Genomic DNA, 72,089 nt, shown 5'->3' on the forward strand with positions numbered 1-72,089 from the left:
TGAAAATGAAGGAAAAAACAGGGGGCAAAGAGTTACCAGAAAAAAAAAATAGTGCATTAGTTAACATTTCAAAGTTGCACCTTGCCACAAATTAAAAGAGTCTGCTCAAAATAGCAAGCCAACAGCCTGCATCCTGAGTGTTACAGGGTTCACCAAGTCCAGATTATTCAGCAAATAATCTGATTTGGGTTGTCAGTTGAGACTCAAGATTCCCGTAGAAGAAAAGGGAGAGGGCAACAAGATAACAAAGATAGGGGTGCTGGAAATCACCCCTATTCAGGAAAAAGTGAAGAGAACAGTTTGGTTGATGTTCATACAACAGACAAAGGGGAGACAACACAGGCAAAGTTAAAGGGGCAGTGAGGAATCCGTGGAGACGCCCGGACAGGGGAAGCACCTGCAGTGGCCATTGTTAGTGATGTTGACGTTCATTCAGGCAGTAGCAACACAGACAGGTCATGAGGATGTTATGCCATTGAAAGCATGTCAAAAATTAAATAAAATCCACAGGCAGATAAACTCAAAACAGCAGGCTGGCAGGTCTTGCCTCTGTGTCAACTTTGCAGTGACTGGGTTAGATTTGGAAAGGTGTTAAATGGACCTTTATTTCACACGGAGTGTGTGCGCACAGGTAATAATCTGCATGGGTCTGCTGCTACTTCATCACAGCAAGGCGCGTGGTGTCAGGTGGTCTCAACCACTTGGTTCCTAATGATTTCTTGAATGAACGGTTTATTTATGAATTCACAGGGATTCCTCCTATCGTAGGGCAAGTTGGCACACCAAAATGCTCTCAGTTTGAGTTGAATTACCAAGATTTTTCCTGGAAATGAACACAATAAATTTGATATTTCTTTTCTAAACAACAGCAATAATAGTAAGGACTTTGTCACATCCTGGCCTTGACACCAATGTTCAGCTAGAGACACTGGGAGTCTCTCCTATTGTGACACCGAAACACACGTTCTTCCCAGAGCACCCGTTGTGAGGAGACTGACGCCCCCTCCACCCGCGGAGATGCCCACAGACTCATGCCCGGAGCCTGTGAGTACGATCTGTTCCAAGAAACCGAGAGTTTGCAGAGCGATGAGGGCCTAGAGACAGGGAGGTTTTCCTGGGTTGCCTGAGGGAGCTCCGTGGAATCACAAGGGGCGGTAAGAGTGAAAGAAGGAGGCATGCAGGTCTGAATCGAAGGGAACACGGTGGTGGAAGCTGAGGCTGGGGAGATGCGGGGCTGTGGGCCACGGAGTGTGGATGACATCCAGAAACTGGGGAAGGCGAGAGAGCAGACACTGCGCCCACGCCCCAACCCCAGTCTTCAGAAGGAGCCGGCCCTGCTGCCACCTTATTTCTAGCTCAGCAAGACCCATTTCAGACTTCGGGCCTCCAGAACAGTGGGGCAGAAAACAAGGTGTTGTTTTAAACCGTGAGTTTGTGTAAATTTGTCACAGGAACATAGGAAACTAACACAGTACCCTAATTAGATGACAGGTATTTTTATAAATTAACTGTGTAGGCACACTACATATTAAATATAGATTAAAATTAGATGTCTCCTAAAATGCAATCCTTTTTAATAATTTTCACCTGTGACTTTTGATTACCCTATGTAATCTAATGCAGATATGAAAATAAGTATATCACCAGGGTAGGCCCAAAGGAAACAGAGAGAGGAGGGTAGCAGAAACTGGGGGGTTATTCAAAATCGTGGGCCTCCCTAAAGGGTGGGAAATTTATCAACTGTGCTTTTCTCTTCTACTCAAGAAGTTCCGAATGTTTGCCCCAAAACCCAAGAATAAGAGAGAACTCTAAGTATATCTTCAATGGACAAATACACGTTTATTTTTTCCTGAATTCATGGTGTAGACAACCGGATTAGAAGCCAGAGATCACTGGATGTGAAAAAGTATTAGGTTTCTTAAAATGGATGAAATCCAAATATCATGGGCCAGCTTCAATTCTGGCGAACCTAATGATTTTTTTAAAAATATCTCTTAGAACTGCTCTCCATGCCAGGCCCCAGGGTAAAACCACCAGTAGGAACTGATTTGTTGGATTTTGTAAAATCCAGATGCTGTTCTCCTGCTTTTAACTTTACAAAAACAAATCTAGAAGAGGATGTCAGAGAGGAAATCCACACAGCACATTTTAATCTTCTCAAGCCGTCAAGCCACAAATCTGCTCCTGTGTCTCCAGAGGGGGTCAGGCAGTGCTCACTCCGCCCTTCCAGGGGGCTGTGGTTCCTAGAGAGAAGCCACGCGTGCAGTGTCCACTCCTAGACCATGTTTGAAAAATGTCCAGGACTGGCCAAAGCTTCAGAATTCAGTGTGCACCCATTTAAACACACAACTGACAAAGAACAAGTAAGAAAACACTGAGGGTATCCAAATGATTGTAGCCTTGTTAATCCTATCTGGAAAGTGTTTAACTGTTCAATAATACTCTTAGTTTCTCATTCTTTTTAAAAAATATATTTTATTGATTATGCTATTACACTATTCCCATTTTTCACTCCCCTCCATCCTGCCCACCCCCTCCCACCCACATTCCCCCCCTTTAGTTCATGTCCATGTGTCATACTTATAAGTTCTTTAGCTTCTACATTTCCCGTACTATTCTTGCCCTCCTCTTGTCTATTACTACCTATTGTCTATGCTATTTGTTCTCCATATCTTTTCCCCCTCTCTCCTTCTCCCACTTTCCTGTTGCTAACCCTCCATGTGATCTCCATTTCTGTGGTCCTGTTCCTGTTCTATTCATTTGCTTAATTTGCTTTTGTTTTAGGCATGGTTGTTACTAACTGTGAGTTTGATGTCTTTTTTTAACATTTTTTAAATTTTATTTAAATTGTTGTTGCAGTACAATTTTCTATCTTTACTCCCATCCAAACCTCCCCACCAAACCCTCCCCTCCTCCCTCCCATTTTAACCCATCTCTAGTTTTTATCCATGTGTTCTTATACTCGTTCCTGTAAACCCTTCCCTTTTTCCCCTGAAATTCCCTCTTCTCTCTCCTCTGAACGCTATCAGTCTGTTCTTTACTTCAGTGTCTTTGGTTTTATTTTGCTTGTTTCTTTGTTTTGTTTTTTTAGGTTCCTGTCAAAGGTGAGATCTTATGGTATTTGTCTTTCACTTCCTGGCTTATTTGGTGTAGCATAATGCTTTCCAGCTCCATCCATGGTGTTGGAAAGGGTAGGAGCTCCTTCTTTCTTTCTGCTGCATACAATTCCATTGTGTAAATGTACCACAGTTTTTTGATCAATTCATTTACTGATGGGCATCTAGGTTGCTTCCAGCACTTGGCTATTGTAAATTGTGCTGCTATGAACTTTGGGGTGCACACATTCTTTTGGATTGGTGTTTTAGGGTTCTTAGGATATAACCCTAGCAGTGGAATTGCTGGGTCAAAAGGCAGATCCATTTTTAACTTTCTAAGAAAATTCCATACTGTTCTCCATAGTGTTTGTACCAGTCTGCAATCCCACCAACAGTGCACTAGGGTCCCCTTTTCACCACAACCTATCCAACACTTGTTTGTTGCTTTGTTCATGATGGCCATTCTGACTGGTGTGAAGTGGTATCTCATTGTGGTTTTAATCTGCATCTCTCTGATAGCTAGTGATATTGAGCATCTTTTCATGTGTTTCTGGATCCTCTGTATGTCCTCCTTGGAGAAGTGTCTGTTCAAGTCCTTTGCCCATTTTTCAATTCGGTTGCTTGTGTTCTTAGAGTGGAGTTGTGTAAGTTCTTTGTATATTTTGGAGATCAAACCCTTGTCTGAGGTATCATTGGCAAATATTTTTTCCCATACTGTTGGTTCTCTTTTCATTTTAATACTGTTTTCTTTAGCTGTGCAGAAGTTTTTATTTTGATGAGATCCCATTTGTTTATTCTTTCCTTTATGTCCCTTGCTCCAGGGGGTATCTCAGTAAAAATGTTGCTGCGTGAAATATCTGAGATTTTCCTGCCTGGTTTTCCTCTAGGACTTTAATGGTGACATGGCTTATATTTAAGTCTTTTATCTACCTTGAATTTATTTTTGTGTATGGTGTAAGTTGGTGCTTGAGGTTCATTTTTTTTTGCATTCAGCTGTCCGGTTTTCCCAAGACCATTTGTTGAAGAGACTGTTTTTACTGCATTTCATGTTGCTGTCCCCTTTGTCAAATATTAATTGACCATAGAGACCTGGGCTTATTTCTGGTCTCTCTGTTGTGTTCCATTGGTCCATGTGCCTGTTTTATGCCAGTACCAGGCTGTTTTGATTACAGTGGCCTTGTAATACACTTTGGTATCAGGTATTGTGATCCCTCCTACTTTGCTTTTCGTTCTCAAAATTGCAGCAGCTATTCGGGGTCCTTTGTGGTTTCATATGAATTTTTGAAGTGTTTGTTCTATGTCTGTGAAATGTGCCTTTGGTACTTTAATAGGTATTACATTGAATGTGTAAATTGCTTTGGATGGTATGGACATTTTGATGATGTTAATTCTTCCAATCCATGAACACGGTATATGTTTCCATTTGTTTGTGTCTTCCTTATCTTCTTTCTTCAGTGTTCTGTAGTTTTCTTTATACAGGTCTTTTACTTCCTTGGATAGATTTATTCCTAGTATTTTATTTTGCTTTTTGCTATGTCAAATGGGATTTTTTTCCTGATTTCTGTTACTGCTGTTTCATTGTTGGTATACAAAAATGACTTTGATTTCTGGACATTGACTTTGTATCCCGCAGTTTTGCCAAATTTGTTTATTAGGTCAAGCAGTTTTTTAGCAGAGTCTATAGGATTTTCTAGGTACACTATCATGTCATCTGAAAACAGTGACAGTTTTATTTCCTCTTTTCCAATTTGGATGCCTCTTATTTCCTTTTCTTGTCTGATTGCTGTGGCTAAAACTTCCAATACTATATTGAATAGAAGTTGTGAAAGTGGACAACCTTGTCTTTTTCCTGATCTTAGAAAAAAGACTTTAGTTTTTGCCCACTGAGTACGATGTTGGCTATAGGTCTCTCATATATGGCCTTTATTATGTTCAGAAATGCTCTCTCTATTCCCACTTTGCTGAGTGTTTTTATAAAAAATGGGTGCTGTACCTTATCAAATGCTTTTTCTGCATCTATTGATATGATCATGTGATTTTTGACTTTGTTTTTGTTTATGTGATGTATTACATTTACTGATTTCTGAATATTGAACCATTCTTGCATCCCTGAAATGAATCCAACTTGGTCATGGTGTATGATCTTTTTAATGTATTGTTGGATGCAGTTTGCCAATATTTTGTTGAGGATTTAAGCATCTATGTCATTCAGTGATATTGGCCTGAAGTTTTCTTTCTTTGTTGTGTCTTTATGTGGTTTTGGGATTAGGATGATGCTGGCTTCATAAAAAGAGTTTGGGAGTCTTCCATCATTCTGGATTTTTTGGAAAAGTCTGTGAAGGATAAGAATTAGCTCTTCCTTAAGTGCTTTGTAGAATTCTTCTGTGAAACCATCTGGACCTGGACTTTTGTGTGTCGGGAGTTTTTTGATTACTGCTTCAATTTCATCTGCTGTTATTGGTCTGTTCAGGCTTTCTGCTTCTTTTTTATTGAGTTTTGTGAGATTATATTTTTCTAGAAGATTGTCCATTTCACCTAGGTTTTCCAATTTCTTGGCATACAGGTCTTCATAGTAATTTCTTACAGTCCTTTGTATTTCTGTGGTGTCAGTTGTAATCTTTCCTCTTTCATTTCTGATTGCGTTTATTTGGATCCTTTCTCTTTTTTTTTTCTTGAATAGCTTGCTTACAGGCTTGTCAATTTTGTTTACCTTTTCAAAGAACAAGTTCCTGGATTCATTGATCCTTAAAATTGTGTTTTTAGTCTCTATATCATTTAATTGTGGTCTGATCTTGATGATTTCTTTCCTTCTGCATGCTCTGGGCTGTCCTTGTTGTTTTTTCTCGAGTTCTTGTAAACGTAGGGTTAGGTTGTTTGTTTGAAATGTTTCTATCTTTTTTAGGTAGGCCTGTAACGCTATGAACTTCCCTCTCAGGACTGCCTTGGCTGTGTCCTATAAATTTTGCTTTTTTGTGAGTTCATTTTCGTTTGTTTCGAGAAACTTTTTGATTTCTTCCCTTATTTCATTCTTGACCCATTCATGGTTTAATAGCATGCTATCCAGTCTCCATGATTTTGAGTGTTTCGGGTTTCTTTCCTTGGGGTTGGTTTCTAGTTTCAGTCCCTTGTGGTCAGAGAAAATGCTTGGTAAAATTTCAATTTTCTTAAATTTGTTCAGGCATGTTTTGTGTCCTGTTATATGGTCTGTCTTTGAAAATGTTCCATGTGTGTTTGAAAAGAATGTGTATTTTGCTTCTTTGGGATGAAGGGTCTATATAAATCAGTTAAGTTCATTTCCTCTAGGGAATTGTTCAATGCCACAATATCTTTGTTGATATTTTGTTTGGAAGACCTGTCCATTTTAGACATTGGGGTGTTAAAATCCCCTACTATAATTGTGTTGCTGTCAATATCCTTGTTAAAGTCCTCTAAGATTTTCTTTATGTATTTGGGTGCTCCTATGTTGGGTGCATATATATTTACAATGTTTATGTCTTCTTGGTAGATTCTTCCCTTAAGTATTATGAAGTGATCTTCTGAGTCTCTTTTTATGGCCCTTTTTTGGAAGTCTATTTGGTCTGATATGAGTATTGCTACCCCGGCTTTTTTTTTTCCTGTCCATTTGCTTGGGAAATTTGTTTCTAGCCCTTCACTTTTAGTCTGTGTAGACTTTTGTCCTGAGGTGGGTCTCTTGTAGGCAACATATGTGTGGGTCATGCTTTCTTATCCATTCAGCTATTCTATGTCTTTTGACTGGAGCATTTAATCCATTTACATTTAAGGTTATTACTGATAGGTACTTATTCATTGCCATTTTTGTTCCTGTGTTTCCCTCTCTCTCTCTCTCTCTCTCTCTCTCTCTCTCTTCCTTCTTTTCCCTAAAATAGGCCCTTTAGCATCTCTTGCAGTGCTGGTTTGGTGGAGGTGTATTCTTTCAGACTTCTTTTGTCTGGGAAGCTTCTTATTTGACCTTCTATCTTGATTGAGGGCCTTGCTGGGTAAAGTAGCATTGGTTGCAGACCTCTGGTTCTCATTACTTGGAATATTTCTTGCCAATCTCTTCTGGCTTGGAGTGTTTCCGTTGAGAAGTCAGCTGTTAGCCTTATTGGGGCTCCCTTGTATGTTACTTCCTGTTTCTTCCTTGCAACCTTAAGATTCTCTCTTTGTCTTGGAATTTTGCCATAATAATTATGATATGTCTTGAAGTGGGCCTCATTGGTTTCCTCTTGATTGGGACTCTCTGTGTTTCCTGGATTTGTGTGACTTTTTCTCTCATCAAATTAGGGAAGTTTTCCATCACTACTTTTTCAAATAGGTGTTCTATCCCTTGTTCTTCTTCTTCTCCTTCTGGTATCCCTATTATACGAATATTATTACGTTTCATATTGTCTTGCATTTCTCTTAATCCCTCTTCATTCTTTCTGAGCCTCTTTTCCTTTTCTTGCTCTTTCTGGGTGTTTCCTTCTCCTTTTCCCTCTAGTTCGCTAATTCGATCTTCTGCTTCATCGATCCTGCTTTTCATTCCTTCTACTGTGTTCTTCAGTTCAGAAATTGTATTCTTCGTTTCCTCTTGGCCCTTGTTGATAGTTTCTCTTTCCTTTTTCATGTCGATGTCATTTTCAGTGAGTTCATTGTAGCTCCCCTGTAGTTTCTGGTAGCTCATTGTGAGCTCATTGAGCTTCCTGACACTCATTGCTTTGAACTCAATATCTAATAGTTGAATTGCCCCTGTTTCATTTAGCATTCTTTCTGAGGCTTCCTCCTTTCCTTTCATTTGGGGATTGTTTCTTTGTCTTCCCATTGTTTGTGAGACTCTTCTTGTCAGCCTCAGCTTCTTAAATTGATCTGTTCTGGCTCCCTGGGTTTGTGCTGTGAACCTCTGTAGTAGAATAGCAGTGACTTTCAGTGGTGCAGTTTCCTTGATCTCCTGAGCTCACTGGTCTTGGGCTTTCATTTCAGTTGGCTTTGTGTTTGCCTTTGGGTCTTGATTGTGGTTGGGTCTTTCTTTGGTGGTTCCTACCCACTAGCTGGTTAAATGAGGGTCACTCTGTCCACCACCTCTTGTATTTCGTTCTACTGGTGAAGGCAGGTTCTGTTGAAGCTGGTTCTTCCATGTGTATAAGGTTTTAAGAATTCTGTCTTCCTCTTGTTCAGTTGTTTGTATTGGGTACTGTCTCTACTGTTTAGTTGTATTTCCAGATAGGTCCTGGATGGAGGTTAGTGTGCTTACCACTCCCTCATTCACCTTCTTCTGTTGTTACCTGTTAGTGGTTCCTTTGTTGTTGAGTTTCCTCTTCCAGTGGGTATCCTGGTGTTGACTGCTTCCACCTACTCTTTTTTGTGACCAGTTGGAGGGGGAAGGCAAAATGGTTTAAGACAGCAAGAGAGTATTCCATGGTATTTACAGCAGTAGCAAATAGAGAAGAGATAGGAGATCCTTTGACCATGTATAGTGTTAACCATGATCTCCCACCCAGCTAGCTGATTTTTAGAAAGGATGGAAAGAAGATAAGATGCTTGTTGGGGAAGGAAGGATTGTGAGTTGGATCTATAAAGCAGTGAGGTTGTGGGAGATCAGATTCTGAGGTAAGGTGAGAGTAAAGGATAGTAAATAGGTGTAGTGTTTGAGAGGATATAGTTAACCACTACAGTAATAGAGTTCAGGAGACTTTGAAATGGGCTAAGATCTGGGAGAGGTGTTCTGAAGTAATTAGAATTGCATGGAACAGAAATTATTTACAATAATATTAGGGCAACAAGCATATGACAGAATGTATGAGCTTTAGGGAACAAGAATAGGGAGTACAGAACCTGGAGTAGTGTGCTAATGGGACACAGGTGAGTTATAGGACAGTAGATTAGCAATACACTATGAAAGAGATATCAGGGGAAAGCTGTCAGGTCATACAATATAAGGAGCTTAGCAAAGCAGACTATACAAAAAGAAGGGAGATACAAGAATACTATTTAAAAAAGATGTAAGAATACTGGAAAATAATAATACAAATATGCAATAACTTGCAGGTTCTCTGTAATAGCAGAGTGAAATTTGTCTCACTGTCCCGGCTGTTGTGATGCCCCTTCTTTGTGTTCAACTTTGGTCTTTTCACAGATCCAGGATTTAGTCTCACTTGTTGGTATTTAGGAAAAATTTTAACAAATAAAGATAAAAAAGGCAGACGAAGGAAGGAAGAAGGTATAAAATTGGAGGAAAGTAAGGAGGAAGGAATAAAACAAGAAAGCAGGAAAGAGAGTAAAAAGAAATCAAAAGAAAATCAAAACAATAAATATTAAAAATTAAGAATTGTTAAAAAAATAGAATAAATTAAAAAGTCTCCTGTTTCAAAGTGGCCAAACCAGTTTTTCTGCTCTTGCTGACTGCAGCAGGCTGAGGGGTGATTGGTATGGCTTTTCTTCCTAGGTCAGTGGCCCGCATTGGCTCCAGCACTGTCTGGGAAGCTAACTTGCCTCCTCAGCCTTGTGCCCTGGGTGTGGGAATCAGGCCTTTCCCCAGGGTTACTGCTGTGGACTGGGGTGGGGGGATGCTCTCCAGTGCATCCTCGGCTCGGTGGCAGGAAGGCTGGAGGGATTGATCACTTTAAGAGAATTCCCCAAACAGTGTCTGTCTTTTCCTCCTTCCTCTTGAGAAATTCCTCCTGTTCAAGTCTGCTGCTCCACACAGTGGCCTGGCTTCTCCCGCAGCCAAACTCTCCAGCCAGACCAGTGACAATGGGGATCAAGGCCCACTGCAACCCAGCCCTTCCGGTGTCCACAGCCTCCAAAGGTGCTCACAGCCCTTGTGTGTTTGCTAGCACTTGGATTCCTCCCAGTGCCGCTCACACCCTGTTTGGCTGGGGAGAGAGCAGTTGTCCCTGCACTTTCCCAAGGACTCTGTGGCAAACCCAGCAGCAGGCGCTGGGCCTGGGGCTGCAGCCCCGGGACCCCGCGCTGGTCCCAGGGACCCTACCTTGTTGCAGCACTCTTCTTAGGGTCCAGTTTTTTGGTTCCACCAAAATCCTTGGTCCCCTATTTTCACATAGGCTGAAGTATGTTGGTTGTTTGCTTCTCTACTCCATAGATCAGCCAGGATTTTCTCCCTTGAGAAAAGGGAAGCTGAATCTGCTCCTTCCTATTGTTGGGAACCGCCTTGACTGGTATCAGAAGCTGAAATCCCTGACTAGGCTAAGGCTAAGGGAACGCCCTTGCCAGCAAGGAGACAAAAGCTTATCTCCCTGGCAGGAATGCTGCTTCTGCTGCTTTATTCATAACTGAACCCCAAAAAGCTTGGTCGGTTAGCCAAAGACGGGTAAGATTCCCCACGGGGGGAATGACCTAAGACAGGCACGATCACTTTGGGAGGCCCCCCAAAAGAAGGACTTGGGGGGCTGCAGCAAAAGGGGGTGATGGACCCTCATTCCTCGGCTTTGACATAGCCTGAGTTCTCATCGTCTGGGAGAAAATCTCCTTATTGCCTTAGTTCTCTTGCTCCACCTAAGCCTGAAAGAATGTCAGGGTGGTGCAGCTCTGTGCTGAAAAGGGCGGATTCCCCAGGTGATCAGGCCTAAGAAAGAATATGTAAATTACTGTGAAACCTTCTTTGTTTAGAATGCTCTCAGTTGAATGAGTGGGGTCCAAGGAGGAAGTTAGTTTGTTCCTCAAAGTCTTACAGCTCTTTGACCCCCACTCAATAGACTGGCAGAGTTCCTTGTTTTCTATAGTTCCTTACTTCCCCCTGATAAGTACTGTACTTTACCTGAATTATTATGCAAAATGAGCCCAAGAAAAGCAGGTATGGATGGTAAATCAGCGCGCTCCCCACTAGGAGGGGGGGTGGCCATTTGGTCCCTACTTCCCCACAGAAACTAGTTTGTCTCTGTGCATGTTTTTTTCTCACGTGTTTTCGGCGAGCCATCCACAGTGTTCCGTGGTCACTGCTGGCCGGTGACCCACGAGCAACATCCTACTCCAACACCATCTTCCTAACCTGATGTCTTTTTTTACTGTTTACATGTTTTATCTTCTTTTTCTTAGATAAGTCCCTTTAACATTTTATATAATAAGAGCTTGGTGATGATGAACTCCTTTAACATGGCCTTGTCTGAGAAACACTTTATTTCCCCTTCCATTCTAAATGAAAGCTTTGCTGGATAGAGTAATCTTGGATGTAGGTCCTTGCCTCTCATGACTTGGAATACTTCTTTCCAGCCCCTTCTTGCCTGCACAGTCCCTTTTGAGAAATCAGCTGACAGTCTCATGGGAACTCCTTTGTAAGTAACTGTCCCCTTATCTCTTGCTGCTTCTAGAATTCTCTCCTTCATTTTTATCTTGAGTAATGTAATTATTATGTGCCTTTGCATGTTCCTCCTTGGGTCCAACCTATTTGGGACTCTCTGAGCTTCTTGGACTTCGTGGAAGTCTATATTCCTTGCCAGTTTGGGGAAGTTCTCCTTTATTATTTGTTCAAATAACTTTTCCAGTTGTTGCTTTTCCTCTTCTTCTTCTGGTACCCCTGTGATTTGGATGTTGGAATGTTTAAAGATGTCCTGGAGGTTCCTAAGCCTCTCCTCATTTTTTTGAATTCTTGCTTCTTCATTCCTTTCTGTTTGGTTGTTCCCTTAGTTTCTGTTTTCATTTCCCTCCAAAGTGGCATGGGCATGCCACTGTGACCAGATTGGAAAGCCTATCCTCTTGTTGAAGTGATCTCAAAGTTCAGCAGCTACTCAAGTCCCCAGATTCCTTCTACGCTGTGGCCATCTAAAGGTTCAGCAGGTTGAAGACTGGCTTCGTATCACTGACAGTTGGCAGGATTGAGCTCCTCCCAGGCTGTTGGGCTGGGGGCCTCAGCTCCTTGCTGGCTGTAGCCAGAGACATTAGCCCCTTGCCATAGGAACTTCTCCATAGGACTACTTCCTCCAGGGCAGCCTGCTTCCCTCCAGAGCAAGGACTCCATGACAGAGAGGAGAGAGAAGGCCAGAGAGACAGGGTCCCCACCTTTTGGTAACCTAGACTCAGAAGCAATACCCCATCACTTCTGCCATATTGTGTTTACAAGAAGCAAGTCACCAGGCCAGCCCACACTTGACTTGAGGGGAGATTTGCATAAAGACATAAATGCCAGGAGGCAGGGATCACCGGGCACCTCTTCAGAGGCAACCTGCCATGGCAGAAAAGCTCTCCTCCTTCTAAGGAGCTTGCCCCCAGGAGAGAGGATGCAGAAGGGGATACATTACACACGCTCTTCCACACTCACTAATTGGGTCAATAAATTGAGTGAGGGAGGGAATAGTGGAGAGAGGCTACAAGCCCAGAGCTAATAATGGGGAGAGGAGAAAGGGAAAGGAGGAGGTCTTCCACATGGAAAGAAACACCAGGAGGGAGGGATGAGCACTTCCCAGCACTCACAATACCCTGTTTACACTACAAGGTCCATTTTCCACAGGAAGAAATTCAAGTTTGAAGAGACTGAGTAACCCAAGGTCACAGAGACACTATGTGATGGAGCCTGAATCTGTAGCTACCCAATCCCTGAAAAACTGCCATACCCTGGATTATAATTACACTTCTGCATATTCCGAATTTGCTTGGAAGCAACTCTTTGATGAAGACACATATACTTACCAGTGAATATTTGTCATTTCAAGAACCGAAAGAAATTATTTCTTTTGTGTTTTTAAATGTCCCCCAAAGCTAATGTTCTGTGACAGTGTCGGAACAACAAATCTGCCAGAAGATAAAATACGCACATGGCTTGGAAGTGAGCAGTGGCTGGACCCCACTGATGGCTCTCTGGAAACACTGCAGGACTTCAGGTCGGTGGGACTGGGGCATTCAGCCCAGAGATGTGCCAAGAGCTTGTAGCGCAGACAGACATGGTGACATCCAAAGTTTGTCCAGAGTGCATGGACAGGTCACTCCTGTTAACATAAGAGATCACAAAAACACTGCTTTGAACTTGAAAGAAGATGCTTATTTTCATTAACGTCTAGTCTCTGCTGCTATTTCATTTTTTGATATAGACTATAGATCAAAGATGGCAATACTTAGCCTCCCCCGACCTTTGAACTTCAGGGCTGTACAGCAGCTATTTCTAACCCTACATTCTGCACAGAAATATAAAATCTCTGTCTCTTCATGATTTTACATCCTTTTTAAAGGAAATAGCCAAAAAATCATTTTAACGGAAGTACCATCATACGTGTCCTCTCATATTTGGTCTTATTTATGTCCTGATATGTGAGTGCCCATTGCCTGCCAGGCACTGTGATGTGTGCTGCGGTTCAGAGAGAAGAAAACAGAAGACATGTGGGACAGGAGCACCAGCCACTGGCGTGGGGGAGGGGGAACACAAGCTGCCTCCCAAAGACAATGTGGTGAGTGCTGTTGGAAAGGGAGGTTTTGGGTTGTGTGGGGTCTCCGAGGAGAGGCTGTGCATGTGCAGGTGACTCGAAAAGGCAGAAGACTCTGGGTCATGGACGTACCTACATGTCTCTCTCTGGGTCCCAGTCCACAAAGCTGGTCTTCCCTTGCCCAAAACAAAAGCCTTTGAGAGGTGGGGTGTGGAAAGTGACTACAGGTCAGGGTCAAGGAACTTGTGTGAATAATGTTTCCCAGAGAGACTGGTGTAATAGATGATCAGCACATAGCTAGAATATATACCAAATCCTCTGCAATTTCCCCACCCCCTCAGAGAAAGATTCCATCTGAACAAGAAAATCTTAGACACTGGATGAGTCTCAGTCCGGATTATAATTCCCCTCTTTGGAATGCCCCACAGAAACCTGTCTCTCCCTCCAGATCAGATTTTGCTTGTTTGTAATACACAGATTCTTCTAGAATAGGGACTATGCAGGACTGAGGCTTTACTGGAAGGTCAGTTTGCATCTGCTCATCACCTCCCCTTGACAAACAGTACAAGGGAGCAGCCAGAGTGTGTGTGCAATTCTCAGTCTTCATTTACCCGGATGTAGTAGAACACCTCTTAGGTAACATTGGCTGTTTCTTATCTAAGCATCCACAACAGTCTCCAGCTGAATATCCTGCCCAGCACACTCAGCATCTAGTAGCCTCTTTTCCTGGAACACGCCTGCTGGTCACCGTACTGGTGAAACCAGTGATGCCCTAACGGGCCTCAGCAGTTGGACGTGAATTACTCACATCCTCCATCCCTGCCTCTCATTGTGTTCTCCTCTTCTCTATGGGTTACCAGTGTTTTGAGGTAACTTCCCTACCCACTCCCCACCCCAAGTTTGTTCACACACAGATTTTGTCCTTATCTGACCTTTTAATAACCTGCTGTTCTTTGCCAGCCATTGTCTGCTGTCCTGCCGCAACACTATTCCTTCCCAATCCACCACCAGTTGAAACTTCTAGACCCAAAATCCCCAATTCCATACCAGGGGTTCAAAATGAAACCACATCTGTGTTTCACAGACCCACCTGGTCATCTAGAGAATACGAAATAGGGCCAAGTTTGCAAAACAGTTTCCCTGAGTTTACTGAGGACACTTGAGACTCTTATACACATTGCATTTACTTGTACAATAAATATCTGTACAGCTTTCAACTCTGACAGCCTGAGTACACCATTGAAATCTTCTCATCTACATTTTTCACAGTTGTCTGCCATCGTCTGTCTGCTGTTGGCCTTAATCAGAAATGTGGCAAAGCAAGTTTCTTTTTTTGATGTATAAGCATATTTAAAATTTTGAAAACTTGGGTTGCTAAAATAATTTACCCTGAGATTCCAGTCATGACAAATGCTTCAAAATGGATTATGCTTCACAAGTCAGAGGGGCAGTGAGGAACTGTGGTGTGGCCTGTGTACTCACGCCAATCAAGCTCGAGCCACGTTGAGCACTCTGAGGTGATAGGCTGCCCCCATAGCTCGAGTGGTCCCTGGGCAGGGAAGAGCTTTGCATTCTCAGCACAGTCCATTCCATCCTTTCTAAATGTGCTGATGTACATGTTTGCATTAAGTACAGGCATTCAAACTGCAGCGCCTGCTTGTCAAGGTACACAGTGTGTTAACTAGGTGCTGCTATGTAACACACTGCCCCAGAACATAGCAGACCCAAAAAACAACCCTTTATACAGCTCAGTGTCTTAGTCCACTCAGGTTACTCTCACAGAATTCCACACACTGGGTGGCCTACAACAGCAAGCTTTCATTTCTGACAGTTTGGGATGCTGGGAAATCCAAGACCATAATGCCAGCAGATTTGGTATCTGTCAAGGGCCTGATTCTGGGTTCATATGGCCATCATTTCACTGTAACCTCAAGTGGCAGAAGGGGCAAGAGATCTTGCTGGAGCCCCTTTCATAAGAGCATTAAGCCCATTCATGAGGGTTCTGCTCTCACGTTTTAATCACCTCCCAAAGGCCACACCTCTTAATACCATCACATTGAGGGTTAGGTTCAACACAAGCATCTGAGGGGCACACAGACATTCAGACTACAGCATTCATGATTCTGCAGGGGAGCAACCTAAACTAGAATACGCGGGATGCTTCTACTCTTGGCCAAGCAACCTGAGGCACTGGGGGTCAGCCACAGGTTGGTTTGTGGCTGTGCTTCCAGAAGTCAGCACGCTCTCAACAGGGCTGCTTTTCTCTGTGCCATGTGTTCCTTTTTTCTCCAGCAGGCTATTGGGCATGGTCTCGTGACTTTGGAAAGGCCCCAGGAGAGAACAGAAGAGCACAGGTATTTTCAGACTGTTAGTTTTCTATCTCTGCATTGCAATTACCATGAATTTGGCATCTTTACACAACAATCAATTATTTGCTCATGGGTCTATAAATCAGAACTTCCGCACAACGTGACTACATTCACAAGGCTACAAACAAGTCAGGTTGAGTTCTCATTGAGAGCCTGGGAGGGGGTTGGAGAGAGGAATCTGCTTTCAATCTCATCTTGGTATTGGCAGAGTTCAATTCCTTGTGGTTGTAGGATGGCAGTTGCTACAATCAACTTCCTTCTTGGAGAAGGCCTTCTCCAAGACCAAGGGCACTCCATAGGTTTCTCATGCTTCAGCTCTCTAACTTCCTCAGTCTCTGACCTCTAGATCCAGATTTTAAGGACTCATGTGATTAGGGAAAGGCCCACCTGGACAATTTCTTCATCTTAACGTCAACTGATTTGGAAAGTTGATTATATCTGAAAAGTCCCACCTGATAGAACATGGCTCTTCATGTTCATAGATGCTCGCTGAGGTCAAAACAAGATTGCAGAATGGAGGAGGATCACTGTAGGTCCTTGTGCAACTCTGTTTCCAGCAGAGGCCTGGACTCTGCTGGCTCATCATCAGGTCAACCACATTCTAAATACTGAAGTGGTTTGGCCCAAATACAAACTGTGAGGAACTAGATGCTACCTTTTAATGGGTGGAACTCAAAGTCACTTTGTAAGGGGATACAGACAGAGGAGGAGTGAAGGATCGAGTCCCTTTTTTTGCCATCTGCCACAAAGAGTACACCTGAGACTTGCTTTCAAAGTCCATATAGCCATACCTACCATAGCTCTTGCTGCAACAAGGCAACCTGGAGAGCAAGCCCAATTCTAATAATGAGGATGAAGATGTTAACAGGCACACAGTACACATCTGGTGTACACTGTTCCTAAGATACACCCTTCCTGCTTTACTTCCTGATATAGCCCCCGGCTCTCTTATAAGCAATAGAATATCAGGATGCCCTCCCACCTCACCTCAGTGGGCTCCAAGTGGGGGAACTTGCTGCTGCCAGACCAGAACCCTGAGAAGGTTAATATCCTTTCTAGAAACCCTGCTGAACCTCTTCCCAGAGGAAAGGATGAGAGAGGCAGGTGCAAAGGAAATAAACCAGCTCAGGTGGGAAAGTCAAAATGGGCACATAGGTTTCTATCGACATTTCAAGATTCCTGGGGTTCTAAACATTATCTTTATCTTAAGTCCTAGGAGCCCTTGTCTCACTTCCACACTTCAAATGAGGAAAGGGGGAGGTTTAAAAAGAGCCATGCCTCAATTCTGACGTAGAATAGAAAGAAGCAAGGGTCTTGACTAGTACAAAACTGTTAGGAGGAAAACATTTTCTGTCCTTAGTGAAGTTTTATTGATTTATATTTAGTGTTTTTGAGACTTTGGGGGCAGGTCCAAAGAAAACTAGACTTCAAATATCAATCAGCCTCTTTTTTGGGGGGTGGGGGAGAAGTGTTGAAATCATGGCCTACTCATGTTTAAATGGTTTTTCAGAGCCTAATTAGTTTATAGGATGTTAAAAAAGAAAAAAAGATAAATTGCTCTATGATTTCTGGTCTGCCTTGAAAATACACACGCACTTGGGAATGAAAGCTTACAGGGGACATATATTTCTTTTCAGAATTCTCAGCAGCTGTACAGAATCATGCCTTTACATATATCACTTTACTGCTCTCACGTCTCAGCCAAATAGACTGAATTTACCAAGCTCTGCATAATTTCACAAGCCGGGCCTGCCACAACTCTCAGGAGTTTTGATTGCTGATTGGAGTCCAACCAGTAATACACACCTAACATTCAAGAAGGGCAAGAGGGAAGCTCAAAATAAAAAATTGCTTTCAGGAGAAATGCAGTGAAGAGCAGGTTGAAGAGAGACACAGAACAGTGAATTGCACTGTGTTTTTATTTATTTGGAGATAGAATTATTGGAGGGCTCCAGGGTTGTCTGTCAGCTTCTTGAGATGCTATTCAGGTCATCACTACATCAGAACAGCAATAACTTGCTGGAAAATTTGAGCCCCCTCCTACATACTATTCTTTTTCTGCCTTCCAGTTATGTGTGTGTTTAAGTAGCAACAGCCATCTTTGACTTCCTTTTTGAAAAACTATTAGGTTAGCTGGTGGTCTGTAGTATTTCCACATTTAAGTAATAAACCAGTGTTTCTTTTAAAAAATCTGACTCTTTTTCAGTTAAGTTTGTTGCCAGATTGCCCCAAAAGACAGCAGAAGTGTATTAAGTATGTTGATCGCTATTATTGAGATAAGGCATTGGCACTCTCACAAGTGGGTCACAATGGTGCTGATGTATTTTTCTTTCAGTGTAAGGATGAGACCAGATAAAGGGAAAGGAACAGTACCTGGGTTTTGATGTGAAGCTAAGGAGTGACTCCCCTCTCACTGTCCTCCTCCTGCTTTCCACCAATCAGAATGTTGGGTATCACTTTAAAGAGTAAATCCCAGCAGGGACACTTAGGTCTGCCTTTCAAAATCCTGTCTGTGATCCAAGAAACAGCCCCATGGAGAGGCAAGAAGCCTTGGCCCATATCCTTTGGACCCCAAAACAGTAAGGCCTGGGACCTAGAAAAGCCATCCAAGGAGGACCCTGGACTCCAGTGTTTCTAATTCAAAGCATTCCTCACCCCATAGTAATAACTGAACTGACTCTCACATTTAAACTCATTCATGCAATAGAAGCCAGCAACAACACAGACACTTTAGGGATACCTGGGTTTACAATGAGGACAAAACAGACAGCATTGGTGCCCTAAAGGGCTTGCTAGCAATTTAAATGCATCTTGCTTTCAATTTGTTTTTTCTAGTAGAATTATCAGAAAATTAGCATATTGACCATTTTGGTGGTATATGATCATTTTTGAGATCATTAGCTACATCCTAAAATAGGAGGTCTGTCCAGAAGGTATCCAGCTATTTAATATGAAAAATAGAGTCATTTATTGTAGAAGATGCAAGATATAAGAAACACTGTTTATTGGACAATGTTGTCTTAGTTCTCTTCACACAATTCTCCCAATTGCCATCAGCTGCCCTGTGATATTTTCCTGAATCTCATTGATGGTCTGAACTCTCTTCCCTTTCAAAGGTGATTTTAGTTTCAAGAAAGGCCAGAAATTGCAGGGCACCTAACCTGGGCTATAGAGGAGCCGAGTCACCTGGGTGATTTGATGTTTCACCAAATAACTCAGCATGAGACGTGACACATGAGCACATGCATTGTCATGATGAAGTTGCCAATCACCAGTTGCCCATAGTTGCAGCCTTCTGAATCAACTGAATAGTTTCCTTCAAGCTTAATACCAAATTTGATGCCAATTAGTTGCTCTACTTGGTCGTCATTTTGAGTAAGACAACCACAGTATGCACACTCACTCTACATTGTCTACTGCCTTACTGACTAGTACAGTGAGTAGTTATTGTTCATGCATGCTCATTCCAGTCCACTCTCATTGGCTGCCACATTATATTGATGTCGTGCAAACTGTTCTTCGTATATTAACAATGGTTGGACTTCTTTCAGTCAGAACTTGTCATATACCTATACTAGGTTGTAAACCATGCCTAAGAGTTAAAGGTCTCACTTCTGGCCAAGATGGAGGTGTAGGGAGATACACTTTGTTTCCTCCCACTATCAAAAGAAGGACAATTAATTTAAAATAATAACCAAAACTGTGAGAAAAATGAACTGTATGGAAGTCCACAAACCAAGGAGTTAAAAAAGCAATATTCTTCCAGACTGGTAGGAGGGGCAGAGATGGGCAGTTGGGGCAGAGAGGACATGTGACAAGGCAGTGGCTGGAAGACCAGGCAGTCCCACATTTGCATGCAGATAAACCGGGAGGGACAAATGGGGAGGGAGACAGGCTTCACACCCCAGGGTTCCAGTGTGGGGAAATAAGCCTTAAAACCTCTGACTGAAAACACCTGTGGCAAATGTGGTGGTGGGAGAAACTCCCAGCCTCACAGGATAGTTCACTGGAGAGACCCACAGGGTCATAGAATGTACACAAACCCTCCCACCTGGGAATCAGGACCAGAAGGACCCAATTTGCTTGTGGGTAGCAGGGGAAGTGACTGAAAGCTGGTGGAGAGCTGAGCAAAAGGCATTGTTTCCTCTTGGACCACTCCCCTGGTGAATACCTATGGCTCCACACCTTACTACATAATAGGTCCACTGAGAAGAAAAAAATTTGGCTCAGATTGGAAGTAGATCAAAACTCCAGAAAAAATACAACTAAGCAATCAGTAGATAGCCAACCTATCAGATGCAGAATTCCAAACACTCAGGTAATCAGGTTGCTCACAAATGATTGGGTATGGTCACAACTTAGAGGAAGAAGTAAAGGCTAGGAAAAGTCAAATAAAGGCAAATGTAAAGGGAACCAACAGAGAAGATAAGGAAACTGGGACTCAAATGAATGGTTTGGACCAGAAAGAAGAAATAAACATCCAACCAGGAAGGAATGAAGAAACAAGAATTCAAAAAAATGAGGAGAGGGTGAGGAACCTCCAGGACAACTTTAAACATTCCAACATCCCAATCATAGGGGTGCCAGAAGAAGAAGAGAAACAGCAAGAAATTGAAAACTTATTTGAAAAAATAATGAAGGAGAACTTCCCTAATCTGACAAAGGAAATAGACTTCCAGGAAACCCAGGAAGCTCAGAGATCCAAAAGAAGTGGGACCCAAGGAAGCACACACCAAGGCACATCATAATTACATTAGCCATGATTAAAGAGAAGGAGAGAATCTTAAAATCCACAAGAGAAAAGGAGACAGTTACCTATGAAGGAGTGCCCATAAAACTATCAACTGATATCTCAAAGGAACCCTTACAGGCAACAAGGGGCTGGAAAGAAGTATTCAAAGTCATCAAACTCAAGGACCTACATTCAAGATTGCTCAATCCAGCAGAGCTATCATTTAGAATGGAAGGACAGATAAAGTGCCTCCCAGACAAAGTGCTTGTCCCAGACAAGGTCAATTTAAAGGAGTTCATCATCACCAAGCCCTTATTATATGAAATATAATATCTAAGAAAAAGAAGAAGATCATAAATACAAAGAGTAAAATGACAACAAACTCACAACTACCACCAACCGAACCTAAAAAAAAAATGAACTAGGCAAACAAGTAGAACAGGAACAGAATCACAGAAATGGAGCTCATATGGAGGGTTATCAGCAGGGAGGAGGTCGGGGAAGAATGGGGGAAAAGGTATAAGGCATAAGAAGCATAAATGGTAGGTACAAAATTGACAGAGGGAGGGAAGTTAAGAACAGTATGAGAAAAGGAGAAGCCAAAGAACTGATATGTATGACCCATGGACATGAACTAAGGTGGAGGAATGATGGTGGGAGGGCCAGTACAGGGTGGAGGGGAATAAAGGGGAGAACAAAATGAGACCATTCTGATAGCATAATCAATAAAATATTTTAAAAATAAGAGTTAAAGGTGCCTTTCCTGAAATTAACATCCACTCAGAGTGAAACCAAGAAAAATCTAATTTAGGTGTTCACAGATGTCCTTGTGGGAAATTATCGAGAGGACCAAGGTAACTGACACGCACGTTTCTGACTGCATTTTGAAGACCTGAAAACTTTCCTCCCTCTTAATTTTCCTTTGCTACACCACACCTTTTCCTCTTTGACACAAATTTAGTCAAATAAATAAGTAAACATATAAATAAATAAAAAACACAGGTCTTTCGTTTTTGTTTGTTTTTCCCAAAGAGAATATGGAATTGGCCAGTTATTCCACTAAGGATTAGTGAGGACATTTCAAACACAACTAGTTAAGAAAGTGTTTCCTGGAATTAGCATTTTATATTTAACTACATTAGAAGGAACTAAATATAAAATATCACACACAGAAGTAAACAGAATTATTCAGAAATAGGGCAGGGACAGTTGTGAGCAAGTGTTAATTAGGGTTGAAGAAAATGGGTGTTGAGTTGTCTTCTCCAAAGTATTCTTTTTAAAAACTTCTCCATTGGAAGAAAACAAAGTCTTCAACATTAAAAACAACTCCGTAAGCAAAAATTTGCACTGTCATACTCTGGAACAGGGCACTGCCTACTTAGAGTGGTCTGTGACAGTGAAAATGTCCTGTGGAAAGGAGAATGTTCCTTTATCTGTGCTGCCCCAATTAGGTGGCCATGAGCCCCACGTGGTTATTTACATTTAAATTCACTGAAATGCAATCAAATTCACAATTCAGTTCATCAGTCGCAGTAGCCATATTCTAAGTGTTTAATAGCAACGAGAGGCTAGTGGCCGCCTTACTGAGCAGCACGGCCAGAAAGACCAGGAAGGATGTGTCAGCACAGGGTAAAAACACATATTCAAGGTTTGCAAAAGAAGGCTGCAAGTGGAAAACGTTTCCAAGAAAACATATATGGAGCCCAAGAAAAACGTCCACTTTGTATCATCTGGAGGATTTTTTTCTCTTTCCATCAAGTTCCAGCCAGTAAGTGAAACAAGTTCGCAGTGCTCTTCATCCCAACACATTGAATAAATTCTCAGGTCTTTCCCGGAGCATTCCCTTGATATGCTCTTACACAGCCCGTCTGCAGAAAGCCTGCTTTGCAAGCACCCAGTGTACGTTTCTCATGTGAATTCTCTCCCCTGGTCCTTGCACTACATATTTCAGTGGCAATTCCCCTTGTAGAGAGCCCATCTGTATCAGTGCAGCCGCACTTCCCAAGGCCAGCCCACGAAGCAGGCTTCTCGACATAGTTTTGTCTATTTCTGCAGCTCCAACCAGGCACTCAGATTTCCAAACTGGGAAGAAAGATGAAGATAGACGAAGTCCTAGGTTGGACAGGTAAGCCTCTGGGATGCCTCTACTTCCCTCGGAGAGCTGGCAGAAAGCTGGAATTCACATGACCCCATGTGGGGATTGGAAGGCCAATCATAGATTTTTGCCTAGTTTTCAATCTGTGGGGATCACACTCCACACACGGGTGATAGAGTTTGTTCATAAACTAATCCACACCAAGTTCCTTCTTACAAAATGTAGCTTGAGGGGGTTTTGTGTGAGGAAAGAGGTGACTTCAACCAGCCTCAGTTTCATGCTGAAAGGCTTCGCTCCTAGAAGGTTCTTAATTTAATTAACATTTCATTTATTTATTTTTAAAGAGAGCAGAAGGGAAGGAGAGAGAGAGAAACACCAATGTGTGCTTATCTTTTCCACGTCCCCCACTGGGGACATGGCCCACAACCCTGGCATGTTCCCTCACTGGGAATGGAACCTGCAACCCTTTGTTTTGCAGGCCAGCATTCAATGCTCTGAGCCACACCATCCAGAGCCTTTAACATTCTTATAAGCTGAAAATTACAGTGAGACCAGTAACTATTAAAAGCATCTCTCTAAGCCCCTGAAGACTTGTACCAACGTGAACTCTTAGATTTGATTTGCTTTATTTTTCTGGGGTCTGCCCCAGTCTAGATAGTCGGGAAATAACCAAAAGTTCAATCTCCTCAAGGAAACTTACGCAAAACAGCTTGGGGCCACCCAGGGCTCCGGCCTGCCTGCAGGACTCACGTTCACTGATTTCCACCAGCTCATGGACATATGGACATGACCTACATCTGGACCATCTCCAGCCAGAGAGGACTGACACGGGCAAGTGAGCCACATTTGGTCCTGGCACCTGTGGGACCCGCCTATCCTTAAGTGCATCTCCTTTTTGAAAACTGTTCAGTGCATTTTGTTTCCTTCAGGGAGGGTGTTGCTCATAAATGTGTCCCCATAAACCCTCTAATATAATCACCAACCTCATTTATGCCCCACGTGGTTGTTTCTTAACAGGCACACGGGTACCAACGAGGTACCTGAGAAGCATCTCCTCCATGACCTTCATACTTATTTAGTCAGTTCCAAGCACAATCTCAAGTCCAACCCTTTATTCTAAATGTTAAGCCCCAGCCAGGAAGTGATGGGGAGAAATAAGTAAAAAAAGGAGTCATGCTCAGGCCAACATCACGCTTAGACTCATCTCCAATATCAAGTTCAAGAGTCAGTTCCCTAATCCACCCATCCTCACATTTCACCTCCAAAAAAGATAACATGAGCTCCTGCCTGAAACATATGTGGAAAGTAGCAGCATTTGGGAAGAAGGAAAAAAAGCAAGGGTGGCCAAAACGTCCACAGAGGAGTTCAGACCTAAGGCAGTGAGGTCTTTCTCAGAAGGACAGTAAGCCCTGGTTCAGAACAGAAAAGGCTAGCTATGGCCCACACCAGCTCTGCCTGCTTTCCCTCCTTTGTAAATAAACTCAATTACTCAACCAGGGAGTGAAGTTGCCATAGAGACCATGTGTCCTCCTCCACCAAAAAAAAGAGCAGAAAATATTGATCTTGTGCACCTGTACAGAAAACATTTTCTGACTCCTGGTCTGGAGTTGCATTTTTTTTGCTGAGAATAGTCATTATCGCCATTCCCTGAAATGATTGTTTTTTTCTGTTAAGAATATGAACAGGGGGATGTTGAACTGTGTCTGAATGTCTGTCACAAAACAAGAGGAGGCGTCTGCCTCAGACTCAAACGTGGCTCTCAGCCTCATTACTGTGTTGCCCTGAGTTCTGAGAATTTTTCTTGTTGTTGTTAACATTTGGTAAACTTATCTTTAGGAACTTGAAAGGTGGTTGGGAGCATCTCTGAGGTTTAATTTCAAAATACGTTTCAATCTAAAGCTGGGGTTCTCCAAGTGGGTAGATAAAATAACAAAGTATTTGCCTACAGCTTTTCAAGGGGGTGTTGCTGATGGGCGCTTTGTAGCACAGGCCATGGGAGCGAACTCAAAAAACAGGCATAATTGCTTTTCCAAGTTTTCACCATAAAAATCATTTTTTAAAACCTTCCAGTAACTTGCCCACTAAGGAAAAGAAAAAAAAAACAAAAAGGAGGGGGAAAAAAGTAAAATGGGACAATGACCCAGTGGCTTTGCTCTAAAATAATCCTGTGTGATGTCCGGCTGCCATCTACAGTATTTCAATATTTTCACCCAAACTCGGACATTTCAATGAGCACTATAGATCCGGGCCATTCTCTGGAGGGAAGGGACGTTTTGCCAGCAGGACAGCAAGAGAATCTCTTTGGTCACATTCTTCTTTCTTGCCCACCCGACACAGCACTGTTTTTAAGTTTCCTCCATTTCTGATCACGCGTCTGTACGCAGTGACACGAAAGAGTATCACGAATCCGTACTGCGAGGTGGCAGCTGGGAGCACCGCGGAGCTGTTCAGTGATGCTGGGAGTCGCCGCCTCTCACACTCGGGCAGAGGCCGGCACTCACTGCTGCAGCAGTGGACTCGGGCAACAGCTGCGGTGAGTGCCTCTGAAATCCAGGAACGCCCACTTTTACAAAGAACCTGGGTAACTTTGGGAGGTTAAAGACTGCAAGGGCAGTGTTCCTTGGGCAGCACAAATACGAAAATTACAACTACACAGATAAGATTAACATGCGCCCCGTTCAAAGAGGAGGCACAAATTCCTGAAGTGTCCCATAGTTGAAAAAAAGGAAAGAAAAGAATCTAACGGGATATATTAGTTTGCTGCGGCTGCTGTAACAAAGTACCACAGACTACATAGCTTAAACAACAGAAAAGTATTGTCCCACTCTCTGAGGGTTGGAAGTTCAAGATCAAGGTGTCAGTGGGTTCATTTCTTTGCAGGGTCTTCTCCTTGGCTTGTAAGAGTTCTGCCCTCTCACTGTGTCCTCACAGGGTCTTTCTTCTGTATCTGTCTCTGTCTTAATTTCTTTTGGTAAGGACACCAGTCTGTAGATGAGGGCTCCCCGCCCAATGAATTCATTTAATATTAATCACCTTTTTAAAAGCCCAATCTCCAGATATGGTTACATTCTGAGGTCTTGGGGTAGGACTTCAATGTATGAATGGGGGAGAGCATTCATATAGTGTTCAGTGGTCTTCACATTCGGTGTTCCTCAGTTCATAACAGGAGCTAAGAAATTAAATAAAGCAGTTGCTTTTAAAGTCTGGACCTAATAGGAATGGCATGGAGTAAGTAGCGGGGTATTGGGAGGCCAAGAAAGAAAAGAGGGAGGAGGAAGGAAGGAAGAGAAAAGCTGGATAAATGACTGGAGTCCCAATTGGCCCAAAGAAGATCTTGCCTCATTAAGGAATTCACCCTATCTCTCCGCCTACTTCAGGAGGAGAAGTCTAAAACAGGAAAAGATGTTGAAAGGTGGGTGACCCCAGCTGGTATGGCCACTCTTCTTTGCCTGGCGTGCCCTGGACTGCCCAACACTCTCTTGCGGCTGGCCACATGGCACCACGGTTACCGCTGCTCTGTTGCTCTGAGGGTATAAAGAAACCCTCCCCTAGACAGATCCCAGGGGACAGAGAACTGCCTTCAAAAGTGTTCTTGTGCATTTACACTGCGGATTTGATCCAAACTGAGCAAAAATGAAAAATATGCATTTGCTCTTCTCAAAAGGAATGAATGGTTGGTTGGTTGGTACACACTGGACTCCGCATGTCGACTGAAGGGTAGGGCCCCAGGTGGGTTTTCCTGCCCTGACTTGGTCAGCCAGGCAGGCCTGGAAGACAGTGCACCCTGTGAGGGGTCCCCTGAAGCAACAGCCTGCTAGTTCTCTGGCCGCTCCTGGGCCTCGCTAGTCAAGAGCTATTGTGTTTAGTCCCTGGTCTCTCATTTCTTCTTAACAAGTGGACCCATCGCCTCCCTTAATTCTGATCCCTGCTATGCATGAGGTACTTTCGAAAAATGGTCTTATCTGATAATCACCTTTGCAATCATTTCAACCAAGCAAATGCATTGAACAGAGAACTATTCTATACAAATGGTTATAAAATTTGTAAATCCTATAAACCATATTGTGTAACCATTTTTACATTTTATATTCCTAGAAGAAATCCATAGGCTGAAAACGCAAGAGTGAATTATGAACTGAAGGATTTTATGTTGTTTTTGGAATGTGATGAAGTTGATATATTCTGGCCACAGGGATATTATACATCGAATCACATGCTGCTTAGTTTTTTTTCCACTAATAATTTTAATTACAAAATGCACGAAGTCACAAAGAGTACAACGTTTTGACTCCCGTCTTCTTCAGGTAACTGAAGTAGACCTAAAGCAGCCATTCCTAACTACAACACATGTATTACTCACTTATGGGGTGAATGCAAATGTAGGATAATGCTTGTTTTCAGCCTAATTCCACTTACTACTACAAAGGGGAATGCATGTGATTGTAGTAGTTTTTAGCTTACAGTAAGATCGAGCTGACTTCTGACCAAGATGCAGGCATATGTAGACACACTGTTCCTCCTTGCACAGCCAAGATAGAGGCAACAACAGATTAGAAACAAAATAACAACCATAAATGACAGAAGCTTGATCTGAATGGAAGCCGGACAGCGAAGAAGTTAAAATAGACACGTTCATCCAAATCAGTAGGATGGGGAGAGTGGGGCAGCTGGGTGCAGGTCACTGCACAGAGAGCAGAGAACATTGGGACTGGTGCCTAAGGCATCTGTGGAATGCACGACCACAGTGGGTGGACCCTGGGTGCGCAAGCTGCAACTGGCAGACCCCGGCCAAGGAGTGGCAACTGGCAGAACCAGCGAGGTGGTGATTGTGAAGCAAGGCACTGCTCGGAACCCAGAATCATAGCGCTGGGTAATAGAGCCTCAGGGCACAGACTGAAAACACCTGTGGGGCTTGAGGTGCAGGGAGAGACTCCTAGCCTCACAGGAGAGGTCCTTAGAAGGTCCCACAGCATGCAAAAGCCCACCAACACAGAAACTGGCACCAGAGGGCCCCAATTTGCTTGGGGGAAGCAACAGAATGGACTGAGGCCCTGTGGAAAGTGGAGCAAGCACCATTGTTTCCTCGCATACCCCATCACCATGTACAGCATCACGACCCAGCAACTGGGGTGCCCCACCCTGTTGAACACCTAAGCCTCCGCCCCGCATACATAGTAGGCACAACCAGACCAAAGGTGGGAGGGGAAGAAAAATGGCTCAAAGAAAATTGAAAGCCCAGCAACTATTTTTTTTAAGTGACTGAGAGATAGCCAACCTATCAGATGCACAGTTCAAAGCACTGGTAATCAGGATGCTCAGAGAATTGGTTGATTTTGGTCACAAATTAGATGAACAAATGAAGGCTACAATAAGTGAAATGAAGAAAAATGCACAGGGAACCAATAGTGATGGAATAAAAGCTGGGCCTCACATCAATGGAGTGGACCAGAAGGAAGAAAAAAACATACAACCAGAAAAGAATGAAGAAATAAGAATTCAAAAAATAAGGAGAGGCTTAGGAAGCTCCAGGACATCTTTAAACGATTCAACATTCGAATTATAGGGATACCAGAAGGGGAAGAGGAAGAGCAATCTGTGGAAAGCTTATTTGAAGAAATAAGTTTTCTGTTCTGGCAAAGGAAATAGACTTCCAGGAAGCCCAGGAAGCTCAGAGAGTTCCAAAGAAGTTGCACCTGAGGAGGAACCCACCAAGGCACATCATAGTTACATTAGCCAAGGTAAAAATGAAGGAGAGTATCCTAGAAGTAGCAAGAGACAACGAGACAGTAACCTACAAAGGAGTTCCAATGAGACTGTCAGCTGATTTCTCAAAAGAGACCTTACAGGCAAGAAGGGGATGGAAAGAAGTATTCCAAGTCATAAAACTCAAAGACTAAGACTGCTCTATCCAGCAAAGCTTTCATTTACCATGGAAGGGCAGACAAAATGCTTTTCAGATAAGTTCAAGTGAAAGGAGTTAATCATCACCAAGCCTTTATTTTATGAAACAACCACACCTAAAATGACAGCAAACAATTATTAACAACCACACCTAAAACAAAAGAAAAAAGAAACTAAGGAAACAACTAGAACAGTAACAGAACCACAGAAATGGAGATCACATGGGAGGTTAGCAACAGAGGAATTGGAGGAGGAGGGAGGGGGAAAAGATATGGTGAATAAGTAACATAGATGGTAGGTAGAAAATAGGGGGAGGGCTAGAATAGTATTGGAACTGTAGAAGGTGAAGAAGTTATGACACATGGACATGAAGTGAAGGGGGAGAATTAGGGTGAGAGAGGGTGTGCAGGGTGGAGAAGAATGTAGGGGGGTAACTGGACAACTGTAATAGCAGAATCAATAAAATATAAACAAAACAGATTGAACCTTTTGGTGTAAGCTTTTTGTAGGGCAATGCTGTCATCTGGTGGTTGATCTAAAGTATTTCACATCAGTTGGAGAGGGGCTCTCCCAACCCTTGAAAATGTTCCAGGTCTCCTCTCGCCCACTTTATTACTCCCCTGATCTGTAACAGTCTCTGACTTGTACACATAGGCAGTGTAGCCCAGAAAGTGGATGAGGTCCTTCCCAGCCATCACTGCCTTAGACCCAGACTAGAGGGGAACCTGCTTTGCACCCACCTCACCCCCTGTGTAGAAGGCTCAGCTCTCTGACTTTCCCTGCCTATGCCCCGCCTACAGATCAAGGAGTCCTGGGGCCAAGGGATATGCCTGTCCAAGCCCACACCTTTTTCTTCCGGCTCTTCCCCCTCTACCTCAACTCCACCACCACTTGTGCTTACTTGCGTCCTATTAATGCATTCATGCTCTCCTTTTGCCCAAGGTTTTCATGAATAATAGCTAGCTCCCTCTTCCCAGATATCATTTGTATTAGAACAGCTTCCCGAAGCACCATGGCACACCCCTTCCCAGGACCAGTAATAATGAAAGGGAATTAAAGAACGCAAAAACTCACCTCTGGGATAGCTTTTCTCACCCCTCCAGATCCCACATTGCATCCACAAGAAGCAGGAGCATTCTCCAAACCTTACACCTCTGCTGCCACCTTCAGAATGTTGGTCATAACAGCATGCTCTACTGCAGCTGTTTACTTCATTAAAAACATTCCATAATGTTTCAGTTGTACAACATGAGTGAGCTGGAGATATCTGCTGTGCAACATCGTGCGTATGGTTAACGATACTGTATTGTGCACTGGAAACTCGTTAAGAGGGTAGATTCATGTTGAGTGTTGAGTCTTCTTACAAGAAATAAATAAAAGCTACTGAAAATAGGCTGAGGTGCAGAGAGGGAGACAGGGAAGGAGGGAGATTATCAGAAGGAGGAACCCGTCCCAATCTTCTAACAGAGACAGCTGTGAAGGAGTGCCCGGCACTTCCTTTAGGCAAATCTAGTGATACATTTTATTTGCTACTTTATCAAATAATAGAAAAATAAAACAGCTAAAACTGCATGTATTGTAGATATGTTAACAAAGCATAGAAATGTCATATATATACCACAAATGTGTAGAACAAAGTCAAGTGCATTTACATAATATATACAGTCAGTACAGCTGGCACTTGCATGGCTCTTACTGTGTGGCAGGCAGGGTGCTGTGCACTTCATCACTGTTGCCATATTCACACATTCAGTTGTCTGCAGCCTCTGTGGGGTGGGCCCTATTATTAGCTCTATCTGCTTACAGAAGAGGAAACTGAGGTTCCAAGACATTAATTTGCCTGAAGTTCCCTAGCTAGTGCTTGACTGAGCTTGGATTTCAGGCCTGTATATCTGCCTTCAGAATAACAATAGATAACAGAGAAAGAGAGGAGATAAAAGGAGGAAGAAAACTAAAGAAGAGAAATAGAAGAGAGAGGAAAGAGGGAGTAGAGACACAAGGCAGAGGGGAAGAAGACAAAAGAGATAAGTGAGATGGGAGGAAAGGAAAAGACAGGAAAGAGGGAGAAGAAAAAGGAGAGAGGAGGGAGATCAAAGAGAACAGAGAGAGAAATGAGATGAAAGAAAAGTTAGAGAAGAGAGAGTAGAGACTTAGAAAAAAGGAACAGGGAGTAGAAAAAGAAGAAAAAAAGAGGCAGGTGAGTAGAACAGTGAGTGCAGAGCAAAGAGAGCAGATGTGGAGAGAGAGTAGAAAGAAAAGAGAGAGAAAGGGGGAGGCAGAAGAAAGACAGCAAAGAAGGACGAGATAGGAGAGGGCAGAGGGATGGAACGTACCCTCTGTTTCATATCCATAGCACCAGCTGGCGTTGCTGAAGGAGCGGGCGCGGCGGGTCGAATAGTTGATTTCCCATTATAAAAAACAGTTACTCTCTTTGTCTTCAAAATGATAATCTCCCTCACAGGTTCAGGGGCCCGGGTTAATAATTTGTTAGTTGCTAATTATAGCTGGTATGTGGAGGATACCCGGGCAGCGGTATCCATTGTGGCTGTGGATGCCCGTCAAAACAGGAGAAAAGCATACCCAAGGACAACGGAGCCCTGTGGGGAAATAGTTATGAAACAGCCACTCTCTCTAGTGGAGAGCACCCCGTTCTCCTGCCGGAGCAGGCTTTTACTGGGTTTATTACATAGGAATTCAGGTAAAGCTCATTAATTATTGCCACGAAGTAAGGATTAAATAATAGATAACAAAGAATTTTGAGGGTCTATTCTGAGTCCAATTCAGATAGCTAAAGAGCTGTAAAACTTTGAGGAATAAACTTACTTCTTGCTTGGACCCTTATCATTTCATTGAGAGCATTCTAAACAAAGCAGGTTTCACAGGATTTTATATATTCTTTCTTTGCCTGATTGCCCCAGGAACCCGCCCTTTCCAGCACAGGGCTGCACCACCCTCTGTCATTGTTTCAGGCTTAGGTGGAGCACCGAAAATAAGGCAGCCAACAGATAAGGAGATATTCTCACAGACAATGAGGACTCAGGTTTTTTCATAGCCCAGGGATGGGGGTCCATCACCCCTTTTCCTGTAGCTCCCAAAGTCCTTCCTTGTGGGCCCGCCATGTGATCGTGCCTGTCTTAAGTCATTCCCCCCTTGGGAAATCTTACCCACCATTGGCTAACCAACCAAGCACTGGGGGCCAGGTAGGGTGAAGTAAAAGGAGCAGAAGTGGCGTTCCTGCCAGGGAGATAACCTTTTGTCTCCTTGGTGGCTTATGGTCCAAGGTCGCTCCCTCAGCCTTAGCCTTGGTGGGGCTTACAGCTTCTGATACCAGGCATGGTGGTTCCCAACACTGGTATTCAATCCCTCTGTTCTATTTATTTTGTTCTTTAGATTCGATATATAATGTTCCAGACAGAGGTGTAGGTACATACACTTTGCTTCCATGCACAACCAAAAGAAGGAAAACAACAAATTTAAAAACAAAACAATAACCAGAACTGCCAGAAAATCGAACTGCATGGAAGTCCTACAACCAAGGAGTTAAAGAAGAAGCATTCATCCAGGCTGGTAGGAGGGGCTAAGCTGGGCAGCCAGGGCTGAAAGCACACACTGCAAGGCCACAGTGGACTGGGGCTGGCAAGGCGCTGGCTGGCAGACTGAATTTCCCACATTTGAATGTGGATAAGCCAGGGGGCACAACTGGGGAGCCACACAAACCATGCAACCCAGGGCTCCACTGCAGGGGAAACACAGCTTCCAACACCTCTGACTAAAAACACCTGTGCGGGTTGTGGTGGTGGCAGAAACTCCCAGCCTCACAGGAGAGTTCCCTGGAGAGACCCACAGGGTTCTACAATGTACAAACACACTCCCCCCCACCCCGAGGAATCAGCACCAGAAGGGCCCAGTTTGCTTGTGGGTAGCAGGGGAGGTGACTGAAAGCCAGCAGAGAGCAGAGCAACAGGCACTGTTCCTTCTCAGACCCGTCACCCCTGCAAATACCTAAAGCTCCTCCCCTTATTATCTAACAAGCCCATTGATACAAAAAAATATGGCCCAAATGGAAAACAGATCAAAGTTCCAAAAATAGAACTAAGTGATGAAGAGAAAGCCAACCTATCACGTGCAGAGTTCAAAGTACTGGGGTTCAGGATGTTCACAGAAATGATTGAGTTCAGTCACAAAATGAAGGAAGAAATGAAGGCTATACAAAGTGAAATAAAGCAGAACATATAGGGAACCAAGAGTGAAGGGAAGGACACCAGGACTCCATTCAAGGAGTTGGAGCAGAAGAAAGGAATAAACATTCAACCAGGGGAGAATGAAGAAAGAAGAATTAAAAAAAAATGAGGAGAGGCTGAGGGACCTCTGGGACAACTTTAAACATGCCAACATCCCAATCATGGGGCTGCCAGAAGAAGAGGAAGAACAAGAAGTTGAAAACTTATTTGAACAAACAATCAAACAAAACTTCCCCAATCTGGCAAAGGAAATAAACTTTCAGGAATACCCAGGAAGCTCAGAGAGTCCCAAGGAGGTTGGACCCAAGGAGGAACACACCAAGGCACATCATAATTACATTAGCCAAGATGAAAATTAAGGAAAGAATCCTAGAAGTAACAAAAGAAAAGGAGACAGTTATTTACAAAGAAGTTCCCATAAGACTTTCAGCTGATTTCTCATAAGGAACGCTGCAGGCAAGAAGGGGCTGTGAAGAAGCATTCCAAGTCATGAAAGGCAAGGACCTACATCCAAGATAACTCTAACCAGGAAAGCTTTCATTTAGAATGGAAGGACACATAAAGTGTTTCCCAGATACGGTCAAGTTAAAGGACGTCATCATCACCAAGCCCTTATTATATGAAATGTTAAAGGGACTTATGTAAGAAAAAGAAGGTGAAAAATAGAAACACTAAAATGACAACAAATTCACCAACATCAACAGCTGAGCCTAAAAATAAATAAAAACAAACTAAGCAAACAAGTATAACTGGAACAGAATCACAGAACTGGAGATCACATTGACAGTTATTAGAAGGGAGAGTTGGTAGAGAATGGAGGAAAAGGTCCAGGGAACAAGACACATAAATGGTAGGTAGAGAATTGACAGGGAGGGTTAAGAATAGTATAGGAAATGGAAAAGCTGAAGAACGTACATGTATGATCCATGGACATGAACTAAGGTGGGGGAACACAGGTGGGAAGGGGTGTGCGGGGCACAGGGGAATAAAGGGGAGGAAAAAGAATGGGACAACTGTAATACTAGAGTCAATAAAATATATTTAAAAATAGCATCAAATTGACAGGAGAAAAAACATTTTACAATTTTATGATTTTATGTTTCCAATATTACAAAACACCATACATTACATATGTTATTGTTTTAAAGCTTAAATCACGTATAACAGTGTTATTCTAAACACTAAACATTACATATAATGTCTAAAAAGTTTCATAAATGGACAATGCATTGATTTTACTTCCTGTTCACTCAGCACAATGGGCACTAAACATATCCCTCAGGCCATTGATAACCTTGTGACTCTGGACCCATGTAAATGAATCTTGTCATGAAGACAAATACTGAAGATGTTCAAGGATCATTTAATTTACCTTAATGAATAAAAGTTCTGCTCCTACTATTGATGAAATTCAATCTGGCAATCCTGTTCTCATTTTTCATCAACACCAAAGGACAGATGGTTGGGTAACATGAAGAAATAGAGGCATTAACGTTCTCCATTTGCCAATTTCTCTTATTTCCAAACTGTGAAAAGCATCTTGTGGACACATGTCAGGCTGCTTACCGCTGCAGGATGGGAACACACCCCCAAACAGAGTGCAGGATCAACAGGAATGTTTCTGGAATCCCAAAACACTTCTCTGTAGAAAATGGCAAACCGATTCCAAAGTTTATGTAAAATCGCAAGAGACTTAGAATTGCCCACAGAAACCATGAGAAAGAGGAATGAGGTAGGAAGAGCTCTACCTCTCAATAGAAGGAATCCAGTGCCCTCGCATGCCTTATGTGCAGGCTCTATCTACAGTTTCAGTTGCCCCTGCTCAACCCTGGTGGAAAATTCCAGAAATAAACAATCTATGTGTTTTGAGTTGTATGCCATTCTGCATAACATGATGAAGTCTTGTGCTGTTCCACGCTGTGCCTCCTGGGAGGTGAATCCTTTTAGGGTCAAGTGTAGCGACACTGTCTACTCTACCTGCTCCTCAGTCCCCCAGGGGCTGTGTCAGTCGGCAGATGGACTGCAGCACTGCACTGCTGTGTCCCAGTGACCCTTACAGAAGCCGAATGCTGTGTCACAAAGCCAGCACCTCACTCCACCTCATTGCAGAGGTGCCCCACCGTCTCACATCATCACATAAGGAAGAGGGAGCACAGTACAGTGAGATACTTGGAGGCAGAGAAACTGCATCCACATAACTTTTACTACAGTAATTATTATAATTGTTCCATTTTATTCTTACTTGTTGTTGTTAACCTCTTACTGTGCCTATGTCATCAATTAAACTTTATCAATTAAACTTAGGTGTGTATTTATAGGAAAAAACATCATGTATAGGGTTTGGTGGTAGCCATGGTTTGAGGCATCGACCTGAGGTCTTGGAACACATCCCCTGGGGGTAACGGGGACTGTTGTGTAACAAAGGAACAAGGATCAACAGTGTGGTTCTGGCAGAGAGACAGATGGTTGATTGATGGAATGGAATTGAGGATCCAAAATAAACCCATAAATCTACAGCAGGGATGTCAAACTCATTGTCACCAGGGGCCACATCAGCCTCGCAGTTGCCTTCCAAGGGCCAAATGTACTTGTAGGACTGTATAAATGTAAGTCCTCCTTAACAGTTAAGTGAGAGCTCAGTGCTGCTGCCAGGTAGAAGGAGGTGCCGGGCCAGATAAAACAAGGTGGAGGGCCAGATTCAGCCTAAGGGCCTAGTGTTTGCCATGTGTAATATAGAACAACAGGAAGAAAAATATCCCAAATATAAGGACAGTGTAAACAGCCTCTGGGACAACTTCAGAGGCCCAACATTAGCATCATAAGAATGCCAGAAGAAGAGAAAGAGCAACAAATTTGAAATCTATTGGGAAAAGAAAGGAAAAGAAAACTTCCCTAATTTGGAGAAGGAAATGGACATGCAAGTCCAGGAAGCACAGAGAGTCCCAGTTATGATGGATGCACAGAGGCCCACTCCAAGACACGTCATAATGAAAAGGCCAAAGTTTAAAGATAAAGGGAGACTCTTAGGAGCCAGAGAAAAGAAGTGTGTTACCAGCAGGTTGCCAGATGGGAGGGGGAAGGGGGAGAATGGATGAAGAGCTGAGGGGATTAAGAAGTACAAACAGGTAGCTAGAGAATAGCCATGCAGATGTAAAATACAATATAGGAAATGGAGCAGCCAAAGAACTTACATGCATGACCCATGGACATGAACAATGGTGGGGGAATGGCTGAAGGGAGTGCGGGGGGGTGTGCTGGATGGAGGAAGGCAAAGGAGAAAAAGTGAGGATAACTGTAATAACATAATCAATAAAATGTAAAAAAAAAATTAAAATGCAGCACTGGAGTGACTGGGGAAACTGAGTAGGGCCAGGGGACTAGATGACAGCCAGATATCAACGTGAACATCCTGGTTTCCAGGGACACATTGTGACTATGAGGGAAGTCTTGTTTGTAGAAAATACATAGGAAAATATCCAGGGATGAAGAGGTATCAGGAAAGCAATTTTCTCACAAACCTATGTGTTGGGAACCGCCCTGACTGGTATCAGAAGCTGAAACCCCCGCCTAGGCTAAGGCTAAGGGAACGCCCTTGGAACCGTAAGCCAGCAAGGAGACAAGGGCTTGTCTCCCTGGCAAGAATGCTGCTTCTGCTGCTGAACCCCAAAAAGCTTGGTTGGTTAGCCAAAGATGGTTAAGATTCCCCACGGGGAGAACGACCTAAGGCAGGCACGATCACTTTGGGAGGCCCCCCAAAAGACGGACTTTGGGGGCTGCACCAAAAGGGGGTGATGGACCCTCGCTCCTTGGCTTTGACATAGCCTGAGTTCTCATCGTCTGGGAGAAAATCTCCTTATTGCCTTAGCTCCCGTGCTAAGCCTGAAACAATGACACGGTGGTGCAGCTCTGTGCTGAAAAGGGCAGATTCCCCAGGTGATCAGGCCTAAGAAAGAACATGTAAATTACTGTGAAGCCTTCTTTGTTTAGAATGCTCTCAGTGGAATGAGAGGGGTCCAAGGAGGAAGTTTGTTCCTCAAAGTCTTACAGCTCTTTGACCCCCACTCAATAGACCAGCAGAATTCCTTGTTTTCTATAGTTCCTTACTTCCCCCTAATGAGTACTGTACTTTACCTGAATTATTATGCAAAATGAGCCCAATAAAAGCAGGTATGGACAGTAAATCAGGGCCCTCCCCACTAGGGGGTGGCCATTGTGTCCCTACTTCCCCACAGAAACTGGTCTGTCTCTGTGCATGTGTGTTTGTTTCTCGCGTGTTTTTCGGCGAGCCATCCACAGCGTTCCGTGGTCACTGCTGGCCGGTGACCCATGCGCAACACCTATGTCCGGATTTTCTTTGGGATTGTTTCAAAATGGTAAGAAAAATTGAATTTATAACTTCCCACCGAGAAAGGACCAGGCCTAATTGGTTTTACTTCGTTAATTCTATCAAGAACTTAAGGAATAATTAAAGTCAGTATTGTGCAAAATCTTTTAGGAAATAGAGGAGGGAATACTTCCCAATCCATTTTATGAGCTCAGTATAACTCGAACTAGACAAGGATGTTAAAAAATAGAAAATCACAGGCCAGTATCCCTCATGAACACAGGTGCAAAAATCCTCTACAACATATTAGCAAATCAAAGCAGCAATATGTAATAGAATAGGAGGTCACCACTGTCTTGTGATGTGACCTTGGCATTTTACTTAACTGCTCTGAGCCCCACTGTCCTCTTACACCCTTCCTGAGGAGAGGGCCTGGAACATGGTGGATGACAAATTCTCCACCTCCTTCTCAGTGGCAGGCGAGGGGGTTGGGCCAGTAACACAACTGCAGCCCACCAGGCATGGCCACTAGATGAAAGAGCAGGAATGTTACCTGGCTTGGAACAATCAGTTTCTCTCTTCCCAGGTCTTGAATCTGCAGCAGACACACCTGGTGACCAAAGGCAGAAATGACGGTCCCTGTTGGCGGCACCCACAGTTCCCAAATCAGACTAGTCCCTGTCCTTCGGGCTGCCAGCTCTCCCTTCAACAGAGCGGGAGGGACGCTCCCCACTGCAGCCAGTCCCCACTTGCTTGGGCAGTCAGAAGTCCTTTCTGTGGCTTGCAGTCAGCTCTTCTAACCAACACCAGAGGCCCATCACCCAAATTGGGAGAGAAGACACGGGGAAGTGGGTGGGGAGGCAGCACACTGAGGTGCGGTCCCCTGACAGGCAGGAGGGGATGTTGAATCCAAGGTGGAGGGTAACAGTGCCCTCGCGGGGGCAGTGGAGGCTGTGGCATGTACACGAACAGCAGGCAAAACTTTCCATGTTTCTGATGCCTGTCTGATCGCGTGGGCTGCTTTCCTGCCCCTAGAACAAAGGAGTGAGGAAAGACACTGTACATAAGAGTGACTGGATATTGGATGTTGGACTGGGACAGCTTTCAAGGCTCACCTCTCTCTGCCTTTCGTGACCATGTCTGGGTGAGCTTGTGAGAACGCTCAGCCCTCCCTCCTTGGGTGTGTGGGGGGTTAAGAAAGAGAACACCCCAGCTGCAGTAGGAATGCTCTCCCTGGCCCACCCCAACCATAATAAAGGCTAGGCTGGTCTCCTTTCTCTGCCTTCCAAAGCCATTTTGGGGATGGCATGGTCTTTACATGCACTGAAGGCATCAGCAGGAAGGTTTGGGGAATGAAAGGAGGTGGGAAGGAAGATGCTACTTCACCATTCCAGGCTGTGAAGCTGGTCAGGGTGACTCCACAGGGGACTGAAGGAGCTGAACAGGTGAGGACCTTCCAAAAGGTTGTGTGGGACCAAGGGGTGGGGTATAGAAGAGAATGCCACTTGTGGAGGAGGAGGGTGTGTTTGTCTATGGTCTAATCTCTCCAAGCTCAAAAGGGGCCAGTGGAGTTGAAGAAAAAGGCCACATCCCGTTGTCCCCTGGCCTCTCTATTAGTCGAGGTCCCTGTCTTAAACATCAAACAAGGCTTCATGTGGTTTGACCACGTGCGGGTCGGGGTGGTTCTGTAGGAGGCTGTAGGAAGCTGAGTCACGAGAGTGGCCGTCAGGCTCTCAGGACGTCTTGCCCCACAGACTCCTGTCCAGGACAGGGCTCCAGGCCCTCATGTTGACCACTGAGCAGATCACACGTGGGCAATGCGAGGATCCTGGGAGTGGGATGGGCTCGCATCGCAGCTTCACTCCACATGTTTGGGCCTCACTGGTGAGCACGGTGGCTCTGTGACCCATGGGGTGAAGGGGCAGTGTTGCAGTGTCCACCCAAGTATTTGGACTGTAGAGAAGGCTACTATGAAAACTGAGAAAATTCCAAGTGGTGGCGAGGATGTGGAGAAATTGGAACCCCTGTGCACTGTGGATGAGATGCCTAAAAGGGAAAACTACTATGAAAAACAGTATCACCATCACTCAACAATTAAAAATGGAACTACCACATGATTCGGCAACTTCACTTCTAGGTATAATTCAAAGGCATCGAAAGCAGGCCAGGAAGAGATAAGTATTTGCAAGCCTAAGTTATTCGCTCCACAGCCAAGAGGTAGGAGACATGCAAGTGTCTACGGATGGATGAATGAAGAAACCACATGTGGTACACACATACAATGGAGCAGCCTTAAAACAGAAGGAAATCCTAGCCCATGTTACAGTTTGCACATTAAGGTAAGGGCAATCAACCAGCCATGAAGAGACAAACACTGAGTGAGTATCCTTATATGAGGCATCTCAAGAAGTCAAGTTCATAACAACAGGGTGGAGAATGGTAGTCACTCTTGCATGGGGCAAAAATGGGAAAGGGTTTTTGTTTCATGGGGAAGGAGTTCTCAGTTGGCAAGATGAGAAGGTTTTGAGGCTCTAGGTTTTTAAAAAATATTTATTTATATTTAGAGAGGGAAGGGAGGGAGATAGAGATAGAGAGAAAGAAAGAGAGAGAGGGAGACATCAGTGTGCGGTTGCTCGGGGTCATGGCCTGCAACCCAGGCATGTACCCAGATTGGGAATTGAACCTGTGACACTTTGGTTCGCAGCCCATGCTCAATCCACTGAGCTATGCCAGCCAGGGCAACGCTCTGTTGAACAACACGGTGAGTATACAAAACCCCACTGCACTGTGAACTTACAGTTAAGATGCTGAATTTTATGTCACGTGTTATTCACACCGTTTAACAAGATAATGACAACACTGAACGTGGGACAGGATGGACAGAAACTGGATCTCTCACACATGGCTGATAGAAATGTGAGGAGATATAGCCACTCTGGAAACAGGTTTCAGTTTTGTACAATATGGAATACACGCATATCATGCAAACCATTGTTGTACTTCTGGGCATTCTTCTCAGAGAGATGAAAACTGTTCACCCCAAATCCTGAACACAGTTGTGCCTGTAGTAGACACACTTCTCTATTTCTAACAACCCAAACTGCAAGACTACTCTACCGTCCTTCAGTTGGGAATGTTAAGCAGAGTGTGGTGCATCCACATGAGAAATCTCACTCTATAATAGGAATGATTAAGCTATTGATACATGGGACAACAGAAGTGGTTCAGAGAATAATGGCCATGATAAAGCTGATCCCAAAGATTATAAGCTGTGTAATTATATGACTATATAACCCTCTTGGAAAAGCAGAATGACGGAGATGGAGCAGAGGGCCATGGCCGTGGGGTGGGTGTGGGCATGAAGAGGCAGCAGGAGGGAAGCCTTGGTGGGGATGGAAGAGTCCTGTGTGTGGATGGAGGTGGCGGTCACATGAGTGTGCCCCGTGGTGACAGGATGTGAGGTTACAGCTGCACATCTCACAGTCACCGTACTCAGATGGGACTGTGATTTTGAAAGATGCACCACTGGGGGAAGGGGAGGAAGGGTGAGTGGGGATCTCTGTACTACCTTCATGTTTTCCTGTGATGGACAATGATTTCAAAATGGAACCTTAAACAAAATGGTCATTTTTCCTGCTGTTTAAAGTTCTTGAAGTGACATCATTGACTATGTGTTGGGAATTGAAATAAAACCTCAGCTTTGGTCATGGAAGAAAACAATGCAATGTGCTTGTTCTGTGTGATCGTCTCTGAAACTTGCAATTCAGCCCTGAGCAGCCAGTCAGGGCCCAGCTCAGGGCTGCTGCCCTGTGGCCAGTGTCACACTGAAAATCATCACTGTTAGCAGGGAGGGAGCATGAACTTCTGATGAGCTTCCCGTCATTGCTCTGGGACCTTGAGGAGTAACTGAGCACTTAGTTCCACCCAGACGCCATGGGTCAGCTCAGTAGGAGATGGCAGAGTTGTAATTGCTGATCCTAATAATGTAACAGGGGACACACTGCACTGGGGACAGCAGCTAGGTTCCTGTGGACATGCCAGGCTGAGTCACTGTCCACAAGGCAATTTCCAGCTTGGATAACAAAGTGGCTGGTGCCCAGAGGGAGATGAAGTCACTCAGGCCCCTCCTCATAACCCGGATTCCTGCTGCTGCCCTGCAGCACAGCTGAGAGCGACCCCCTTGCACGGGGCTGCCTGCAGGAGACCTGCTGTGGTGAGGATGCTGCTGTGACTGGCGGCTAGGGGAGGCAAGGGGATGGTGAGTGCTTTCCAGAGTTTGTGCCCCTGGTTTTGTTCTCGCCATTACCAATGTGAACCCGGTCTTACAGCTGTGTGTCCCTCTGTGTCAGCTTCCATTTTGGTATTCACTCTTATGCACAATCAGCCTGCTTTGAAAGATGAGCTTCAAGAATTTGTTGTTTATTTTTTTTTCTTTTTTGGTAATTTCCCATCTTTTAAAATTTTCTTTTGTCTTTCTTACATTTTTCCTTTGTGTTCATGACTATTTTCAGTTTTCTTCTTTACCTTGATTTCAAAAAGTCTCCCAGCATAGAACTGAGACATTTTTCCTGAGTCTATTATTTCACTCACACACACGGGAGTGCAGACTGAAACCCATTATGTGTTGGTGCCCTGATCTACCCCGGGCTCCCTCTCTGACCAGCCCTCCGGGGCTCTTCCCCACCCAAGGGCTCATCTCAGCAGGCTTCTGTCTGCCGTCCTTGCTTCTCTCTCTTGGCTGCAGGTTCTGTTCAGTTTGTATTCACTTGTTTTCAGGGCCCAGTTTAAATACTCCACAGTGTTTTATTTCTTTCATGTATACATGTAATCCTTTTCCTTACCAGTAATCATATGTCATTTTCTTCATTGTCCTATTTTCCTGCTTCTGTGGCATATACCAGTCCATTTTTCTGCTATTGACAGTATTTCTGCTGTCTCTAAGAAGTTTGGTACTGTATAATATGTTCAGAAGTATAATTGTTGTTCTTTTTTCTTCCTCAGTTTCCTTTTTTTATGCTTAAGTCTATTCACTTTAAGTCTAAATTCATTTGCAAACCCTAAACCATTCTGCATACCTGAATTTGAGGTTATGTTTCTGACAAATAACTTCCTTCTTCATAGGGTTTGGTATTACATCCCCTTTACATTTAAATGTCCCTGAAACTTGAAATTACTTCTCTGTCTTAATTGTTTTTATGTTTACATTCATAGTCAAATGATTTGTCTGCAGGATGTGCTGTCCTTGGCTGGAAGATCTAAGATAGATGGACACACAGTGATATTCAGAGACACCCTGTTTGGGATCCTCCTGGCCATTCAGACTGGTACTGGTTTCCTGGGGAACTCCTTGCTGTTTGCTTTATACATGCACACCTTCTTCTCTCTGCCCTGCAAGAAGAAGCCTGCTGATGGGATCCTTGCCCACTTAACTTTGGCTAACGCCCTGACCCTCCTATTCAGAGGGGTTCCAAGTATAATTAGTTCCTTTGGAATGAAGCATGAGATCAGCGACACTGTGTGTAAAGTAGTTCTCTACACTCAGAGAGTTACCCGGAGTATTTCTCTGTACACGACCTCCCTCCAGAGCACGTTCCAGGCAGTGACCATTACTGTGAGCGGTCGTAAATGGGCCTGGCTCAAGAACAACATCTCTACACTCATTCAACCCTCCATATTTTCCGGCTGGGTCATCAGCATGGTCATCTATTCTCAGATTATCTTAAAAACTGTGGCCAACAGGAATACAACTGACATTATATCTGGGTATTATAGTCCTTTTTGCAAGGTCAGTACATATGATCATGAGGTAGCCGTGATATTTCTCAGTACAGTGCTCATTCAGGATGTGTTCTTTCTCTCCCTAATGGCGTGCAGTAGCGTCTACATGGTGACCGTCCTTTCCAGACACCACAGAGTAGCTCGGCTCGTCCGCAGTAGCGTCTACCCCTCACGAAGCTCTCCTGAGCACACAGCCACCCACATCATCCTCATGCTGGTTCGCTGTTTCATTTTCTTTTACTGGACCAACAGCTTTATTACTGCTTATTCACTGTTTGGAAATAATAGGAATTGGCAACTGGAGAACGTTAACGCCTTTATTTCTACATGTTACCCAACCATCTGTCCTTTGGTGTTGATGAAAAATGAGAACAGGATTTCCAGATTGAATTTCATCAATAGTAGGAGCAGAATTTTTATTCATTAAGGCAAATTAAATGATCCTTGAACCTCCTCAGTATTTGTCTTCATGACAAGATTCATTTACATGGGTCCAGAGTCACAAGGTTATCAATGGCCTGAGGGATATGTTTAGTGCCCATTGCGCTGAGTGAACAGGAAGTAAAATCAATGCATTGTCCATTTATGAAACTTTTTAGACATTATATGTAATGTTTAGTGTTTAGAATAACACTGTTATACGTGATTTAAGCTTTGAAACAATAACATATGTAAGGTATGGTGTTTTGTAATATTGGAAACATAAAATCATAAAATTGTAAAATGTTTTTTCTCCTGTCAATTTGATGCTATTTTTAAATATATTTTATTGACTCTAGTATTACAGTTGTCCCATTCTTTTTTCTCCCCTTTATTCCCCTGTGCCCCGCACACCCCTTCCCACCTGCGTTCCCCCACCTTAGTTCATGTCCATGGGTCGTACATGTACGTTCTTCAGCTTTTCCATTTCCTATACTATTCTTAACCCTCCCTGTCAATTCTCTACCTACCATTTATGTGTCTTGTTCCCTGGACCTTTTCCTCCATTCTCCACCAACCCTCCCTTCTAATAACTGTCCATGTGATGTCCAGTTCTGTGATTCTGTTTCTGTTCTAGTTGTTTGCTTAGTTTGTTTTTGTTTATTTTTAGGCTCAGCTGTTGATATTGGTGAATTTGTTGTCATTTTAGTGTTTATATTTTTGAACTTTTTTTTCTTAGACAAGTCCCTTTAACATTTCATATAGTAAGGGCTTGGTGATGATGAAGTCCTTTAACTTGACCTTATCTGAGAAGTACTTTACCTGCCCTTCCATTCTAAATGAAAGCTTTGATGGATAGAGTTTTCTTGGATGTAGGTCCCTGCCTTTCATCACTTGGAATACTTCTTCCCAGACCCTCCTTGCCTGCACGGTTCCTTTTCAGAATCAGCAGAAAGTCTTATGGGAACTTCTTTGTAAATAACTCTCTCATTTTCTCTTGTTGTTTCTAGAATTCTCTCCTTAATTTTCATTTTGGCTAATGTAATTATGATGTGCCTTGGTGTGTTCCTCCTTGGGTCCAACTTCTTTTGGATCTCTGAGCTTCCTGGGTATTCCTGAAAGTTTATTTCCTTTGCCAGATTGGGGAAGTTCCCTTTCATTATTTGTTCAAATAAGTTTTCAACTTCTTGTTCTTCCTCTTCTTCTGGCAGCCCTATGATTGGGATGTTGGCATGTTTAAAGTTTTCCCAGAGGTTCCTCAACCTCTCCTCAATTTTTTTTTTGATTTCTCGTTTCTTCATTATGCCCTGGTTGAATATTTATTCCTTTCTTCTGCTCCAACTCCTTGATTGGAGTCCTGGTGTCCTTCCCTTCACTCTTGGTTCCCTGTATGTTCTGCTTTATTTCACTTTGTATAGCCTTCATTTCTTCCTTCATTTTGTGACTGAACTCAATCATTTCTGTGAACATCCTGAACCCCAGTACTTTGAACTCTGCACCTGATAGGTTGGCTTTCTCTTCATCACTTAGTTCTATTTTTGGAACTTTGATCTGTTTTCCATTTGGGCCATATTTTTTGTATCAGCGGGCTTGTTAGGTAATAAGGAGAGGAGCTTTAAGTATTTGCAGGGGTGAGGGGTCTGAGAAGGAACACTGTCTCTTGCTCTGCTCTCTGCCAGCTTTCAGTCACTTCCCCTGCTACCCACAAGCAAACTGGGCCCTTCTGGTGCTGATTCCTGGGGGTGGGGGGGAGTGTGTGTGTACATTCTAGAACCCTGTGGGTCTCTCCAGGGAACTCTCCTGTGAGGCTGGGAGTTTCTGCCACCACCACAACCCCCACAGGTGTTTTCAGTCAGAGGTGTTGGAAGCTGTTTTTCCCCTGCAGTGGAGCCCTGGGTTGCGTGGTTTGTGTGGCTCCCCAGTTGTGCCTCCTGGCTTATCCATGTTCAAATGTGGGAAATTCATTCCACCAGCCAGCGCCTTGCTGGCCAGAGTTCCCTGTGGCCTTGCAGTGTGTGCTTTCAGCTCTGGCTGCCCAGCTTAGCCCCTCCTACCAGTCTGGATGAATGCTTCTTCTTTAACTCCTTGGTGGTAGGACTTCCATGCAGTTCGATTTTCTGGCAGCTCCGGTAATTTTTTGTTTTTAAATTTGTTGTTTTCCTTCTTTTGGTTGTGCATGGAAGCAAAGTGTATGTACCTACACCTCTGTCTGGGCTGGAAGGAACATTATATATCGAATCTAAAGAACAAAATAAAGAAAACAGAAACATTGAATACCAATTGTAATTAACAACTAAAAAATTATTAAACCCCGGCTCCTGCATCTGTGAGAAAGATTTTCACTTTGAAGACAGAGAGAGTAACTATTTCAAATAATGGGAAATCCACTCTTTCAACCTGCCCCTTCCCCCATATCCCTGCCCCACTCCTTCAGCCTCGCCAGCTGGTGCTCTGTGTATGAAACAGAGGGCCACATGGGGTACGTTCCATCCCTCCGCCCTCTCCCCTCTCGTCCCTCTTTCCTGTCTCTCTTCTGCCTCCCCCTTTCTCTCTCTTTTTTTTCTACTCTCTCTCCACATCTGCTCTCTTTGCTCTGCACTCGCTGTTCTACTCACCTGCCTCTTTTTTTCTTCTTTTTCTACTCCCTGTTCCTTTTTTCTCAGTCTTTCTTCTCCATTCTCTAACTTTTCTTTCATCTCAGTTCTCTCTCTGTTCTCTTTGATCTCCCTCCTCTCTCCTTTTTCTTCTCCCTCTTTCCTGTCTTTTCCTTTCCTCCCGTCTCTCTCATCTCTTTCGTCTTGTTCCCCTCTTCCTTGTGTCTCTACTCCCTCTTTCCTCTCTCTTCTATTTGTCTTCTTTAGTTTTCTTCCTCCTTTTATCTCCTTTCTCTCTGTTATCTATTGTTATTCTGAAGGCAGATATACAGGCCTGAAATCCAAGCTCAGTCAAGCACTAGCTAGGGAACTTCAGGCAAATTAATGTCTTGGAACCTCAGTTTCCTCTTCTGTAAGCAGATAGAGCTAATAATAGGGCCCACCCCACAGAGGCTGCAGACAACTGAATGTGTGAATATGGCAACAGTGATGAAGTACACAGCACCCTGCCTGACACACAGTAAGAGCCATGCAAGTGCCTGCTGTCCTGACTGTACATATTATGTAAATGCACTTGACTTTGTTCTACACATTTGTGGTATATATATGACATTTCTATGCTTTGTTGACATATCTACAATACATGCAGTTTTAGCTGTTTTATTTTTCTATTATTTGATAAAGTAGCAAATAAAATATACCATTAGGTTTCCATAAAGGAAGTGCCAGGCACTCCTTCACAGCTGTCTCTGTTAGAAGATTGGGATGGGTTCCTCCTTCTGACAGTCTCCCTCCTTCCCTGTCCCCCTCTCTTCACCTCTGCCTATTTTCAGTAGCTTTTATTTATTTCTTGTAAGAAGACTCAACACTCATCATGAATCTGCCCTCTTAAGCAGTTTCCAGTGCACAAAACAGTATCTTAACCATAGGCACAATGTCCCACAGCAGATATGTCCAGCTCACTCATGTTGTACAACTGAAACATTACGGAATGTTTTTAATGAAGTAAACACCTGCAGTAGAGCATGCTGTTATGACAAATGTCCTGAAGGTGGCAGCAGAGGTGTAAGGTTTGGAGAATGCTCCTGCTTCTTGTGGATGCAATGTGGGATCTGGAGGGGTGAGATAATCTATCCCCGAGGTGTGTTTCTGTATTCTTTAATTCCCTTTCATTATTACTGGTGCTGGGAAGGGGTGTGCCATGGTGCTTGGGGAACCTGTTCTAATGCAAATGATATCTGGGAAGAGGGAGCTAGCTATTATTCATGAAAACCTTGGGCAAAAGGAGAGCATGAATGCATTAATAGGACGCAAGTAAGCGCAAGTGTTGGTGGAGGTGAGGTAGAGGGGGGAAGAGCAGGAAGAAAAAGATGTGGGCTTGGACAGGCATATCCCTTGGCCCCAGGACTCCCTTATCTGTAGGGGGGCACAGGCAGGGAAAGTCAGAGAGCTGAACCTTCTACATAGGGGGTGAGGTGGGTGCAAAGCAGGTTCCCCTCTAGTCTGGGTCTAAGGCAGTGATGGCTGGGAAGGACCTCATCCACTTTCTGGGCTACACTGCCTATGTGTACAAGTCAGAGCCTGTTATAGATCAGGGGAGTAATAAAATGGGCAAGAGGAGACCTGGAACATTTTCAAGGGTTGGGAGAGCTCCTTTCAAACTGATGTGAAACACTTTATGTCAACCACCAGATGACAGTATTGCCCTACAAAAAGCTTCAACCAAAAAGCTCCATCTCACTGTAAGCTAAAAACTACTATAATCACATGCATTCCCCTTTGTAGTAGTAATGGAAAGTATGCTTAAAACAAGCATTATGTTACATTTGCATTCACCCCATAAATGAGTAATGCATTTGTTGTAGTTAGAAATGGCTGCTTTAAGTCTACTTCAGTTACCTGAAGAAGTCGGGAGTCTAAAAGTTGTGTTGTCTGTGATTTTGTGCATTTTATGATTCAAATTATTAGTGGGGAAAAAAACTAAGCAGCATGTGAGTTGATGTAAAATATCCCTGTGGCCAGAATATATCAACTTCATCACATTTCAAAGATAATGTAAAATCTTTCCGTTCATAATTTACTCTTGCATTTTCAGATTATGGATTTTTGCTAAAAGCATAAAACAAAATGGTTACATGATAGAGTTTATAGGACTTACATATTTTATACCCATTTGTATAGAACAGTTCTCTGTTTAATGCATTTGCTTGCTTGAAACGTTTGCAAAGGTGATTATCAGATAAGACCATTTTTCTAAACTACCCCATGCATAGCAGGGATCAGAATTAAGGGAGGCGATGGGTCCACTTGTTAAGAAGAAATGAGAGACCGGGGACTAAACACAATAGCCTTTGACTAGCGAGGCCCAGGAGCGGCCAGAGAACTAGCAGGCTGTTGCTTCAGGTGATCCCTCACAGGGTGTGCTGACTTCCAGGCCTGCCTGGCTGACCAAGTCAGGGCAGGAAAACCTACCTGGGGCCCTACCCTTCAGTAGACACATGGAGCCCAGCGTGTACCAACCAACCATTCATTCCTTTTGAGAGAGCAAATGCATATTTTTCATTTTTTGCTCAGTTTGGATCAAATCCGCAGTGTAAATGCACAAGAACACTTTTGAAGGCAGTTCTCTGTCCCCTTGGATCTGTCTAGGGGAGGGTTTCTTCATACCCTCAGAGCAACAGAGCAGCAGTAGCTGTGGTGCCATGCAGCCAGCCGCAAGACAGTGTTGGGTGGTCCAGGGCACGCCAGGCAAAGGGGAGTGGCCGCACCCACTGGGGTCACCCTCCTTTCAACATCTTTTCTTGTTTTAGACTTCTTCCTCCTCCTGAAGTAGGCAGAGAGATAGGGTGAATTCCTTAATGAGGCAAGATCTTCTTTGGGCCAATTGGGACTCCAGTCATTTATCCAGCTTTTCTCTTCCTTCCTTCCTCCTCCCCCTTTTCTTTCTTGGCATCCCAATGCCATTCGTTTTAGGTCCAGCCTTTAAAGCAACTACTTTATTTAATTTCTTAGCTCCTGTTATGAACCGAGTAACATTGAATGTGAATACCACTGAACACTATATGAATGTTCTTCCGCATTCACATGTTAAAGTCCTAACCCCAAGTACCTCAGGATGTAACCATATCTGGAGATTGGGCTTTGAAAAGGCAATTAAGATTAAATGAATTCATTGAGGGAGGGGCCTCATCTACTGACTGGTGTCGTTATGAAATGAAATTAGGACACAGACAGATACAGAAGAAAGACCGTGTGCGGACACAGTGAGAGGGCAGGTCTCTTACAAGCCAAGGAGAAGACCCTGCAAAGAAATGAACCCATTGACACCTTGATCTTGAACTTCCAACCCTCAGAGAGTGGGACAATACTTTCCTGTTGTTTAAGCTACGTAGTCTGTGGTACTTTGTTACAGCAGACGTAGTAAACTAATACATCCCATTAGATTCTTTTCTTTCCTTTTTTTAAACTATGGGACACTTCAGGAATTTGTGCCTCCTCTTTGAAGGGGTCTCATGTTAATCTTATCTGTGTAGTTGTAATTTTAGCATATGTGCTGCCGAAGTAACACTGCCCTTGCAGTCTTTAACCTCCAGAAGTTACCCAGGTTCTTTGTAAAAGTGGGCGTTCCTGGATTTCAGAGGCACTCACTGCAGCCATTGCCCGAGTCCACTGCTGCAGCAGTGAGTGCCGGCCTCTGCCGGAGTGTGAGAGGCGGCGACTCCCAGCATCACTGAACAGCTCCGCGGTGCTCCCAGCCGCCACCTCGCAGTACGGATTCGTGATACTCTTTCGAGTCACTGCGTACAGACGCGTGATCAGAAAGTGGAGCAAACTTAAAAACAGTGCTGTGTTGGGTGGGGAGGAAAGAAGAATGTGACCAAAGAGATTCTCTCGCTGTCCTGCTGGCAAAACGTCCCTTCCCTCCATAGAATGGCCCGGATCTATAGTGCTCATTGAAATGTCCGTGTTTGGGTGAAAATATTGAAATACTGTAGATGGCAGCCTGACATCACTCATGATTGTTTTAGAGCAAAACCACTGTGTCATTGTCCCGTTTTACTCCCCCCCCACCCCCTTTTTCTTTTTTTCCTTTTCCTTAGTGGGCAAGTTACTGGAACCTTTTAAAAAGTGATTATTTATGGTGAAAACTTGGAAAAGCAATTATGCCTGTTTTTTGAGTTCGCTCCCATGGCCTGTACTACAAAGCGCCCATCAGCAACACCCCCTTGAAAAACTGTAGGCAAATACTTTGCTATTTTAGCTACCCACTTGGAGAACCCCAGCTTTAGATTGAAAGGTATTTTGAAATTAAACCTCAGAGATGTTCCCAACCACCTTTCAAGTTCCTAAAGATAAGTTTACCAAATGTTAACAACAACAAGAAAAATTCTCAGAACTCAGGGCAACAGTGTAACGAGGCTGAGAGCCACATTTGAGCCTGAGGCAGACACCTCCTTGTTCTTTGTGACATTCAGACACAGTTCAAGTTCCCCCTGTTCATATTCTTATCAGAAAAAACAATCCCTTCAGGGAACGCTGATCATGACTGTTCTCAGCAAAATCTGAAACTCTAGACCAGGGGTCAGCAAAGGTTTTCTCTACAGGTGCACATGGTCAATATTTTCAGCTTTTTTCTGTGATGGGGGCGCACATGGTCTCTACAGTAACTTCTTCACTCGGCCCCTTGTTTCTGGTAAGCAGCTGTAGGCAGTAGGGACACCAATGGGCATGGCTGTTTTCCAATAAAACTTTATTTACAAAGGCGGGCAGGCAGGCAGAGCTGGCTGTGGGCCATAGCTAGCCTGGTCTGTTCTGAGCCGGGGCTTACTGTCATTCTGAGAAAGACCTCACTGCCTTAGGTCTGAACTGCTCTGTGGACATTTTGGCCACCCTTGCTTTTTCCCATCTTCCCAAATGCTGCTACTTTCCACATATGTTTCAGGCAGGAGCTCATGTTACCTTTTTTGGAGGTGAAATGTGAGGATGGGTGGATTAGGGAACTGACTCTTGAACTTGATATTGGAGATGAGTCTAAGTGTGATGTTGGCCCGAGCATGACTCCTTTTTTACTTATTTCTCCCCATCACTTCCTGGCTGGGGCTTAACCTGAGGAATAAAGGGTTGGACTTGAGATTGTGCTTGGAACTGGCTAAGTAAGTATGAAGGTCATGAAGCAGATGCTTCTCAGGTACCTCGTTGGTACCCATGTGCCTGTTAAAGAACAACCATGTGGGGCGTAAATGAGGTTGGTGATTATATTAGAGGGCTTATGGAGACACATTTATGAGTGGTACCCTCCCTGAAGGAAACAAAATACACTGAACAGTTTTCAAAAAGGAGATGCACTTATGGATAGGCAGGTCCCACAGGTGCCAGTTCCAAATGTGCCTCACTTGCCCGTGTCAGTCTTCTGGTTGGAGACGGTCCAGATATAGGTTATGTGCATGAGCTCATGGAATTCAACGAAGGTGAGCTCCTCAAGTCATGCCTGAGCCCTCGGTGGCCCCAGGCTGTTTTGCTTAAGATTCCTTGAGGAGATTGAACTTCTGGTTATTTCCCAAGTATCTAGACTGGGACAGACCCCAGAAAAATAAAGCAAATCACATCTAAGAGTTCATGCTGGTACACGTCTTCAGGGGCACAGACAAATGCTTTTAATAGCCAGTGGTTTCACTGTAATTTTCAGCTTATAAGAATGTTACAGGGCCCTGGCTGGTGTGGCTCAGTGCATTGAATGCTGGCCTGCAAAACAAAGGGTCATCAGTTCGATTCCCAGTCAGGGCACAAGCCTGGGTTGTGGGCCAGGTCCCCAGTGGGGGACGTGCAAAAGATAAGCACACATTGATATTTCTCTCTCTCTCCTTCCTGCCCCCTCTCTCTAAAAATAAATAAATGAAATGTTAATTAAATTAAGAACATTGTCGGAGTGAAGCCTTTCAACATGAAACTGAGGCTGGTTGAAGTCACCTCTTTTCTCACACAAAACCCCCTCAAGCTACATTTTGTAAGAAGGAACTTGGTGTGGATTAGTTTATGAACAAACTCTATCACCTGTGTGTGGAGTGTCATCCCCACTGACTGAAAACTAGGCAAAAATCTGGGATTGGCCTTCCAATCCCCACATGGGGTCATGTGAATTCTAGCTTTCTGCCAGCTCTCCGAGGGAAGTAGAGGCATCCCAGAGGCTTACCTGTCCAACCTAGGACTTCGTCTATCTTCATCTTTCTTCCCAGTCTGGAAATCTGAGTGCCTGGACTGGGCTGCAGAGATAGACAAAACCACGTAGAGAAGCCTGCTTCGTGGGCTGGCCTTGGGAAGTGCGGCTGCACTGATACAGATGGGCTCTCTGCAAGGGGAATTGCCACTGAAATATGTGGCGCAAGGACCAGGAGAGAGGATTCACATGAAAAACGTACACTGGGTACTTGGGAAGCAGGCTTTCTGCAGACAGGCTGTGTAAGAGCATATCAAGGGAATGCTCCTGGAAAGACTTGACAATTTATTCAATGCATTGGGATGAAGAGCACTGTGAACTTGTTTCACTTCCTGGCTGGAACTTGATGGAGAGAGAAAAAAATCCTCCAGATGATACAAAGCGGGCTTTTTTCTTGGGCTCCATATAGGTTTTCTGGGAAACATTTTCCACTTCCAGCCTTCTTTGGCAAACCTTGAATATGTGTTTTCACCCTGTGCCGACACATCCTTCCTGGTCTTTCTGGCCGTGCTGCTCAGTAAGGCGGCCAGTAGCCTCTCTTTGCTATTAAACACTTAGAATATGGCTACTGAGACTGATGAACTGAATTGTGAATTTGATTGCACTTCAGTGAATTTAAATGTAAATAACCACCTGGGGCTCATGGCCACCTAATTGGGGCAGCACAGATACAGGAACATTCTCCTTTCCACAGGACACTTTCACTATCACAGACCACTCTAAGTAGGCAGTGTCCTGTTCCAGAGTGTGACAGAGGAAATTTTTGCTTACAGAGTGTTTTTAATGTTGAAGACTTAGTTTTCTTCCAACTGAGAAGTCTTAAAGGAGAATACTTTGGAGAAGACAACTTAACACCCAGTTTCTTCAGCCCTAATGAACACTTGCTCATAACTTCCCCTGCCTTATTTCTGAATAATTCTGTTTACTTCTGTGTGTGACATTTTATATATAGTTCCTTCTAATGTAGTTAAATATAATATGCTAATTCCAGGAAACACTTCCTTAATTAGTTGTGGTTGAAATGTCCTCACTAATCCTTAGTGAAATAACTGACTGGCAAATTCCATATTCTCTTTGGGAAAAAAGAAGGAAGACCTGTTTTATTTATTTATTTATTTATTTATTTATTTATTTATTTATATGTTCATTTATTTAATTAAATTCATGCCAAACAGGAAAAGGCTGTGGTGTAGCAGAAGAAAATTAAGGGGGAGGAAACTTTTCAGGTCTTCAAAATGCAGTCAAAAACATGCGTGTCAGTTTACCTTGGTCCTCTCGATAATTTCCCACAAGGACGTCTGTGAATACCTAAATTAGATTTTTTTTGGGTTTACTCTGAGTGGATGTTAACATCAGGAAACAGACCTTTAACTTTTATTTTAAATATATTTTATTGATTATGCTACTAGAGTTGTGTCATTTTTTTCTCCCCTTTATTCCCCTGTGCCCTGTACCCACCCTTCCACCATCATTCCCCAACCTTAGTTCATGTCTATGGGTCATACATATTAGTTCTTTGGCTTCTCCATTTCCCATACTATTCTTACCCTGTCTCCCTCTGTCAATTTTGTATCTACCATTTATGCTTTTTATTCCTTGTACCTTTTCCCCCATTTCCCCCCGATCTCCTCCCTGCTGATAACCCTCCATGTGATCTCCATTTCTGTGATTCTATTCTGGTTCTAGTTGTTTGCTTAGTTCATGTTTTTTAAATTAATTAATTTATTTTTATTTTTTTTAGGTTTGGTTGCTGATAGTTGTGAGTTTGTTGTCATTTTACTGTTTGTATTTATGATCTTCTTTTTCTTAGATAAGTACCTTTAATATTTCATATAATAAGGACTTGGTGATGATGAACTCCTTTAACTTGACCTTGTCTGGGACAGGCACTTTGGGAGGCACTTTATCTGTCCTTCCATTGTAAATGATAGCTTTGCTGGATAGAGCAATCTTGGATGTAGGTCCTTGAGTTTGATGACTTGGAATACTTCTTTCCAGCCCCTTGTTGCCTGTAAGGGTTCCTTTGAGATATCAGTTGATAGTCTTATGGGCACTCCTTCATAGGTAACTGTCTCCTTTTCTCTTCTGGATTTTAAGATTCTCTCCTTCTCTTTAATCATGGCTAATGTAATTATGATGTGCCTTGGTGTGTGCTTCCTTGGGTCCCCCTTCTTTTGGATCTCTGAGCTTCCTGGGCTTCCTGGAAGTCTATTTCCTTTGTCAGATTAGGGAAGTTCTCCTTCATTATTTTTTCAAATAAGTTTTCAATTTCTTGCTGTTTCTCTTCTTCTTCTGGCACCCCTATGATTGGGATGCTGGAATGTTTAAAGTTGTCCTGGAGGTTCCTAAGCCTCTTCTCATTTTTTTGAATTCTTGTTTCTTCATTCCTTCCTGGTTGGATGTTTATTTCTTCTTTCTGGTCCAAACCATTGATTTGAGTCCCTGTTTCCTTATCTTCTGTGTTGGTTCCCTGTACATTTGCCTTTATTTGACTTTTCTTAGTCTTTACTTCTCCCTCTACGTTGTAATCATACTCAATCATTTCTGTGAGCATCCTGATTACCAGTGTTTGGAATTCTGCATCTGATAGGTTGGCTATCTATTGATTGCTTAGTTGTATTTTTTTCTGGAGTTTTGATCTGTTTTCAATTTGAGCCATATTTTTTGTCTCAGTGGGCCTGTTATGTAGTAAGGTGTGGAGCCTTAGGTATTCACCAGTGGAGGGGTCCAAGAGGGAACAATGCCTTTTGCTCAGCTCTCCACCGGTTTTCATTCACTTTCCCTGCTACCCACAAGCAAATTGGGTCCTTCTGGTGCTGATTCCCAGGTGGGTGGGTTTGTGTACATTCTATGACCCTGTGGGTCTCTCCAGTGAACTGTTCTGTGAGGCTGGGAGTTTCTCCCACCACCACATCCCCCATAGGTGTTTCAGTCAGAGGTTTTGAGGCTTAATTCCCCACACTGGAACCCTGGAGTCCGAGGTCTGTCTCCCTCCACATTTGTTCCTCCCAGTTTATCTGCATGCTAATGTACGACTGCCTGGTTCTCCAGCCACTGCCTTGCCACAAGTCCTCTCTGCCCCAAGTGCCCGTCTCTGCCCCTCCTACCAGTCTGGAAGAATGTTTCTTTTTTAACTCCTTGGTTTGTGGACTTGCATACAATTCAATTTTCTGGCAGTTTTGGTTATTTTTTGTTTCTAAATTTATTGTCCTTCTTTTGGTTGTTGGAGGAGGCAAAATATATCTCCCTATACCTCCATCTTTGCCAGAAGTGAGACCTTTAACTCTTAATCATGGTTTACAACCTAGTATAGGTATAGGACAAAGTGTGTCTGAAAAAAGTCCAACCAGTGTTAATATAAGAAGAACAGTTTGCACAAAATTGATGTAACATGGCAGCCAAGGATAGTGGACTCGAATGAGCATGCATGAACAATAACTACTTCACTGTACTAGTCAGTGGTGCAGTAGACACTGTGGAGTGAGCATGCATACTGTGTGGCTGTCGTATTCAAAATTACTTGACCAAGTAGAGCAACTAGTTGGCATCAAATTTGGTATTAAGCTTGAAGGAAACTCTTCAGATGATTCAGAAGGCTGCAGCTATAGGCAACTGGTGATTGGCAACTTCATCATGACAATGCATCTGCTCATGCATCATGTCTCGTGCTGATTTTTTTGGTGAAACATCAAATCACCCAGGTGACTCAGCTCCTCTACAGCCCAGGTTAGGTGCCCTGCAATTTCTGGCTTTTCCCAAAACTAAAATCACCTTTGAAAGGGAAGAGAGTTCAGACCATCAATGAGATTCAGGAAAATATCACAGGGCAGCTGACGGCATTTGGGAGAATTGTGTGAAGAGAACTAAGATATCATTGTCCGATGAAAAGTATTTCTTATGTCTTGTATCTTCTTCAATAAATGTCTCTATTTTTCATATTAAATAGCTGGATACCTTCTGGACAGACTTCATGTTTTAGGATGTAGCTAATGATCTCAAAAATGATCATATACCACCCAAATGGTCAAAATGCTAATTTTCTGATAATTCTATTAGGGAAAACAAATTGAAATCAAAATGCATTAAAATTACTAGCGAGCCCTTTAGGGCACCAATGCTGTCTGTTTTGTCCCCACTGTAAACCCAAGTGTCCCTAAAGAGTCTGTGTTGCTGTTGGCTTCTATTGTATGAATGAGTTTAAATGTGAGAGTCAGTTCAGGTATTACTATGGGGTGAGGAATACTCTGAATTAGAAACACTGGGGTTCAGGGTCCTCCTTGGATGGTTTTTCTTGGTCCCAGGCCTTACTGTTTTGGGCTCCAGAGGATACGGGCCAAGGCTTCTTGCCTCTCCACGGGGCTGTTTCCTGGATCACAGACAGGATTCTGAAAGGCTGACTTAAGTGTCCCTGCTGGGATTTACTCTTTAGAGACATACCCAAAGTTCTGATTGGTGGAAAGCAGGAGGAGGACAGTGAGAGGGGAGTCATTCCCTAGCTTCACATCAAACCCAGGTTCTGTTCCTTTCCCTTTATCTGGTCTCCTCCTTAACCTGGAAGACAAATACATCAGCAACATTGTGACCCACTTGAGAGAGTGCCAACGCCTTATCTCAATAATAGCAATCACCATACTTAATACACTTCAGCTGTGTTTTGGGGCTATCTGGCAACAAACAACTGAAAAAAAGAGTCAGATTTTTAAAAGAAACACTGGTTTATGGCTTAAATGTGGAAATAGTACAGACCACCAGCTAACCTAATAGTTTTTCAAAAAGGAAGTTGAACATGTCTGTTGCTACTTAAACACACACATAACTAGAAGGTAGGAAACGAATAGTACGTAGAAAGGGGCTCAAATTTGCCAGCAAGTTATTGCTATTCTGAGCTCTCCACCTGTAGTGATGACCTGAATGGAATGTCAAGAAACTGGCAAACAGCCCTGGAGCCCTCCAATAAGTCTATCTCCAAATAAATAAAAACACAGTGCAATTCACTGTTCTGTGTCTCTCTTCAACCTGCTCTTCACTGCATTTCTCCTGAAAGTGATTGTTTATTTTGAGCTTCCCTCTTGCCCTTCTTGAATGTTAGGTGTGTATTACTGGTTGGTATTACTCCAATCAGCAATCAAAACTCCTGAGAGTTGGGGCAGGCCCGGCTTGTGAAATTATGCAGAGCTTGGTAAATTCAAACTATTTGGCTGAGACATGAGAGCAGTAAAGTGATGTATGTAAAGGCATGATTCTGTACAGCTGCTGAGAACTCTGAAAAGAAATACATGTTCCCTGTAAGCTTTCATTCCCAAGTGTGCGCGTATTTTCAAGGCAGCCCAGAAATCATAGAGCAATTTACCTTTTTTCTTTTTTAACATCCTATGAATTAATTAGGTTCTGAAAAACCATTTAAACATGAGTAAGCCATGATTTCAACACTTCACCCCCACCCCCCCAAAAAAGAGGCTGAATGATGTTTGAAGTCTTGTTTTCCTGGACCTGCCCCCAAAGCCTCAAAAACACTAAATACAAATCGATAAAACTTCACTAAGGACAGAAAATATTTTCCTTCTAAGAGTTTGTACTAGTTGAGACCCTTGCTTCTTTCAATTCTACTTCAGAATTGACATGTGGCTCTTTTTAAACCTCCCCCTCTCCTCATTTGAAGTGTGGAAGGGAGACGAGGGCTCCTAGGACTTATGATAAAGATAGTATTTAGAACCCTAGGAATCTTGAAATCTCGATAGAAACCTATGTACACATTTTGACTTTCCCATCTGGGCTGGTTTATTTCCTTTGCTCCTGCCTCTCTCATCCTTTCCTCTGGGAAGAGGTTCAGCAGGGTTTCTAGAAAGGATATTAACCTGCTCAGGTTTCTGGTCTGGCAGCAGCAAGTTCCCCCACTTGGAGCCTCTCTAGGTGAGGTGGGAGAGCATCCTGATGTTTTATTGCTGATGAGAGAGCCTGGGGCAAAGACCAGGAGGTAAAGGAGGCCAGGTCTACCCTAGGAACAGTGTACGCCAGACATTTACGTTTGCCTGTCCGCATCCACATCCTCATTATTAGAAATGGGCTTGCTCTCCAGGTTGCCTTGTTGCTGCAAGAGCTACAGTAGGCATGACTGCATGGACTTTGAAAACAAGTCTCAGGTGTACTCTTTATGGCAGATGGCAAAAAAATTAAAAAAAGGGGCTCACTCCTTCACTCCTCCTCTGTCTGCGTCCCCTTACAAAGTGACTTTGCAGTTCCTTCCATCAAAAGGTAGCATCTAGTTCCTCACAGTTTGCATTTGGGCCCATCCACTTCGGTGTTTAGAATGTGGTTGACCTGATGATGAGCCAGCAGAGTCCAGGCCTCTGCTGGAAACAGAGTTGCACAAGGACCTGCAGTGATCCTCCCCCATACTGCAATCACATTTTGACCTCAGCAAGTATCTGTGAACCCAAAAAGCCATGTTCTAGCAGGTGGTATTTTTCACATAGAATCAACTTTCCAAATCAGTTGACCTCAAGATGAAGAAATTGTCAGGTGGGCCTTGCCCAAACCACATGAGTCCTTAAAATCTGGATGTAGAGGTCAGAGACTGAGGAAGTTGGAGATGTGAAGCATGAGAAAGCTATGGAGTGCCCTTGGTCTCGGAGAAGGCCTTGTGGTAGGAGTGTGGGTAGCCTCTGGTTGCTGAGTGTGAACTCTGACTGACAGCCAGCAAGGAAACAGCAACTGCCATCCTACAACCACAAGGAATTGAACTCTGCCAACACCAAGATGAGATGGAAAGCAGATTCCTCTATTTCACCCCCTCTCAGTCTCTGGATGAGAACTCACCCGGACTTGTTTGTAGCCTTGTGAATGTAGTCACGTTGTGCTGAAGTTCTGATTTACCGGCCCATGAGCAAATAAATTATTGTTGTGTTAAGATGCCAAGTCCATGGTAATTGTAATGCAGAGACAGAAAACTAAGACAGTGTCAAAATACCTGTGCTCTTCTGTTCTCTCCCGGGGCCTTTCCAAGGTCACCAGACCATGCCCAGTAGCCTGCTGGAGAGAGAGGGAACACATGGCACAGGGTCGAGCAGCCCTGTTGACAGCCTGCTGACTAAGCTGTATAAATGGTTGTTTTTTGGGTCCATTATATTCTGGGGCAGCATGTTACATGGCAGCACTTGGTTAACACACTGTCTACCTTGATGAGCAGACAAGCTCTTCCCTGCCCAGGGACCACTCGAGGTATGGGGGCAGCCTATCATCTTAGAGTGCTTCCCCTGGCACAGGCTTGATCAGTGTGAGTACCCAGGCCACGCCCCAGTTCCTCGCTGCCCCTCTGACTTGTGAAGCATAATCCATTTGGAAGCATTTGTCATGACTGGAAGCTCAGGGTAAATTATTTTAGCAACCCAAGTTTTCAAAATTGTAAATATGCTTATACATTAAAAAAAAGAAAAGTTGCCTTGCCACATTTCTGATTACAGCCAACAGCAGACAGGCTATGGCAGACAACTGTGAAAAATGAAGACGACAAGATTTCAATGGTGTACTCAGGCCGTCAGAGTTGAAAGTTGTACAGACATTTGTTGTATAAGTAAATGCAATGTGTATGAGAGTCTCAAGTGTCCTCAGTAAACTCAGGGAGCCTGTTTTGCAAACTTGACCCTATTTTATATTCTCTAGGTGACCAGGTGGGTCTGTGAAACACAGATGCGGTTTCATTTTGAACCCCTGATATGTAACTGGGTATTTTGGGTCTAGAAGTTTCAACTGGTGGTTGATGGGAAGGGAGAATGTTGCGGCAGCACAGCAGACAGTGGCTGGCAAAGAACAAGCAGGTTATTAAAAGGTCAGATAAGGACAAAATCTGTGTGTGAACAAACGTGGGGTGGGGAGTGGGTAGGGAAGTTACCTGAAAACACTGGTAACCCATTGAGAAAAGGAGAACACAATGAGAGGCAGGGATGGAGGATGTGAGTAATTCATGTCCAACTGCTGAGGCCCGTCAGGGCATCACTGGTTTCACCAGTACGGTGACCAGCAGGCGTGTCCCAGGAAAAGCTAGCTACTAGATGCTGAGTGTGCTGGGCAGGATACTCAGCTGGAGACTCTTGTGGATGCTTAGATAAGAAACAGCTGATGTTACCTAAGAGGCATTCTGCTACATCCGGGTAAATGAAGACTGAGAATTGTACAGACACTCTGGCTGCTCACTTGTACTGTTTGTCAGGGGGAGGTGATGAGCAGATGCAAACTGACCTTCCAGTAAAGCCTCAGTCCTGCATAGTCCCTATTCTAGAAGAATCTGTGTATTAACAACAAGCAAAATCTGATCTGGAGGGAGAGAGAGGTTTCTGTGGGGCATTCCGAAGAGGGGAATAATAATCCAGACTAAGACTCATCCAATGTCTAGGATTTTCTTATTCAGATGGAATCTTTCTCTGAGGGGGTTGAGAAATTGCAGAGTATTGGGTATATATTCTAGCTATGTGCTGATCATCCATTACACCAGTCTCTCTGGGAAACATTATTCACCCAAGTTCCTTGACCCTGACCTATCAGCCATTTCCACACCCCAACTCTCAAAGGCTTTTGTTTTGGGCAAGGGAAGACCAGCTTTGTGGACTGTGTCCCAGAGAGAGACATGTAGGAATGTCCATGACCCAGAGTCTTCTGCCTTTGCGAGTCCCTTTCACTTGTGCAGCCCCTCCTCGGAGACCCCACACGACCCAGGACATCCCTTTCCAACAGCACTCACTGCATTGTCTTTGGGGGGCAGAAACATGACAGTGGCTGGTGCTCATGGCCCACATGTCTTCTGTTTTGTTCTCCCTGAACCGCAGCACACATCACTTGCCTGGAAGGCAATGGGCACTCACGTATCAAGGGCATAAACGAGACCAAATATGAGAGGACACGTATGATGGTACTTCCGTTAAAATGTTTTCTTGGCCATTTCCTTTAAAAAGGATGTAAAATCATGAAGAGACAAAGGTCCTTAGGCTTTATATTTCTGTGCAGCATGTAGGGTTAGAAATAGCTGCTCTACAGGCCTGCAGTTCAAAGGTCGGTGGTGGGTAAGCATCACCATCTTTGATCTATAGTCTATATCAAAGAACGAAGGGCAGGAGAGACTAGAAGCTGATGAAAATAAGCATCTTCTTTCAAGTTCAAAGCAGTGCGTTTGTGATCTGTTATTTTAACAGGAGTGACCTGTCCATGCACTCTGGACAAACTTTGGATGTCACCATGTCCTTCTGTGCTACAAGCTCTTGGCACATCTCTGGGCTGAATGCCCCAGCCCCACCGACCTGAAGTCCTGCAGCATTTCCAGAGAGCCAGCAGTGGGCTCCAGCCACTGCTCACTTCCAAGCCATGTGTGTATTTTATCTTCTGGAAGATTTGTTGTTTTGTTACTGTCACAGAATTTCAGGTATAAGGGACATTTAAAAACACAAAAGAAATAATTTCCTTCCATTCTTAAATGAGATATATTCCCTGGTAAGTATGCATGTTCTCATCAAACAGTTGCTTTCAAGCAGATTCAGAGTATGCAGAAGTGTAATTATAATCCAGGGTTTGGCAGTTTTTCAGGGACTGGGTAGCTACAGATCAGGCTCCGTCATGTAGTGTCTGTGTGACCTTGACTTACTCAGTCTCTCCAAACTTGAATTTCTTTCTGTGGAAAATGGCCTTGTAGTGTAAACAGGGTATTGTGAGTGCTGGGAAGTGCTCATCCCTCACTCCTGGTGTTTCTTTCCACATGGAAGACCTCCTCCTTTCCCTTTCTCCTCTCCCCATTATTAGCTCTGGGCTTGTAGCCTCTCTCCACTATTCCCTCCCTCACTCAATTTATTGACCCAATTAGTGAGTGTGGAAGAGCGTGTGTAATGTATCCCCTTCTGCATCCTCTGTCCTGGGGGCCAGCTGCGTAGAAGGAGGACGGCTTTTCTGCCAAGGCGGGCTGCCTCTGAGGAGGTTCCCGGTGATCCCTGCCTCCTGGCATTTATGTCTTTGTGCAAATCTCCCCTCCAGTCGAGTGTGGGCTGGCCTGGTGACTTGCTTCTTATGAACACAATATGGCAGAAGTGATAGGATATTGCTTCTGAGTCTAGGGTACACAAAGGTAGGGACCCTGTCTCTCTGGCCTTCTCTCTCCTCTCTGTCATGGAGCCCTTGCTCTGGAGGGAAGCAGGCTGCCCTGGAGGAGGTAGTCCCATGGAGAGGTTCCCATGTCAAGGGGCTAATGTCTCTGGCAACAGCCAGGAAGGAGCTGAGGCCCACAGTCCAACAGCCTGAAAGGAGCTCAATCCTGCCAACAGTCAGTGATAGGAAACCAGTCTTCACCCTGCTGAACCTTTAGATGGCCACAGTGTAGAAGGAATCTGGGGACTTGAGGAGCTGCTGAACTTTGAGATCACTTCAAGAAGAGGATAGGCTTTCCCATGTGATCACAGCAGGATGCCCATGCCACTTTGGACAGAAATGGAAAGAGAAAATAAGAGTATTATTGAACAGTTAAACACTTTCCAGAAAGTATTAACAAGGCTACAATCAGTTTTTGGATACCCTTAGTGTTTTGTTACTTGTTCTTTCTCAGTTGTGTGTTTAGGTGGGTGCACACTCAATTCTGATGCTTTGGCCAGTCCTGGACATTTTTCAAACATGGTCTAGGAGTGGACACTGCATGCGTGGCTTCTCTCTAGGAGCCACAGCCCCCCGCAGGGAGCGGGGTGGGCACTGCCTGACCCCCTCTGGAGACACAGGAGCAGATTTGTGGCTTGACGGCTGGGGAAGATTAAAATGTGCTGTGTGGATTTCCTCTCTGACATCCTCTTTCAGATTTTTTTTTTGTAAAGTTAAAAACAGGACAACAGCATCTGGATTTTACAAAATCCAACAGATCAGTTCCTACTGGTGGTTTTACCCTGGGGCCTGGCATGGAGAGTGGTTCTAACAGATATTTGAAAAAAATCATTAGGTTCACCAGAATTGAAGCTGGCCCATGATATTTGGATTTCATCCATTTTAAAAAACCTAATACCTTTTCACATCCAGTGATTTCTGGCTTCTAATCCGGTTGTCTACACCGTGAATTTAGGAAAAAATAAACATGTATTTGTCCACTGAAGACATACTTAGAGTTCTCTCTTATTCTTGGGTTTTTGGGCAAGCATTTGGAACTTCTTGAGTAGAAGAGAAAAGCACAGTTGATAAATTTCCCACCCTTTAGGGAGGCCCATGATTTTGAATAACCCCCCAGTTTCTGCTACCCTCCTCTGTCTGTTTCCTTTGGGCCTAGCCTGCTGATATATGTATTTTCCTATGTGCATTAGATTATATAGGGTAATCAAAAGTCACAGCTGATAATTATTAAAAAGGATTGCTTTTTAGGAGACATCTAATTGTAATGTATAGTTAATATGTAGTGTGCCTACACAGTTAATCTATAAAAATACCTGTCAACTAATTAGGGTACTGTGTTAGTTTCCTACGTTCCTGTGACAAATTTACACAAACTCGGAGTTTAAAACAACACCTTGTTTTCTACCCCACTGTTCTGCAGGCCCGAAGTCTGAAATGGGTCTTGCTGACGGAGAAATAAGGTGGCAGCAGGGCCGGTTCCTTCTGAAGGCTGGGGTTGGGGCGTGGGCAGAGTATCTGCTCTCTCGCCTTCCCCAGTTTCTGGATGTCATCCACACTCCGTGGCCCACAGCCCCGCATCTCCCCAGCCTCAGCTTCCACCATCGTGTTCCCTTCGATTCAGACCCATGTGCCTCCTCCTTTCACTCTTACCGCCCCTTGTGGTTCCACGGAGCTCCCGCAGCCAACCCAGGAAAACCTCCCTGTCTCTAGGCCCTCATCGCTCTGCAAACTCTCAGTTGCCTGGAAGAGAACTTACTCACAGGCTCCCGGGATCAGTCTGTGGGCATCTCCGCGGGTGGAGGGGGCATCAGTCTCCTCACCACGGGCGCTCTGGGAAGAACGTGTGTTTCGGTGTCACAATAGGAGAGACTCCCAGTGTCTCTAGCTAAACCTTGGTGTCAAGGCCAGGGTGGAACAAAGTCCGTATTGTTATTGCTATTGTTTAGAAAAGAAATATCAAATTTATTGTTTTCTTTTCCATTTCCAGAAAAAATCTTGGTAATTCAACCCAAACTGAGACCATTTTGGTGTGCCAACTTGCCCTACGATAGGAGGAATCCCTGTGAATTCATAAATAAACCATTCAGTCAAGAAATCATTAGGAGCCAACTGGTTCAGACTGCCTGAAACCACGCGCCTTGCTGTGATGAAGCAGCAGCAGACCGGTGCAGATTATTACCTGTGCGCACACACTCCGGGTGAAATAAAGGTCCATTTAACACCTTTCCAAATCTAACCCAATCACTGCAAAGTTGACACAGAGGCAAGACCTGCCAGCCTGCTCTTTTGAGTTTATCTGCCTGTGGATTTTATTTAATTTTCTGACGTGCCTTCAATGGCATAAAATCCTCATGACCTGTCTGTGTTGCTTCTGCCTGAATGAACGTCAAGATCATTAAGGATGGCCAGTGCAGGCACTTCCCCTGTCCGGGCGTCTCCACGGATTCCTCACTGCCCCTTTAACTTTGCCTGTGTTGTCTCCCCTTTGTTGTATGAACATCGACCACACTGTTCTCTTCACTTTTTCCTGAATAGGGGTGATTTCCAGCACCTTTATTTTGTCATCTTGTTGCCCTCTGCTTTTTCTTCTATGGTAATCTTGAGTCTCAACTGACAACCCAAATCAGATTATTTGCTGAATAATCTGGACTTGGTGAATCCTGTAACACTCAGAATGCAGGCTGTTTGCTTGCTATTTTGAGCAGACTCTTTTAATTTGTGGCAAAGTGCAACTTTGAAATGTTAACTAATGCACTATTTTTTTTCCTGGTAACTCTTTGCCCCCTGTTTTTTCCCTCCTTTTCAGACAGCTGGCAGAGCCTTAGGGTTTCATTAACTTGTCCAAAGGATGATGATGTAGCCAAACCAAGGAGTTAATTCTCAGTGTTTGGGTTTCAAAAGGCTGGCGTTTGAATTTCACAAGGCAAGGGTCAGAAGGATCCAGGGGTCACAGGGCCCACCAGTGCCAGTGAACTGTGAACAGGGTGTACGTGTGTGCGTGACGCCCTGAGGATTCAGGCTTCCCAGGGGCTGTGCGGGGATGTGGGCAGTGTCAGCCTGTCTGATCGTCAAATTTTCTGTGTCCTCTTTCCCCGGGGGGATTGGTCTACAGACACATTGACTCTCTGTAGGGTTTATTCTTGTTTTCTTTTCACACTTGCCCTTTTCCCAGTCCCCTCCCACCTTATTCACTGCTGTCCTTGTTGTGGAGCAAAAAACCCTGGGTGTCCAACCAGGGGACTGTGGGAAACGCTGATGTTGAGAAGGCAAACTGCTCCGATGACTGGCAAGCAGGTCCTCTTACAGTTCAGACGGGTTTAATGCTTCACTCCAAACCAAATGGAAGACCTACTCAGGATTATTCAAACCAACCTCTGATGACACACCTCTCAGCTATGTTGGGATGGAGTTTAAAAAGTCCAAAAAATTGAAAGACATCGCTATAACAAAATCTATTCCATTTCCAGCTACACTTTATGTTTCTAAAAACAAGTCTTTTCAGTGTCAGTTTCTAAAATGAGGAATAACATTAATTATGGCCTCTGTCTCATCGTAGCAACAAGTATTATTCATTCATGAAGAGAGGGACTAATTAGGAAAAACAAAGTAATCTTGTCCATTTCATTGAGAAATAATTTTCTGGTAGAATTTATAGGTTTATCAACATTTTAAGTGTATTTGATTCATTTGATTAATTATGTACTAAATGAGAAGTATAATGACATTTTATCAGAAGAAAAATATAAAAAATTTCAACTTGTATACTCACAGGAAATTAAAAATTAATGCCAATTTACACCTTTTTTCAGACAATTATGAGACAGGCTTATTTAGCAAAATTGTTTCACATATATTTTTTCTATTAGGATAAAGTTCTCTGGGGACAATGAAATGGAAATATGACTTGAAGAAACATTCTAAAAGAAGATACACGTGGGCATTTATGTTTTTGAATGGACAATGGTGAGTATCAATTTCCTTTGGGATTTATATTTCATTGGAAACATTTAAAAGAATGGAGTAACAAGGTTATTCAGATGTTCAATATTTATAACTTACTGGAAGTACCATCTAGGAACTAAATTTTTGATTAAAAAATATAGATGTCAACTTCAGTAGGGTGTGCACAGTCTTTTGAAACTATTTTAGGAAATAGGTGAGCAAAAAAGGTTGCAGACCAGATCATAGCATCACCCATAATGATTTAAAAGCCAGATTTCAAGTGAGATTAATTACCCATAGGCTGGGGTTGTGGACAGCATCGTTAGGAAGAACAACTGACTTGCCCCTGATGGTAGATGGGCCTTGGGCCTGGGGATGATAGAACCTGCAGAGTGCTGTGTGAGGACTGGCAGAACCCCAGCCCTCACTCTAGTCCTCCGCACCTGGGAAGCAGGTGAGGTGTGTATGGCAGCAGGGGAGTAGGGCTGGCTGCGTGGGATTTTGTAAGGTTCTGTTCATGTGGTTCCTCCTACTGTCCCTTCTGGGTTCGAAGCCCAGTAGCCCAGAGCAATTACCTTTCTCCCTGGTGCTGTTTAGTTTATCTGCCTTCCCTGACTCACTTTTCCCGCTGCCCCACACAGGATTCCTGAGATCATCTCCCATATAATGTGCCTGCGCTCCCATTCTCTCTCTGGAGGTCTGCATTTGGGCCATCCAAGAGATGGCCAAACCAAGACGGGCACCAAAAGTTACTTTCTTAAACAGAATGAATTTAATTTCAATGCCCTTTAAAATGCACTTATTGAATGCATGCAAGTTTGGCTCTAGGGACCCTCGATAACTATTTATTGATTAATTAATTTTATGGATTGGCCACGATTGTCATCTGATCTTTTTTTTCTACGAGTGTACATAAAGAGATTTGGGAAAAACTGAGCTTGAAGAAATTAATCTTTAGAAGTGGTAATATGTGAGGTGAGAAGCTGATCTGTCAAAAGTCAGGAAGCAAATGCATAAACAGAATAAAAGTTGAATATTTGATGCAATTCATTTGGAACAACTGTAATTTTCCAGCAAATGCTTTTTTCCTTCCTGTGAAATTTGCTGCTGCTCCCTCATAGCAACCGGGAACCGTAAAATCATCCATGTGTAGTGCCTGGTGTTAAAACAGCAGTTAAGCTTTGTTTGTAAGGGCAAAGAAGAACCACGTTGTATTCTGGAGTTAATAGCATATAAGCAAGTTCCTTCCCTTAATGTTCATCGTGGCTCAGGCAAATGCTGGTAATGCAGTTATGTAAATGTCTAGCTGAGGTGTGGAGTGCTGCCTTTACTATTTAACTGTAACATTATAAAATATCTCATTAGCATATTAATTTGTTTGTACTAGTGGTCTAAATGTTATAAACAAGGCTCTACAGAGAAAGGTTTAAAACAGAGTCTTTGGCTGTGGGAATATACAGCCTACTGAGTACTTGGCCTTGAGCTGTGAGCAGAGGGGTATGTTTATAAATATAATTGGAAAAACCCCAAATGAGAGAGAAATAGTGTGTTAGTAACTCTAGTAAGTTATTTACAAGTTTACAAGTAGAGCCAGAGGGCCTGGAGGGGGTCGAGTCTCAAACCTCTCTTGCATGGTTCCTTCACATGTGTGACCTTGAATGAGCTGTGTCCTTGTCTTTCCATCAGAGAAGATGGGGCCCATTCGTGGCACTTAGAGTCATCACTGGGGTCTTGGTGTCAGCTGGTTGGCTTTTTGATGCTCAAATATGACTGGATGAGTTTTTTTCTTCACCACAATATTGCAGCATTTTAATAAGGAACAGATGGGGTATGAAAGAAAAAGAGAAAATGGTAAGGCAGCGCTGGCTGTGTATGTCTGGGCTGGAAAGAAGCTCAAGTATCATCTAGCATTTAAAAATCATTATTGGGCTCTTACTGTGTGCTAGGCGTTGTGCTGGACACTTTAAAGGGATGACCTCACTCCACTGTGTCATCGGTCTGCGAGGTGGACAGAATGGTCTACATCTCATAGATGAAGGAGCAGGCTCCAGAGGTGGCCAGCGTTTTAGACAAGAAGTCAAACAGCAAAGATTTGTTATGATTTCTTTTATCATCTTTTGCTTAATTGTCATTAGATAACCTTATTAATTGATATATAGCACCAGTATGCATTTTGACCTTATTTTATTGTGGGAAGAACACTTAACAGGAGACCTAACTAGTGAGATTTTGAGTGGGCAGTACAGTGTTGTCCACCAGGTCTCTAGAACATACTCATCTTGTCGATCTAAAACTCTGTGTCCTGAGATTAGTAACTCTTCATTTTTCCACCCCCTTCACCTGTGACAACCATTGTTCCTTCTACTTTGTTTCTGTGAATTTGGCTTCTGTGAATTTGGTTTTAGATACCTGATATAAATGGGATCATGCAGCACTGGTCTTTCTGTGAATGGCTTATTTCTCTTAAACTAATGTCCTCGAGGTTTAGCCATGTTTTCACAGACTGCAGAATTTCTCTGTGTGCTGTGGCTGAATAATGTTCCAGGGTGTGTATATGCTACATTTTCTTTATTCACGTGTCTCTCATGGACCCTTGGGTTGTTTTCTTATCTTGGCTCTAGTGAACAGTGGTCCAATTAGCATAGGGGTGCCAATATCTCTTTGAGATCCTGATTTTAATTCTTTTGAATAAATACCCAGAAGTAGAATTGCTGGCCTATGTGGTGATTCTATTTTCAATTTTTGAGGAGTTTTCATACAGTTTTCTATAGTGACCACACAATTTTTCACTCCCACCAACAGAATGCAAGAGTTTCATTTTCTCCACATCTTTGCCAATATTCCTCTTTTTTTTTTTATTAACAGCCATCCTGACAGGTGCAAAATGATATCAAGTCTTGATTTGTATTTCTCTGATGATTAGTGGTGTTGAGCATTTTTTCCTATTCCTGTTGGTCATTCATATGTCTTCTTTGGAGAACTGTCTATTAAGTCCTTAGCCTGTTTTAAAAATCAGGTTAGTTTTATATTATTGTGATATTGCTGCATAATTTTTAACACCAGGTATATGTCTTCCTTTTCTTCTACCCCCTCTCTTTAGCAAACTCTGGAGGCTCTTGGAAACTCTGTGATGTTCCAAGGTCCCTGGGGTATAATAAACCACAGAGAAGGACTTAGAATTCAGTCCAGCTCCCAGGCGAGTGACTTGGTGGTATACTGCCTGCCACCACCCCAGGCTTCCCTGTTTGACAGAAACAATGGCTGAGGTGCCAGTATACTGTGACGTGTAGAGTAATCGTTTGCAGCATTTTACAAGGAAATCTACAAGGCCTGTGGCTGGTCTGGGAGATGCAGAACCCTTGGGGACAAAGGGTCCAGGAGTCCCCTTCTTGACTCTCCTGGGCGCCTTCCTTCCGGGGAGTGACCAGCACAGTAACGATTTCAATGTCCATGGCTGATAAATAGATATTCTTATTATGCTTGAAATGGAAACAATCACCCAGAGAATTTTCAGGTGACTTTGGAAAAAGCAACAGGCAATTTTATGCAGGAAGCTGAGGCAGTTTACAAATCCCTGTTCCATTCAGTGGGCAGTTTTCTGTCCTTTCTATCAGATTCACTTACTTAAAAAGCTTAGTTCATCTGAAAACCTGGGATTTCACTGTGCACTATGTTTTTTAAGTTTATACTAAAGTTTATTCCTAAATTTCCTCTCAGCAGGCAATGTGCAAGTTGGGTGACTCAAATTTTTTGCTGCTTCATGCATGTCCACAAATGGCTATGAAAGCTCTATGAGTATTGACTCCTGGGTTACACATAAACTGCAGTGAGTAGGCAAATCTGGGAATAATGAAGATCAGCTGTTTTTTTTTTTTTGACAGCATTTGCATTTTCAGAGATGCTTCCAGTATATGTGGGTGGGCACTCGGGAAGCTACTGGGTTCCTTCAAACTTCGTCACACATGATTGCTCATATGTGGTGAATGGCTACTCCCAGTCCTGGGGAGTGGAGCAGCCAAGTGGGGGTACCCTTGTGCTTGGTTGAGTGGGGTCAGCTACAAGCAGAGCCAGAGAATGAGGAAGACTGCACCTTGGGAAAAGATAAAAGCAAAGGAACCTAAAACATCCTCAAGTGCAATACACCGGATGGGCTGGGAGATAAAGTTAACAGATGAGAAGCCCATAAAATGAGGCAGTAACTGTGAGCCACACTCCAACCAGGGTGGAGTGGAGAAGGCTGCACTGTCCAGAATTGAGTTTTTGTTTTTTTTTTCCAGAGAATGAGGGAGGGTGGAGGGACTGGATGTGTGGGGTAGAAGTAGATTTGTCTGGGAAACAGCATAGGACTGTGGGCCAGGACAATACCTTGGCTCACTCGGGAGCTTGTTGTACGCAATTAGTGACAGACTGTGCAAGAATTGTTGGTATTTTCATCCACTGCTTTGTTTCACCATTAATCAAGTCAATCTGATTTTCTTAATTCACTGGGGCCTACCTCACACTCTCTTTCGTCAAACCACTTTTTGTTTGAAACAAGCAAAATTATGTGGGTATATTGTAAACGATTCTAATTTCATTAACAAAACAGCAGCATATTTAAAGCATAGTGATTCTGTTATTACACAAGTTTATCCATTGCACTGAACTGCCCTCTGGGTAACTGTTATAAAACAGTTTATTTTCTTTTTTAAAATGAGGATTGCGTTTAGCCTTCTGTGTGTTCCCAGTCCCATGCCACTGTAGGTGCTTCATAACCACGTTCTTTGAAGTGGGAATATTATCTGGTTTCAATGTTTCTAAACTGGAACTGATTTTTCCTAGCCTTTATCCTACGTGCAGTTCAGCCTCATCTCATTTCCTCTTCCTGCCTTATTCTAAAACACTTTCCACACCCTACCTGTGCTGGAAAATGTATTGATATTTTTAACAAAATTGACAAGCCCTTGGGGTAGTGCATTTTCCCACTTTATTGCAGCTTTGTAAAAATTAGGGGAAAAGTGGGCAAAGAGTAGGAAAAATGTATCTGGAATGACATAAGATAGTATTGTAGGAAGCCAGATGCCCAAGTTGGGAAAGGATGATGAGAGATTAATTAGTAAATTAGAATCTGTATGAGATAAAGCTCAGGAAAAATGATCTGTCATGTAGAAGACCATTTTTTGGAAGAAGTCTCAAGACAATAATGTAACAGAAAAATATTTTTTAACATTTTTTATTGTTATTCAAGTACAGTTTTCTGCCTTCCCCCCCAACCCCTCCCCACCACCCCAGCTCGCCCCACCTTCCTCCCGTTTCCACCCCCTCTTGTTATTGTCCATGTGTCCTTTATAATAGTTCCTGCAAACCCTTCAGCCTTTTCCCCTACAATGCCCTCCTCTCTCCCCTCTGGTCACTGTCAGACTGTTCTCAATTTCAATGTCTTTGGCTATGCTTTGCTTGCTTGTTCATTTTGTTGATTAGGTTCCTGTTAAAGGTGAGATCATATGATATTTATCTTTCACTGCCTGGCTTATTTCACTTAGCATAATGTTCTCCAGTTCCATCCATGCTGTCAAAAGGCAGGAGCTCCTTCTTTCTTTCTGCTGCATAGAATTCCATTGTATAAATGCACCACAGTTTTTTGATCCATTCATTTACTGATGGGCACTTAGTTTGCTTCCAGCACTTGGCTATTGTAAATTGTGCTGCTATGAAAATTGGGGTGCATAGGTTCTTTTGTATTGGTGTTTCAGGGTTCTTAGGATATAATCCTACCAGTGGAATTGCTGGTTCAAAAGGCAGATCCATTTTTAGTTTTCTGAGGAAGTTCCATACTGTTTTCCACAGTGGTTGTACCAGTCTGCAATCCCACCAACACTGCACTAGGGTCCCCCTTTCTGCATGTCCTCTCCAACACTTGTTGTTTGTTGCTTTGTC

General features: G+C 43.5%; 1 protein-coding gene, 1 long non-coding RNA gene and 2 other non-coding genes across 4 annotated transcripts; 3 read left to right on the plus strand and 1 right to left on the minus strand.

The window, feature by feature from the left end:
- Positions 1-19,259: 19,259 nt before the first annotated feature.
- Positions 19,260-32,229, plus strand: LOC118498776. Its single transcript, XR_004901232.1, has 2 exons — positions 19,260-19,439; positions 31,956-32,229. It is a non-coding gene; the product is annotated as an uncharacterized LOC118498776 (long non-coding RNA).
- LOC114491210 lies at positions 25,251-25,356 on the plus strand. Its single transcript, XR_003684016.1, has one exon. It is a non-coding gene; the product is annotated as a U6 spliceosomal RNA (small nuclear RNA).
- Positions 32,230-41,094: 8,865 nt separating the features above from the next.
- On the plus strand, positions 41,095-43,316 carry LOC114490738 (olfactory receptor class A-like protein 1). Its single transcript, XM_028504788.2, has 2 exons — positions 41,095-41,361; positions 42,334-43,316. The coding sequence occupies exons 1-2, from the start codon at positions 41,359-41,361 to the stop codon at positions 43,306-43,308; spliced, it is 978 nt and encodes a 325-aa protein (XP_028360589.2). The 5' UTR covers positions 41,095-41,358; the 3' UTR covers positions 43,309-43,316.
- A 6,041-nt stretch (positions 43,317-49,357) lies between these two features.
- On the minus strand, positions 49,358-49,463 carry LOC114491205. Its single transcript, XR_003684012.1, has one exon. It is a non-coding gene; the product is annotated as a U6 spliceosomal RNA (small nuclear RNA).
- Positions 49,464-72,089: the final 22,626 nt, after the last annotated feature.

This window comes from Phyllostomus discolor, chromosome 2, assembly GCF_004126475.2.
Source record: "Phyllostomus discolor isolate MPI-MPIP mPhyDis1 chromosome 2, mPhyDis1.pri.v3, whole genome shotgun sequence".
Lineage (NCBI taxonomy): Eukaryota > Metazoa > Chordata > Mammalia > Chiroptera > Phyllostomidae > Phyllostomus > Phyllostomus discolor.